The following is a 66,856-nucleotide window of genomic DNA, read 5'->3' as shown; positions in this document are numbered from 1 at the left end:
CAAAGTGTGTGCACAGCCCCCTAATAATTTTGTTATTTGCGCAACAATCCCACTGCTGTGCTTGCTGCTGTCGTCTATAGCAGGTGCTTCCAGATGTGTGGGTGGGTGTTATGGCACCATCACCCCCCACCTCATCTGTGGAATTTCATGGGGGGTCCAAATGAAGGCGGGTGCTTCAGATAGCGCTACCTGTGAGAAGGCATTCGTGCAACGCTTCCATCATTTCTTTCTTAACGGATTGCCTGCAGTAAGAGAAAAGACGGAAGAAGCAAAGGGGGAAAAAACCAGAGGTTTACGGGTGTAAGATGTTGTCATTTGGGAACCACCACCACCCACCGTAAAATTCTAAGAACAAGACAGGGTGTGATAAAAGCCTTGTCTGGTCATCTTCTACTCAAAACTCTTTAGTTTTTCCCCTCCACTATTTTCTTCGTTTTTCCCCCCTTACTGCAGAAAATTCATGACGGGGGCAACCCTATTTAGAAACAACTCCTACAACTCTCAGTTGCTGCCTGGGGAATGCTGGGAGTTGTAAGACTTTTCTCTCTGACCATACATAGGATTGCACCCTAAATGTGTCTTTGAATCCTATGTTTGGAGTTGCCCATGGATTTATTAAAAAAACAAAAAAACCAACCCAGACACAACCAAATACCACTGCCCCAAAGATGCTATTTGCTCCCCAAACCTGTTAATTTTGTAAACCGTCCAGAGAGCTTCGGGTATGGGGCGGTATATAAATGCAATAAATAAATAAATAATATAAATTAATAGACCCCTGTGTCTGCGTTGAAGGGCTTTTTTCTATCTGAACATGCATAGAAATGTGCCTTTGAATCCTGTGCCTGGGATTGCTCGTGGCTGTATTAAAAAATACACAGCCCAAACCAAACCAGACACAACCAAATATCCCTCCCACAAAGATTACCCCAAACCCTTTAATAGACTCTTGTGGCTGCATTTTTTCTGTTTAAACATGCATCGGATTGCACCCTTTGAAGGAAGAGCTGCACCACTCTCCCTGCTCCAAAGAGCATATAGGACCAATGAGGGAAGGGAGCGTATAGCTCATTAAAGAGATTCAAGGATATCTCTTTCCAATGTACATTTGTTCAGAAGTAATTTTGACAGAACATTTATTAGAGAATAAAGCTGCAATCCTATACACACTTAATCTGGGAATAGGTCCCCTTGAACTCAGTGAGACTTACTTCTGAGTAGTCATGTCTAGGACTATGCTATGTGTGTTTTAAAGAGTTGCAACCTTAGAACCGGATGCTAATAATATATGCGTAGTAATAAGAATTAATTATTAATATTTTAATATGTAGTATTATTAGAATTTAGCTGTGCTCTAAGCTGTATGGGAACTGAGGACACTTGCTCTTGAGTAAACATGCATTGGTTCGCACTATTAGCAATAAACCATCTTCATTGGTTACGTACGTAATTGTTGCAGGTGGAGTGTATTGCAAAGTCCTTGTGGGGGATGCCGTGTGTTTGCATCTGCTTCTCACCTAGGCACACATTGTGTAGGGTGACCATATGGAAAGGAGGACAGGGCTCCTGTGTCTTTAACAGTTGTCTGGAAAAGGGAATTTCAGCAGGTGTCATTTGTATGCATGCAGCACCTGGTGAAATTCCCTCTTCATCACAACAGTTAAAGCTGCAAGAGCCCTGCCCTCTTTTGTATCTGGTCAAGAGGGCAGGGCTCCTGCAGAATTGGACCTTACTAGGCTAACCATATGAAAAGGAGGACAGGACTCCTGCATCTTTAACAGTTGTATTGAAAAAGGAATTTCTGCAGGTGTCATTTGTATATATGGAGAACCTGGTGAAATTCCCTCTTCATCACAACAGTTAAAGCTGCAGGTGCCCTGCCCTCTTTTAAATCTGGTCACTCTATAGGTCCTGCAGCTTTAACTGTTGAGTTGAAGAGGGAATTTCAGCAGGTTCTCCATATATACAAATGACACCTGCTGAATTTCCCTTTTCAATACAACTGTTAAAGATACAGGAGCCTTGTCCTTTTCATATGGTCACCCTACTTAAACGACTGAATGCATTACTGTTCTATATGCCTGCTATGCGCTAAGATGTTGAGCTTCAGCCACCACTAGAGGGAGATATTATAGCAGTTAACAAAAGCCAGTGGTGTAATCATCACTGAATAGACCCATCCATGCGCAGCTAACTATGTTGTAACATCATGGAACCATTGTGGAGCAATTTCTATAACAAGGCCAGAATTACTAGTCCCCTATAATAGGAAGTTCAAGAGGTTTGCATGCCTATCACTTTGGAAGATGAGCAGGGCCACCCAAAAATAGGGTAATTGTTTCCACATATTCCCCATGAACACAGAATTATGTTAACTTATAAATTAAAAGAAAGATAAAGTTTAGAAAACCTCAAGAAAACCCTGTGGCCTTCCTGGACCTGCAGTTCATTGAGTCTCTAGATATATATAAAAAATTGTAGAGTAACTCGTCTCATTGCCAGGAGATGGAAATTCAGGGTTCATATTGAACACCAAAGACAAGAAATCCCATCTTTTGTTGGGGGGGGGGGGTAGCAGGAGTGGGTGGGGCAATATGCTGCTGCTAAATGGGCAGCCCTCTCTTATGCTCTGGGGGAGGGAGAAGGGAAGGGGATATAAAGGCACTAAAAGTTATGTGTGAGTCCAGTAATGAAAAGCATAATCCTATGCATGTTTAGAAAGAAAAAAGTCCTACAACTGGAATGCTGGGAGTTGTAGGACTTTTCTTCTTCTTCTAAACATGCATAGGATCACACCTTAAGACTGTATCTGGGAGTAAGCCCAATTGAACTCAGTGGTACTTAGTTATAGAACTGTATTACAAGTCTACGATTGAGGGAAATTGAATTATGAAATATTGAAGATGTCCGTGGGGGTGTGGGGTATGGATAAGGTAAATGGAGGGAGAGGGGGAATTGGTCTTTCACAGAGGACCATCCTCTATTTCAAGGTGTCCCATACTGGAAAGGCTGTCCTGTTCAATTCCAGTTTAAAGATAAAAACAAACAAACCCATAAGAGCTGTTGCCCAGGTAGGCACACAGATCACCTGATCATAATTGTCTGTACAGTGGTTAGATGTACCCTATTTCTTCGATTCTAAGACACACTTTTTCCCCATATAAACATCTCTAAAAATGGGGTGCGTCTTAGAATTGCAGGTGTGTCTTAGGTTTTTTTTTTCTGTTGGTGGTACTGAAATTAGTGTGCGTCTTACAATTGATGGCATCTTACAATCGAAGAAATACGGTACTGTGTTTGTTTAAATTATAACAATTAATTCTAAATTTGCATCTGTACATATAAATTAGCATATGCAAAGTTTATGCAAATCGCCAATGCTGGCCAACGATAATTTTGCTGCCTGATGTGAAAGGGAAAGTTGGTACCCCTCCTATTCCATGTACAAAAGCCAACATTGACTCTTTTCAGTGGGAAATCACCCACCACCGCGCCTGAAGGCAGCAGGCTAGCTTAGGAGTTGCAGGGCAGGTCGTATGACCCCCAGGTGTCTCCTCCAACTACTTTCTGCCACCACCCAGCATCTGCTTGCTTGATCCTGGGAGGCATAATGGTAGAGCCACCCCTGTAAATTGGTGTCCTCTTCAGCCCTCTTTTTTTCATGATTCATAGGTGGTCACCCTATATATAGCTGCTAGGTGTTGACTATCTTGGAGGGAGGCATTAAGACTGGAGAAGTGTTTCGTTCCCCCCTTCCCATCCATATAAGATGAAAGCACTTGTGTTTAGAGTTAAGAACATCAGAAGTGCCCTGCTGGATCAGACCCATTGTCCATCTAGTCCAGCACTCTGTTCCCACAGCAGCCAACCAGCTCTTGACCAGGGACCCACCAGCAGAACACAATGCAACAGCACCCTCCCACCCATGTTCCCCAGCAAGTAGTGCACAGATACTGGAGGTAGCACATAGCCATCAGGGCTATTAGCCTTCTTCAGTCCCAAGTTCTTTAGCAGTATATAGCACCGTGGGGGAAGGTATTAGTGGGAAAAGGGGGGGAAGATTAAAAGTGTTGGACTAGGACTGTGGAGATCTGGATTCTAGTCCCCACTTGGTCATGGAAGCTCACTGGGTGACTTTGGGCCAGTCACTGACTCTCAGCCTAACCTACTTCACAGGGTTGTTCTGAGGATAAAATGGAGAGGAGGAGGAGGAGAGTTTTGTAAGCCACCTTGGGTTCCTTGTGAGAGGAAAATAAATAATAAAAAGGTACATATCTGGAGGGCACGTGGTTGGGGAAGGCTGCACTACAGCTTTATTTCAGGTGATCTGCAACAAGGATGCAAAGCAAGCTTTCTGAAAAGTTTCGGACACATGCCAAATTTTGATGGCGATTCAACAACACGTGCTCTCTTTTGTTTTAAACTAGCTTGGAAACTTGGGGGAGCGACGGGATAAAAATCCCTTAAACTCAGGCCGTCCAATCTGATATAGGATTCAGCAGATCTGCTGCCATCTTTTAGGGATCGGCTTGCTTCCAATAGGCTCTGCTCAGTGGAGGCTGGTGGCTCCGATGTCAGTGGAGTGGGGAATCCGCTCCGGGTTTCAGTCGGTACCAGTCAAAACGCGAAAGTACCTTGGATAGCTCCTTTAGAGTTTTGAGTGGTTCTGACTGAAATTCGGAGCGGATTTACCGCCCTACTGGCATCGGAGCCACCAGCCTCCACTGGCTCTCCTTGCACATTTGTAAATAAAACAAATATTACAAAGACTCCAGTTGTTGTCCGTGTAGCGCTACCCAGGACTTCTCATAGCTCAGAGAACTGGAGTGGATAGAAGGCAAATGCTGACTTCACATTCCCAAGACCATTTCTGCCCACGTCCACAGGAATTCTCTTTGTTTCCCTTTCTGCCAGGAGGCCGGCCATAGGATTATCAGCCACTGTCTGGGTGTGGGTTTCCTTTCCAGCAGCTGTGTCTCAGGATAATCTCTTGTGGATGATCTCAGGCAGCTGTGCTGCTCCGAAAGTAATTTGCCGCTGGCCTTGCTGATTGGCTCTGCCGGGGAGTTTCCTCTCCATATGTACACTGGTGCTGCTCCAAAATCTTCCATTGCTAAAGAGATGTGATGTGGATCTATTGTCACTCCTAAACGCTTGCTCCTGGGAATGAATGGGCTCCATCCAAGCCCTCTTCCCACCCACTCCAGGAGCAAGCAGCAGCAGGGATGAAACCAAGCAAACTTTTAAGATCTTCCACCAACTCACATCGGGGGGTGGTGGTGGTGGAATATGGATAGGACTAAGGATCAACAGAATACGATCCATGTCACTTTCTCATGTGTTTATCCTTAAAACCATTCTGGCCCATTTCTGCATTAATCTGCCATTTCCTTGCTTTAAAAATCCACATAAAATTAACATTTAAATACACATTTTCAGAATAAAAACTGCATGAAAATTTACATTTAAATCATATTTAAAATGCATATTTTCTCAACAAGTGTGCATTTCTGGATGTATTTGTATCTCAAAGTGTGCCTTTTAAAATGATTTTTCTTTTAAAACCAAGAACTGCATCACAAAATTCGGAGATGTGCGAATTCCGAAGGATAACAACAATTTCGATCCCTGCATTAGTTTGGGAGCCGGGGATCGGGTCAGTTCATATTGAATTCCTCAAGCATCCCTAGACAGATCAGGAACACTTGTTACCCATGTTTGAGAATTTCCAAACATTCAGGGTGGATTCCTATAACTACAGCTTCTGTCGCTGAAGGACAGTCACCCCATGCTATGGAGCAATATGCTTCTTACCTTGAGAATCCACCAAGATCCATCAAATATGAGTTCCTAAATCCCACTACACTGTACTCCTTTCATCGCCAGCTGAAGACCTTTTTATTCACTCAGTATTTTAATACTTAATTTTAACTTAAATTTAAATTTTACTGTTTTAACTCTGTATTTTAATCTTATATCAATTTTGCTGCGTGGTTTTATCCTGGTTGTGCTTTTTAGATTGTATTTTGTATTTGTGCTTTTAACCTGTTGGTTGTTTTATTATGGTTTTAATTTTTGTGAACCGCCCAGAGAGCTTCGGCTATTGGGCGGTATAAAAATGTAATAAATAAATAAATAAATAAATAAATAAAATAAAAGTCAAATCACAGGAGTCATCATCTTCTTTTTGAGCTTGCCCATTTACTGAGTTGATCTTCTGAAGTACTGCTCCAGGTGTTCCTGCCTTAGAAAGTTGGATAGGCAGTTACAAGGCACGGGGACTTCTTAGTGGTAGCACCTAGGGATGGATGATTTTTTCCTCTTTTGCTTTTTATATCACATTCCTTTTTTTTTCAAGCTACAATTGGTTTTATCCCAATTTGCAAACATTTTTTTTAAAATCTGCATTAAAATTAATAGCCGTTTTCATACACATTTTTGGCACATGAAAATTTGTAGGCAATCTTCCAAATGTACACATTTTGGGATTCGTGAACTGTATCGTATAATTCCCTGAAATGCAAAATCCAAAGGATGCTTGAATTCAGATTGGCATATACCTTTAGCAAGTGCAAATCTGGTAAGTTTGTGTGAAAATCCAAACCAAAGGAATGCCCCCATGTCTAGCGACCCCTGAGGTGTACAACAGAGTCCTTACAGACATGCAATTGCATCCACTCTTTCTCCATTTTGGCCCCAAGTTAAAAATAAGCTGCTAAGAGAAAACAGTGTGTCAGTCCTTCTGCTGATCTTTATACCTCTTCATGGGCAACTGTTGATGGGCTCTCTGTTCTTATGAGTCTTGATCTTCAAACCGGACTTGGTCTGGACCATCCTTCAAACTGAGGGCCAGCGTCTAGGGTAAGCATGATCGGGCATCTGCCAAGGCCCCCCCACATCCCAGGAGGGGCCCACTGGCAAGAGCTCTTTCCCTTCACCATTGCAACCAGCTCGTTCACCTGCCCCTCACTCTGACCTCGACAAATATGGCGGTGAAAAGGAAGAGCCGTAGATGCCACGGCCTATTTGCTCACTGCCTCTCTGCCTTTCAAGGAAACAACTAGCAGCAATGAGGAGACCGATCATGAGGACCAGGAGCGCTGGCAACAATGGCTGGTGAGAAGGTCAACTCCCTGAGGGAGGGGGGCGTCTTGTCCAAGGGCCCCTCCAAAACCTGGAGCCCGCACCTTCATACAGAGAACTGCCCTCTGCCAAGCTGGACCCATGGCTGCCTATGGAGGCCTGCTGTGAAATCTCAGCTGCGTCACCATGGACACTGGTTTTCACACGATGGCCCATGCGGCACCAAGCGCTCCCACGTTTTTCGTTCCCCAGCAAGATCGCATGCGGTCGGCAGAGCAGCAAGAGCTGATCTCTTGCGACAGCTGTTCCTGAGGCAGGCAGCGCTAGGGATCGTCATCGCGGGAGGAGGAGGAGGGCGATATTTAAAAGCTCCGTAACACAGTCGGACGGCAGAATCGCTGGAATGTGGCACGCAAGGATTGGCATCCAGAAACTTGTGCGTGGTCATCACCCATCGCCTTAGCAGCCGAAGTGGGATCGAACAGGAGGGTGAGCTGGAGAGCAATGGGGGAATTTAGGAGGACATTCCACCAGAGGGAGCGACGTGCTCCAACCCACATACCATGGGTAGCTGCGTCCCGGAGAGCTGCCCTGCAGCAGATGACCGATGAGAAGGAAACGCTAATTGCATTAATTTAGGGGGCCAAACTATAACCCATGCAGTTAGCGCCTGCCCTTCCGCAGTGATAACTCTGCGATTGCCAACGGGGCAATCCGCAGATGAGTTCCGCGGACAATTCCAAATATCGGACCCCGTTTCCCAGAGCTCCCTTTGCGTCCTCCTCTTCTCCCCCACCGTGTTCTAACCAGCTCTGCCCACTTCCTCCCACAGCCTTAATCAGCCTAAATAACTGGACAAAGCCACGAGGGAAGTGATCGGGAGAAAACAGAGACCTAAACCTGCCTCCTTTCTTCTGTGCTATGATCTTCCGCCTCCGGCATTTAACCCCAGGATACTTCCGCCTGCTACAGGTAAGCTGACTACATCCTATCCTATTGGGCATCCGAGAGCAGGGCCTCTCGGACAGTGACGACTCATAGATTATTTTGAGTCTTACAATCATTTATTTATTTATTTAGCCTGTTGGGCATCTCAGTGCAGGGCCTCTTGGACAATGACGGTTCATATATTTTTGAGCCTTACGATCATTCATTCATTCCATTTATATCCCTCCCTTTTTCCTCTTGCAAGAAACTCAAGGCAGTTTACATGATCCATCTTCTCTCCGTTTTGTCCTCACAACAAGCCTGTGAGGTAGGTTAGGTTGAGAGTCAGTGACTGGCTCAAAGTCACCCAGTGAGCATCACTGCTGAGTGTGGACTAGAACCCAGAACTCCTGAGTCCCAGTCCAACGCTCTAACCACTACACCACACTGACTCTTGCTAGAAACCAGTTCCAAGTAGTGTATTGTTCAGTTCTGGGAGGTGTGATATTTCAAGACGGATATTAGAAAATTGGTACAAGAATTAGTAGAGAGCAATCATCCAATTTCCGCTATTTTCGATGTTTGGCTGTGAATGCCGTTGCTTTGGCTGTGAGTGCCAAATGGCATCACCCAGCACCAGAGGAGGGGACCAGCAGGCTTTGGGGAACTAAGAGGTTAATAGAAGTACCCCAAAAATTGGACTGAGTGAGTTCAGGGCCACGGAATGAATGCTGGGGAGGCGAATCGAAAATTAGGTGGGGGGAGGGGGAATGCAATGGAATGGCTAGAATCCTGAACAGGGAACATTCCACACTGCAACATTTTGTTGCAGTTCATTTGGTACACCTTAAAGCTAGTTCACTACCACATTTCTTAGTTAAGTGAGCTTCCAGGGCAGTAGATTCTTCTTCCCTACTAGAGTGGCCGTGTGTCCTACCCTTACAGGGGACACTCCTCTCTTTAAATGTATGTATCCTATGTTTTTAATCAGTTTTATGTGTTTTATATTCACTGTTGTTCCCCGCCTCGATCCAAGTGGAGAGGCGGGTAAGAAATAAATTATTATTATTATTATTATTATTATTATTATTATTATTATTATTATTATTTAAAGGTATTCCCTGTGTGAAGGGCTGTCCAGGCCAAGTCCAACTTAAAGTTTAAAAATACTATCAGAAGGGAGAGTGGAGCAGGGATCTTGAAGTTGCCTCTAGGATTCTGAGATTTCAGCAGATGTTAGCAATACACTTATCTTTATGGCCATGAGCACTTTCCTTTAAAACAAAAGAAAAGTGGGGGGGAGCTGAGATTATCTCAGGTTGCTGACTTCTGCACATAATAACCCAATTCTGTGGGTTTCTTGCGTGCAAGAACACACGTAACACAGTGCCTAAGTTATCAGAAATTGTTTTGAGCTGAAAAGACAGGGTGCAGCCATCACTCATTCCCATAATCTCCAGTACTATCTAGGATTCCTAACAAGTCTGCCCTCCCAAGCCATTTTCAAAACCCTCAGGGTCAAGGGTCAAAAGATCAAGTCAAGCCAATGACTTGAGTTTCTCAACTGATCCGTCCTTCCAGTATCCATCATGACTCGAAAGGGAAATTGGATGCTGCAGTTACACCAAGCCATCTATTCTTTTCCTAAAATTTAAAAGTTGTGCAACCCAAATCTTTCCCCCCTCTAATTAATATTTTATTGTGATATTTCAAGAAAACAGAAGAGAAAGAAAAAAGGTAGCTGCATAAATTTGAATGTATTCATTTTAATACATGCATATGAAATGTATATGTATATAGAAATGCAGCTTTCTAAGAATTATACATATATACTTCAGCAAAAGCAAACCAAATATCCATATAAGCCTCCTCTCCCAAGTGGCATCTATCTGTCACCCATTCAAATGTTGAAAGCGCTGTTAGGTCCTCAACCTCTTGCATTATAGGTGATCCTTTATAGATGCAATCCTTCCAGTCTTGTAATATCAGTCCTTTAAGCTGTCAGAAGGACACGGAGAATCAATTGTGGACCCTAAATCTTAATTAGGTTCATTCAAAAGTAAGTCCCATGGGGGATTCAATGAGGCTTACTCTCAAGTAAGGGCAGGAGCCTGGAGAGATCCCATCCATATTTATTCCGAAATAAAACCTATTGTTTTCAGTGGGACTTGAAGCCAAACTAGATGGTACACTGGTAGCCATTAATAGTTTGGGGGCTTTTTATTTTAGTAATTAATGAAAAGCAGCCACAGGATGCTGCCGGCTTGAGCAGAGGGGCAGCCTGATTAAGCCTCTCGTTCGCCTCGGGCAGTTTCTCCCCCCCCACCAAAATCAGCCCAGTCCTCGCTCCTTTTCCCTAGGGTGGCCATATTGCCAAAAAAGAGGACATGCAGCACCAAAAAAAGGACAAAAGAGGGACAGTGATTTAGAATCATAGAGTTAGAAGGGGCCTGTAAGGCCATATAGTCCAACCCCCTGCTCAATGCAGGAATCCACCCTAAAGCATACCTGACAGATGGTTGTCCAGCTGCCTCTTGAAGGCCTCTAGTGTGGGAGAGCTGACAACCTCCCTAGGTCACTGATTCCATTGTCGTACTGCTCTAACAGTCAGGACATTTTTTCCTGATGTCCAGCCAGAATCTGGCTTCCTGTAACTTGAGCCTGTTATTCCGTGTCCTGCACTCTGGGAGGATCGAGAAGAGATCCTGGCCCTCCTCTGTGTGACAACCTTTTAAGTATTTGAAGAGTGCTATCATGTCTCCCATCAGCCTTCTCTTCTCCAGGCTAAACATGCACAGTTCTTTCTGTCGCTCTTCATAGGGCTTTGTTTCCACACCCCTGATCATCCTGGTTGCCCTCCTCTGAACACGCTCCAGATTTGCATGTGCTAACTGATATGCATCAATGCAAATTTAGAGGAAATTATAACGTGGTCCATCTCACCACAGTGTATTAGATGCTGCCCACATGACTGGTGTGGCTGTGCGTTTAGTCTGCACTCCGGGAGCTAAGAGTTGATAGATGGTTCTTTATCTTTCAACCGGAATTGGACAGGGCAGCCTTTCAAATGGAGGACCCTTCCCCGTCAAAGAGGGCACAGGGACAGTAGCGCAAACAAGAGGGAGGGATGGAGATACAGGGGAATTCTAGAGGGGTGACAGGGGCAACTGTGTGAGAAAAGGTTTCAGATTACAGCCACATTAATACGTACACGTACACACACACACACACATTAAGAAATTGACATTCCCTGGCTTACATCCCACTTGTAGATCATTCAAGATCCAGCTTCCGTGGGCAAAAAAAAAAAAAGAGTCTAATAATGAACTCACTCACTACACAATACACACGCACACACAAGACTGCCTACACCCAAGGCTGTTGCCTTCTACTTCCCGTGCTCTTAACAAGAGCTGGCTGGCAACACCCGCCTCTCCTCCATGTGCACCAACGGAGCACGCTGCCAGCCGCCCGAGCAGAGTGGTGTGTTTCGGGGAGGATGCCGCGTGTGTGAGTGAGTGTGTGGCGGAGCCACGTGAGAGGAGATGCCGGCGGGTCCCTGCAGAGTCATGCATTGAAGACGTCAGGCACCTGCACTGGCCGCCGTTTGGGCCAGCCAAACCGAGAAATCTCTGCGCCAGCTTAAAGGAGTCGATCCATATGCCAGTACAACAACCCCCCACCTGTTTCAAGTGTCCCTGGGTTCATTTGCTTTTTGGAAACTGCCCCTGGTAAACGAGTTTGCTTTTCGACAGATGCTGAGGGTGCCGTTTAGACGTTTTGTTAGTGTTTACACCAGCTCTCCAGTTGTGTTGGACTGCAACTCCCATCATTCCCAGCCAGGACAACAGAGTTCTTCAGGTTTCAGCTTCCATCCGCTTTGCAGAAATTAAGGCTGCAATCATATATCTAGGAGCAACCCCCACTGAACTCAGTGTAATTTATTTTTGAGTACAAAATTGTGGTGTGCGTTTATGGGGTGTGGGATAAAGGATATGCAGTACTTGTGTGTTCTTTGCTCCCAGGTCACCTCCCACCATAACTACCTCCTCAGTTAGTAAGTGCTCAAGATGTATGGGAAACCCATTTCAGTTCGTTTTTGACAAGAACGTATCCATTTCACACAGATGCAGCTGGCCAGTGGACCCGAATCGAAACCTCAAGACCGGCTGCTGAATCACCTGGCGTTGCTGTTAGCGATTATGGGATTAAGCCTCTCATACTACAGCGCCCGGCAAATGAGTGAAGAGACCAAACCGCATCCGGAAGAACCGTGAGATGCTCAGCTGCCGGGCAGGAGTGACCCAGGCCGAAGAAGACGATTCGGGCAACACAGACAGGGGCGAGGCAAGGTTGGGGTCTCCGGCACTCACTCTGCGGCACAAGCGCACATTAGAATCCACTTCGTCCTCCATTCTCGTTCTTGTTAGTGGCTCCCCTTCCAGCAGTGCCAGCTTTATTTGCCTGGATCATCACTAAAAAAAAATTGGATACGCCGAGATATTTCCCAGCATGCTGCGTTCCAGTTTGATGGGGCTAATACCATGGCACCAGGGCTTTGCACCACCTCCTTGGCCTGATCCTCACCCAAAGCCCCAAGTTGCACATAAGGGTGCACAGAAACGGACTTGAGGGAGTGACCTCATTGGTCTTGCAGTACTGCCTTGGGCTCCAGGGCCGGCCCTACTATTAGTCAAGGTGAGGCAGTTGCCTCAGGCGGCAAATGCTGAGAGGGGACAGCAAGGTGTTGAAGAAGAGAAATTTGTGCCACATGGCCTTCCCTATGCCCCCTAAGTTAGTCTACTGACTTCAGGTGTGGCATCCTATTGTTGGTACTCAGCCTTGAAGTACGGCTTTTGTACATGGAATGGGAGGGACTCTGGACGCCATCTTGTTCTTCACCTCAGGCAACAAGATGTCTTGGGCCAGCCCTGCTTCGCTTGCGTATAGTCGTTTTGCTTGGACAAGTTAAAGATTGCCCTCCAGGTAACGTAGCCGGGAACCGTTTTTTCTTTCCTTTTCCCCGGAAAAAGAGTTGGGTCTTTTCGTCACAGGGGGTCAACATGTCACAAAGCGGGAATAACATCAGTACAGAGCGGCTTGCTGTCTCCTACAGACCCATGTGCAAGACTGATCGTGCCCTGTTTTAGTACCGAACTGCCCAGAAACAACATGGCAAAAAAGAAAAGGGGGAAAAGGGGGGATTATTCTTAGGAAGTTGCCTCATCTGGTGCAGAAGCTCTCCAGGGGTCTTTTTGTCATCGATCTAGAGATGCCCAGGATTGAATCTGGCTGCCTTATACCGAGTCCGAACACTGGTCCATCTAGCCCAGTATAGTCAACCCTGAATGGCAGTGGCGCTCCAGGGCTTCAGGCAGGTAATTTTCTTGCCCTCTCCTGGAGATGATGGGGATTGAACCTTGGACCTTCTGCACACAAAGCGGGATGACGGGATCCTGACACATGAGGGCGCCGCCTTCGGTGGCAGCAGGAAGGTGGTGGGCCAGCATTAAGGTGGGCAGAATCGGGCAGTGGCCGAGGGCCCACACCACAGCAGGGCCCCCCTGAGAAGCACCGCCCAGAGTTGCTCCTCTTCACCACTACAAGCTACTTGTTTGCCTGCATCTCACTCTGGCCCAGGCAACAGTGGGGATGAGGATGAGAAGCAGTACATATTTGCTTACTGCCATGGCCTGTTTGCGCATGGCGGGTTTTGAGAAGGTGAAGCAGTAGATACCTGCATCACTACCTGTGGTGGTATGAAGATAGACTCGCTGAAGGAGGAGGAGGCCCAAAGGCCCTCCAAAACCCGGAGCCCACACTAGTTTAAAGGTGGGTCCTAGATCTGAGGAGATGGAAGACCGCCACCTTACAAGATTCTCAAAGAAAGGGATTTCCGGAGGGCTGCACCTCATGGGATTCCCCTTTCTCCCCTCTGCTGAGAGAAGATGGGGAGGGGTTGGGAGAGGGAGAGGAGGACGCCCAAAATGTGTCGCCTTGAATGAAAAGCAAGCAAGTTGATTGCAGACGGTTGAATGAGCCCATTTGCCGCTGACGCCCTCCCACCCGGCTTGGCCGGAAGCAGTGGATTATGGGAAGATAGAACACATTGCAGCCTGCCTGTTTACATAACAGAACATGTGGCCAGACAGCAGTGACCTAAATCATGCATTTAAACTAGCGGTGAGAATGGAGGGAGGGGGGAGCGTTGAAAGGGCAAGATGTCCAGTCTCTTTCAGTTTAACCCCCCCCCCCCACACACACACACACATTGGAACAAAGAGCACAAGGGTAAAAATGGGCGTATGGTCCTCTTCTTAAAGGGAGCACGTAAAAATTCTTGACAAGAGTTTTAGGGTTATTTGCCCAAGGAACATAGGAAGGGGCCTCAACCCACATCGGACTATGCTGTATTGTCTACTGCAGCCTTCCCCAACCTGGTGCCCTCCAGATATTTTGGAGTTCAACTCCCAGCAGCCCCAGACAGCATGACCAATGGTCAGGCATACTGGGAGTTGTAGACCGAAATAAGGTTGCATATTTGGGCTGGCAGCTGTTGTTCTGAGGCAGAGGGCTTTCCCAACAGCTCCCCCCGCCACATTGGCAGGAATTGAACCCAGGACTTTCTGCAGGCAAAGCAGGTGCTCCACAAATGAGCTACATGCCCTTCCTCAAGGCTTCAAAGCATAGTCCCTCTCTGGATTAGGCTAAGTAAGAAGTCTAGATCTACTAGAAGGTATCCATTCATGTCTCACTCCCAAGTCACACCAGCAATGCTGGGATAAGATGTGTTGCACTTACAGTAAATCTCTGCTTTGAAATGTATTGTCTGTGTCATTATTACGAGCAAGGATCAGCTATTTCTTACAAGGCAAAAAAAAAGTCTTTCATTGCAGGGGTGGGGGGACCTGTGGACCGCCAGATGGTGTTGGACTCCCGGCTACAGAATTGAAGATCCTTCTGGTGGAAAATTAAAATATTTTGCTTAGCGCACACAGGATAGCCTGCACACAGGACCGTGGCAGAATAGAACACCCTGCTTTTCTGCAGCTGCAAACACCATAAGTCAAGGTACATTACTAAAGCAAAATGAAGCCAAGGTGAAATTGTTTCAAATCTTGCAGGGTGGCCTGATATGCAGGGGACTCTAAAGTTCTGTGTTCATTTTGCACTTGCCGTGCAAAGCAGCGTTATGTATCCTGCCACAGTTATTGGTATAACGAACAACAAACTCATCCACCAGTTCAGGGGGCATGATTAGCAAAACTTAGGAACCTGACTTATACTGAGTCAGACCATTGGTCCATCTAGGCCAATATTGTCAATGCTGGTCCCATTCAGAAGACACCTGAAACCATGGCTTAAACCATGGTGGTTAAGCCAGAAAGCTGGGCTGTGTTCAGAAGACACCTTAAACCACAGCTTTAACCACCGTGGTTAAGGCAGAAAGCCTTATTCACCATGGTTAAAGCCGTGGTTTAAGGTGTCTTCTGAACGGGGCCACTGATTGGTAGCAGCTCTGCAAGGTCTCAGGCAGATGTTTTTCCTACCTTAACTGGAGATGTCAGGGCTCGAACCTGGGACCTTCTGCATGCAAAGCAGGGGCTCTACTACTGAGCCACAGCCCCTCCATGGCTTATGCCATTCCATAAATGATGGGTCTCCTTCCTCCCTGCTATTCTCTGCTATTAACCCTGGCTGGGTACTCTAGGGAGTTGAATAGCAGCGAGGCCCCCTTGGAGGTGCACAGCCACATTTGCCCTGTAGTCTGGCATGACTGGGCCACACGATGTAGGGCAGGGTTTTTTGTAATAGGGCAGCAGTTTTGTTGCTTCCAGGCATTTATCCCAAATGGATTGTGGGTGGAGATACAACAAACCCATTCTGGTTCAATAGCATTTGGGCCCCTGCCTTCAAGGGGCTATGCATATGTCCAAAATGGTCCGGGAAAAGAATAAAAGATAGCAAAAGCTAAAGCATGTGGTGGGATTAGGAAATTAGGAACTCCTTCAGACGGGGGTAAATCGCGTTCCCGTACCCTGGCTGTGTTTCCTCTTTCTCTTCTTCATTTGCAACAAGCTGTAATTACATGAGGAAGAGAGCAGCGGCCATGTGGCCTTTACAATTCAATGGGACCGCGCCATCCAGTGGGCGTTTTATAGCGCAATCACACCTGTACACAGCAGGAAAACCTGACAAATACTGATATATCTCAGAAGAGTCAGGTTTTCTGGGGTTTACTTTTTACCGCTGAAACTGGGGAATGGCGCGGGAGATGCACAGGAGACTGACAGAGTTGTCAAAATGACCCGCTAACATCTGTGAGTGACCAGCCACAAGCATGCTATGAAACACTCATTCAAAGAAGGCTCAAAGGCATGTGTGGTCTGGGCAGCAGTAAGTAGAGGTCTCACCTGCTAGGTACTGGAAACACACTGATTCTTTTTAATGCACACACATCTATCAAATTATCACATTATAGATTTGGAAGGGGCCATTGAGGCCATTGGGTCCAACCCTCTGCTCAGTGCAGGAATCCCAGTTTAAAGCATCCCTTACAGAAGCTTTAAACCCAGTCTTTGCTTAAATACCTCCTGCGATGGAGAGTCCACCACCTCCCTAGGCAGCTGGTCTCATTCCCTGACTGGTCTGATGGTTAGGATGCTTTTCCTGATATTCAACCTAAATCTGCCTTCCTGTGACTTAAGCCTGTCATGTTATACCCTAGCATCTTGGATGATAGAGAACTGGTTGCAGTGCTATTGTGCGACAATGCCTTCGGTACTTGGAATTTGCTGTCCTACCACCACCACCCGCTTCCCCCAGTCTTCTCTTCTCAAGGCTAAACATAACCAGTTCCTTCCATTTTTCCTTGTGGGACTTCAGTTTCTAGTTGCTGATCATTTTTTTGCCTGTCTCTGAACTCGTTCCACTTTATCTGAATCCTTCTTAAGTGTGATGTCCAGAACTGGACACGGTATTCTAGGTGGCGTCTGACCAATACAAAGTAGCATGGAACTATCACTTCTTGTGATTTTAAAACTACAGCTCCTAAAATGCAATTTGCCTTTCTTTTTTTACAGCAATTTAAAATTGCATTTGCCTTTTTTGCAGCCATGTCACATTGCTGACTCATATTCAGCTTGTGATCACCTACAGGTCCAAGATCCTTCTCACACATTCTGTTGTATGGAACACATTTTAAGGCCAAGCCACATATCAGAAGCAACTGACTTCTGTTTTGAAATAACATTCTCCATAACCAAGACTACTTTTTTTTTTAAAAAAAGCACAGAAGCCTGCAATATTTCCATGACTGGAGGTATAAATCCAGGGTTAAAACTCTACTTGGCTCTTTGTCCCTCTGAAACAGCTACAGGAGAGGCAACAGCAACAATCCAAAGCATTCGCCTATCTCCTTCCAAAGGCCTTTGTAAAGAGGCTTAATCTCTGCTGATTCACAGCAAATGATGTGCTTGGTTCAGCAGCTTCAACAGCTACATGTGTTGCGGGGATACGTACGACACACAGCAGCAAAGGATTTATTCTTTACAGGGTCTAAACAGTCTAACGAAACAATTCCCCCAGAAACCATTGCTGATCTACTACAAATCACTCAGAGATCCAGTAGCAGATACACACCTACCTTCTTTCTGCCTGTCCCTACTGTACGTTGCATTCCCTCCCCCCAAAAATAGAAATCTCAAAGTATATCCCAAAATGAGTACTTCTGCATCATTCAGAAAGTTGAATTTGGTACACGCAGATCCAGGCACTCAAAAGAGAACACCGTAAGAAGAGCCGTGCTAGATCAGACCAAGGGACCATCTAGTCTGCTGTTCTGTTCAGTGTCCAGCCAGCTCCCATAGGAAACTCACAAGCAGGACATGAGTGCAACAGCACCTTCTCACCCATGTTCCCCAGCAACTGGGGATGCATGGGCGTACTGCCTCCTCTGATAATGAAAGCACCGTATAGCCATCAGGACTAGTAGCCGTTGATAGCCATCTCTTCCAGGAATTTATCTAACTCCCCCCTGAAAGCCATCCAAATTGGTTAACAAGCCACCCTGGCCTCGTTCAGACAACCCGCTAATCCATGGTTCAACAAACAATCCACACTCAACCAGAGTGTCGGTTGGTGTGTTGTATGAACAGCCCCTTTGTGTGGCATGAGCCTAGTAAGTGTTGTTTAATGCAGGGCTGGGCAGAAGGCATATCAGTGTCCACTGGTAGATCCCTGGGTAGTTTGCAATAAGTCAACAGGAATTTCTGACTCCCAATTGCTTAACAATAGCAACAACATAATGCCTCCAACACCACCCTGAATTTATTTATTTATTTATTTATTTTATTTATTTATTACATTTTTATACCGCCCAATAGCCGAAGCTCTCTGGGCGGTTCACAAAAATTAAAACCACAGTAAAATACAGTATAAAAAGCGCAACCAGGATAAAACCACACAGCAAAGTTGATATAAGATTAAAATACAGAGTTAAAACAGTAAAATTTAAATTTAAGTTAAAATTAAGTGTTAAAATACTGAGAGAATAAAAAGGTCTTCAGCTGGCGATGAAAGCAGTACAGTGTAGGCGCCAGGCGGACCTCTCTGGGGAGCTCGTTCCACAACCGGGGTGCCACAGCGGAGAAAGCCCTCCTCCTAGTAGCCACCTGCCTCACTTCCTTTGGCAGGGGCTCACGGAGAAGGGCCCCTGTAGATGATCTTAAGGTCCGGGTAGGTACATATGGGAGGAGGCGTTCCTTCAAATAACCTGGCCCCAGACCGTTTAGGGCTTTAAATGTCAATACCAGCACTTTGAGTTGGGCCCGGACCTGGACTGGCAGCCAATGAAGTTGTAAAAGGACTGGCGTAATGTGATCTCACCGGCCAGTCCCTGTTAATAACCTTGCTGCCCTGTTTTGCACCAGTTGAAGTTTCCGGACCGTTTTCAAAGGCAGCCCCACGTATAACGCATTGCAGTAATCCAAACGAGAGGTTATCAGAGCATGGATAACTGTAGCTAAGCTATCTCTGTCCAGATAAGGGCGCAGCTGGTATATCAGCCTGAGCTGATAAAAGGTGCTCTTTGCCACTGAGTTCACCTGTGCCTCAAGTGACAGTTCTGGATCGAAGAGCACCCCCAAACTACGGACCCGATCCTTTAGGGAGAGTGCAACCCCGTCCAGGACAGGGCAAACATCACCTCGCCGGACAGAAGAACCACCCGCTAACAGTACCTCCGTCTTGTCTGGATTGAGTCTCAGTTTGTTAGCCCTCATCCTGAATTATACTGCTGAAACAAGGAAAGCTTGGAGCAGGTGAGGTAACCAGGATTGGGGTTTTTTTTCGTGTTGAAGGACTATGCCCTCCATTCAGTTCTGGTACACAAACCAAATTTCTGGGCTCAGGACTCTTCTATTTCAAGTGTGCGTCTTTTGCACCAGGCTTGGCTGGCGGATCTCAGGGTTCTAATAAAAAACACACAAAGTAGATCACACAAGCCTGGAGTTTGCCCATCGTTACTTTAATGCGTTCAAATCAAATCAGCAAAACAAGGGACAGCCAACAACTTGCCAGCTCATTTATTACCAGGACTCACTTGGGAAGATGGCAGAGGTCACATTAAGAGCAAAGCGCTGAAAATCCACGGCCACCGCTTATAAATACGAGCCATTGTACGAGAAGCAATTAGTTACATAACCGGGTCAATACGACAGCGGGGCATCTGCTCATCCTTTCCCAGACCTCCCGCTGAACTCCAGTCACTGCCAACGAGAAAAGGGTAAACGTGCTTCCCTCCCTCACACCATAACGAAAGACGTTTCTGCTCTCTTTGCTGAAATCCACTTCCTGGTTTTTATGCCTCAAGTCTATTAACATGAAACAGCATCATTTGAATACACACACCCTGTGCCAGTTACGCCCAATGCCCCCACTGTCTCAGCCACGGTGGGAATGTTCAGACGGGCCAGAGAAAAGTGCTGGTCGCCTCAGCTAGATTCCTCCATCTCCTCAAGGGGTTGTGTGTGGACTTCCACCTTCTTGGGAGGAATGTAGGAACCCATCCCAGCTGCTCTCTCGGCTTCCTCCTGAGTGTACGGCTCCTCGCTCAGCTGTTTCAATCTAAACAAGCAAACAAGGAAAGGTGTCAAAAGACCTTGCAAAGCACCAAGGTTCCACTTAGAACCTAAGAAGTGCCCTGATGCTGTATCAGACCGAGGGTCCATCTAGTCCAGCACTCTGTTCACACAGTGGCCAACCAGCCATCGGCCAGGGATGAACAAGCAGGACATGGTGCAACAGCACCATCCCACTCATGTTCCCCAGCAGCTGGTGCACACAGGCTTATTGCCTCGAATACTGGAGATAGCACACAACCATCAGGGCTGGTAGCCATTGATAGCTTTTGCCTCCAGGAACTTATCCAATCTCCTTTTGAAACCATCCAGATTGGTGGCCCTCACTACATCTTGTGGTAGTGAGTTCCATAATTTAACTATGCGCTGTGTGAAGAAGTCCTTCCTTTTATTTGTCCTGGATCTCCAAGGTGCAGAACCATAACTGGTGGGTGGGGAGGGGAAATTGTGCCACAACAGGCCCACTGGGGACAGGTTATTATTATTATGACAGCATAACAATGTTAAAGACAAATTAAAAGGATCAAGAAAACCATGCAGCATAAAAACAATATATAATGGTCAGCAATAAGACTCTAAAAAAAGGAAGGCCTGTGGAATAATAGAGTCTTCAATGCCTGCTTAAAGACATCCAAAGAAATCAGCAGGCACATTTCATGCAGCAGGTCATTTCATGACTGAGGTAAAGGAAAAGGTTCTCAGGTGTGTGACTGCCAATCTCAGGGTAGACAGTTGCAGCAGATGACCCTCTGAGGACCTTAAGGGGCTGACTGGAATATAGGGTTCTTTCCACGCTGGCTGTGAGGGGTGGCCTTCCAAAGTTGGAGTGCTGTCTCCAACCTCGGGGTGGGGTGGGGTGAATCCCCAGTATGCTATGTTCCCTCAGACAATGTCTATGGGCAACAGGATTCTTCCTTAAATTTCTCTCTCTCCTTATGAGAACAACTTAGGATCCAGGCCGTTGTCTTTTTTACAACTATATTAGTAAAGTGCTTTTCACAAATGGAGGAGCGCTAACCTTTGATGTCAGCATGCTAATGCAAGCCTCCCCTTTTATGACCAATCATTTCCTAGAGGAAAAGGTTATGCTATAGAACTCACGTTACCTCTTTTTGTGAACCTTAGATCTGAAGTGATCCTTCATGCTTTTCAAATCGACAAAGTATCGCCTGTTAAGGGTAGATAGAGAAAACAACAACAACCAAGTTATAAAAGTTGGCAGATGTTTACTGGGAAATACAAGGTGCATTCCTAAAAGTCTAGACACATTTTGTTCATGTGTGCATTTTCACCTGTGATTACTGCAACACAATCACAGCCACACGAAAATCCTGTATTTCTGTATTGGTTTCTATAGGCAGCTCTCGCTTCAGTCCCAGGGGGAGAAAAATAAAAGCGTCTAAAGAAACCAAGAACCTCCGTATCAGTAAAACGAAGCGAGCTACTCTATAACATTTCTTATCTCTATGAGAAAAACAGGACACACTCGGCCCAACCATCCCCTTCCCACGCACGCGCAGTAAGTACGGCTGAAGCCGCGAGGCAAACCAAAGCCCCTTCCCCTGCCTACGCACGCGCAATGCAGGCAGTAGTGCTGGGCGCTCCCGGGCAGGTCGGGGTCCGGCTCTTGGCGCAGCAGCTTTGCCGAGTTCTCGGGCAGCATATCCCGGTGGATCTCATCCAGATCCCGGCGGCGCCGCTTCGTCTTCCACTGGCGGGCCAAGGAGTGGGTCTTGTGGGAGCCGGTCCGGCGACAGCTTTTGGGGGCCATACTGAACCTTAGCGACACGCCGGGGGAAAGACGAGGCCACGCACTTCCACTTCCGGCAGTGACGCCATCATAGGGCGCGCCACCTAGAGGTGGCGCGTGACGCCATCATACGGCGCCTTACGGTGGAGGGGTTTTGGGAAGATTTATTATTATTATTATTATTATTATTATTATTATTATTATTATTTAATTGCTAGAGACATTCTGGATAAAATCCAATGTAAACCCCACTTAGAATAGACCCATTGTAATGATTTACTAACTTAAGCCTCATTCATTTCAATGGGTCTACTCTAGGACTTAGGTTGGATTTTACCCTTTTTAAACAGTAGGTTGTATCCACTGCTGGTGTAAGTCCTGTTCATTTCAGTGGATCTATTCTAAGTAGGGCTAACATTGGATATGAACCAGCACTTATAAACAAAATAGCTTCTCAGGCCTGTTGAAATAGGAGAGAGTAATAAAATAGCAGGACTTCCCAATGGTATTTATATTTTATTTATTTATTTATTACATTTATATACCGCCCCATAGCCGAAGCTCTCTGGGCGGTTTACAAAAGTTAAAAACAGTGAGCATTAAAAAGTATACAAAAATACCAGTGAGGGAGGAAGCAGCAGCCAGGCACCTCTCCACCGTGCCTGGGTCCAGCTCCAGCTGAGAGCCCCCTCCCTCCTGCTACCAACTGTCTCTGCAGAGGCCACCAGTGAGGGAGGAAGCAGCAGCCAGGCACCTCTCCACTGTGCCTGGGTCCAGCTCCAGCTGAGGGCCCCCTCCCTCCTGCTACCAACTGTCTCTGGAGAGGCCACCAGTGAGGGAGGAAGCAGCAGCCAGGCACCTCTCCACCGTGCCTGGGTCCAGCTCCAGCTGAGAGCCCCCCTCCCTCCTGCTGTCACCTGTAACTGCTGAACTTCCCAACTAAGATTGTAGTGCCTGAATTTGCTTTCCTTTCCCCCCTCCTCCTCCTCCTCCCTCCCAATCCCCTTTCCTTTTGTGTCATGTCTTTTAGATTGTAAGCCTGTGGGCAGGGACTGTCAAGAAATACTTTTGTAAGCCGCCATGAGAGCCTTTTTTGGCTGAATGGCGGCATAAAAATCCTTAAATAAATAAATAAATAAAAAATAAAATTTAAAACCATCAAAAACATAAAAACAACAGTATAAAAAAATGGTACTCTGCCTCGTCACCAATCCAACGGGATCCAAAAGTTTATTTAAACTGTATCTTGCTTTTCCATAATATATTATATTACAATAAATAAATGAAACTAACATAAGATAAATATGCTAAAATTTTAGCCATCACTTAGCACCTGGCCAGCAGACAGGTTACCTGGTCCGACTCTCCCACTAGGGTGAGATGTATTTCTATTTGAATTATATGTTATTTCCAAATTTAGGAATAATAATTATTTAAATAGTAATGCAATGCAATACACTATAGTGCAGAACACAGTAACAGGTGACCTAAATGCTGGCCTGTTCAGTCTGCTGTCAAGGTGATAACTGGGTGGGCAACAGTTCTTAGTGTTCTTTATCTTTAACCTGAACTTGGACTGGACAGTCCTTCAAATAGAGGACACCTTCTAATACAGTGGCTCCCAATTGGTGGTCCGTGGACCCCAGAGGGTCCGCGTAACCCACCCAGGGGGTCCGTGGCACCATTCACATATTCACCATTCATTTCTGGAGTCCACTGATGATGAATTCCTACCAGAAGTAAAATATAACATCCCTGAGCACCTGCGTGATTTAGTGACTAGCTTCAGAGATTACTTCCCTGCACCTAATCCTGAAAACTCATGGATAAGGAATCCTTTTGATTGTGGTGATGTACAACTAACAACTCAATCTGCGGAAGAGCAAGACGTACTTGTTGACATGACTTGTGATGGTTCATTGAAATCAATTTTCAAAGTATATAGACTGCACCAATTCTGGGTGAAGGTTTTTCCTGATTATTAGAAATTAGGTGACAAAGCTTTGAAACATCTCGTTCCCTTTTCCACATATCTTTATGAACAAACATTTTTGACATTTTGTTATATGAAGAACAAGCATAGAAATCGGCTCAATGTTGATTCAGATTTGAGATTAAAAGTAGGAAATATTGAACTGGATGTGGAAGGGATTGTTCGGGACAAAAGAGGCATGATTTCTCCCATCACATTTAGGTTTAGTAGCTGCTAGACAAGTCATAATTTGTTCAATTGTAAACTAGACGTTAGTAAAATTAAATTTGTCTTTATATTCCTAACTAAATCATTGTCATTTTTGCGTGGTAATATCACAAATTTTATAGTCCGTTTTTTAGTATACCTAAAATCCTTTGCTTATTAGGGGTTACCCCTTATTTTCTCCAAAAAATTGCTTCGCACACGTAACTACCATAGAGATAACAAATTTTTCAAAAGTAAAATTTTGGCATTTGAAAAACAAGGGTTGGCATGTCCATGGCTTTCAAATGTCCATGGCTTGGCATTTGAAAAACAAGGGGTCCGCAGTATTTAGCTAATTGGGAACCACTGGTCTAATAGAAGATGGTCCTCTGACAACCCTTCTAATAAAGGACAGTCCTCTGGTAGAGTGGTCATGTGTCCTCTTTTGTCTTTGATTTCAAGGGCTCGAAATAGCTTGGGGCCTGGCTACTTTAAGGACCATCTCCTCCTGTAAGCAACACCTGAGTTTCTGTGCCCCCACTGATTGAAATTTGGCAGATCTTCTCTAAGAGTGGCGCAGAGTGGTAAGCAGCAGTTACTGCAGCCGAAACTCTCCCCATGGCCTGAGTTTGATCCTAGCAGAAGCTGGTTCTCAGGCAGCCGGCTCAGGTTGACTCATCCTTCCATCCTTCCGAGGTCGGTAAAATGAGTCCCCAGCTAGCTGGGGGAAAGGTAACCGTGACTGGGGAAGGCAATGGCAAACCACCCCGCTACAAAGTCTGCCAAGAAAAGGTCAGCGAAAGCAGGCGTCCCTCTAGGAGTCAGCAATGACTCAAGTGCTGGCACGAGAGGTTCCTTTCCTTTCCTTCTCTAAGAACAGAGCCTTTTCAGTCATGATGCTCTTGAAGAAGGTTTTTTTGGGTCAGCTGATTGCTGGGGTTATTCCTTTATATTGATTCCTGTTTTTTCTTAGTTCTGCTGCTGGGGGAGGTGGGTGGGGCGCCAGGGGAATGATTATTATTATTATTGTTGTTGTTGTTGTTCTGCTGTTCTGTTTGTTTAGATATTACTTTTTTGTAGTTGATGTTTATTGTTTCATTGATCCCATCATTAGCCACTTTGAATGATTTGTAAGATAAAGTGGAATACACCTTTTTAATAAATAAATAAATATAGATTTGTTCCTGGCCTGTGGATTTCCTGAAGTGACGGTGGTTCTCAATGGACCACAGTCCTTTGACAACAGAAATGTTCTTCACAGCTCTTTATCCTTCCTTGGAATTCCGTTTTAAGCTTTTGAGATGAAAGTGAGTGGAATGTAATTCCACCGGGAGATTGTGTTGCAGCTCACCACTGATTAATGTCCAGTCGCTGCAAAGGATGGCTCTTTGACCTGTTGTAACTGTTGTTCGGCTAATCCTCCGTGGAGGAAATCTAAACCCCGAGGCCTGGTCATCAAAAGGTCCCATAGGGCTCTTTTCAAAGAAAGGGTGATAACCCTGGCGTCCCGGCCAGGTTTCAGCTTGGGTCATTAGATTCTGCTGACCTAAATTTTCCCTGCGGTTTGAATTGGATACGGTACTCTTCGTTTCCTGTCATACAACTGTATAATTACCTAATCGGCATAGCAGATTTATGGGTCCTCTAGCAAAGTTTTCAGAATGGCGTGAAAGGTGATACAAGTGTGCCGAATTATAGGCAGCATTTCACACTCGGATGGAATGCGCCTTAAAGCCCCTTGGGATACTGGAACATAGAATTAATCTTGAGCCAAATCCACAGCGAGACCCCACTTCCCCCCTCCTTTCTTTGAGCTTGTCCTGCAGTGAAGTTAAAACCCATATGCTATTTATTTATTCGTTTGAGTGTTCAATCTAGTAGTATTTGACAACAGCAGTTCTTAGAAAATGTTATCTCTATAGATCCCCCTCCCCCTTTCTGTCTGGCATAGACAACAAGAAACTAAAAAACAGAAGAGAAAGATAAATGGCATGTTTCCCCCCAAGTGATTGATTTCACACTTGTTTTACTATTTATTTACAACTAGCAAACGGACCCAGATTCACACAGGTTGGAATAGCCCATCGTTTGATACAGTGAGGCTTTCAAGCAAACATACACACCTGTCAGATTTGGGCACATTGTGCCCGCCCTGTCTGAGTGAAGCCATGCCTGCTACCATCCCTAGGCACGGTCCCTGCTGTGATGCACCACTGTAGTCGCCTGAAAGAGGGGGCTGCTGGGTGGCAGCGGGGAGGTGTCTAAGTCTGTCCCTTGGCTCACTAATCTTCCCAGATTTCACACTGTATGGACTGCAAAGCTGTGGCTAGGGAAACCGGCCGCTAGTACCGAAGATGTTACTGAAGGCTTCAACCATATGGGCACATGCAAATCTATTAAAATTAGTTAATGACTCTTAAAAACAAAATAACCATGGGATCTACACCCCTAAGCCCCCCTTAGTATTCATACCAAGTTTCAGGTGTCTAGGTGTTATGGTCTTAGGGATGATGGATGGATGGACAGACACACATCCCCTTTTATTATCATAGATATATCGGCATTGCCTTTCCACAAAAAATGTCAGAGGCAATACACAATATTGTTCTAAAAGTTGAACTGCAACAAATTCCGGATTCCAGCTACTCTGTTGCATTCTCTCTCCCTGCACCCAACATTTGTCCACCCAGCTAGCCCAACATCCAGTCAGCATTGCATGACCTCTGAAAACACACTAATTCTTGAAGAATGTTTGTACTTCTACCAACCTCAGCATTCCCCACAAGACTGCATGGATGGTACTGTTTTGGCTACGTAAGTCATGACACTCATAACCCATCAGCTTTACCAATTTCTGTTAAATCCTCAGCTTGTAGAACTTTACTTTCCCTCCAGCTGGATGCATGTGGCTAGATAATATCTGTCCACCTGACAGCCCTGCAAGGTAGGCTCCTGGACTAAACGGGCAACCCACCTCCCTAGCCCTGTCCACAACTGGGATGAGCCAGATATTTATGAATAACACACAGACACACATTTAGGGACCAAAGCAACTTTATTGCTATCACTAAAAACTAACACGTAGGGCCTTGGTTGGTAAAATGCCTTTAAAAGGGAAAGGGGAATTGGGGAAAGGGAGTGAGGTAGAAAGGTGAGGAAAAGTTCTAGTAGCTAGCCATTACCCGAATAAACAATCAAACTTCCCCCACACCCAGCCAAAACGGCGGCTGGCCTTCTCCAAGATACCCCCACACTTTAAAACATGAAAAAACTCTCTAACTCTGAGCAACCCCCTCCTGGGCCAGATCTACACGTCGTTGCGAAGGCGCCTTTTTTAAAGACGTACCTAAAAGAAGCGCCTCTTTCTTTACTGTGTGTACTGTGAGCTAGACAGCACCGCCTGCGGAAGAATCTCTATCCCATTCAAAGACACTGCTTGGGCCGCTTCCCCCTCGCGTGTTCTTCCATTCGAATAATCCCCCCTCCCACCCGGCGGCTCTTCTGGTGCGTCCCGGCGGCGGCGGCTCCTCCTGCAAAACACTTTTCTCCCTCGGTGTGTTTGTATTTGCGTTTGCGTGCGCGCGGCAGACGAGTTCAGCTCCTGCCTCTCGCTCTCCCCTGCGGTGTCATCTCCCCGGGACTCTCTTCAGTGTGTGCTCGCACACGCACACGCAAACGCAAATACAAACAAACCGAGGGAAAAAAGGGTTTTGCAAGAGGAGCCGCCGGCGCCGGGACGCACCAGAAGAGCCGCCGGGTGGGAGGGGGGATTATTTGAATGGAAGAACACGCGAGGGGGAAGCGGCCCGAGCAGCGTCTTTGAATGGGGTAGAGATTCTTCCACAGGCGGCGCTGCCTAGCTCACAGTACACACAGTAAAGAAAGAGGCGCTTCTTTTAGGTACGTCTTTAAAAAAGGCACCTTCGCAACGACGTGTAGATCTGGCCCTGGTTGCCTCGGACCTGATCTTCCCACTTGACATACGCACGCACCACCAAGGAAGATGGAGGGGCTTCTCCATGGTTTTTTTAATCTCTTCTTTAGCCCCCAAGCCCCATGACCCTTGTTAACCAACCGGTGCCCTTCCTGGGCTTCTGACGACCCCTCCCCACAGGGACGGGACCCACCTTCTTTTCCCACAGCTGAAACAAGTTAGCTTCTTAACCACCCTGATAACCTCCAGGTGCTGTGGTGGGAGTTACACAGGCTCTAGGCAGAAACGACCTTGGCCAGAAGCCACCAGCTCTCTCCCTCCCACCCGAGCCTGGCACAGCAGATTTGGAACACAATATTTATTTATTTGTTTATTTATTACATTTATATACCGCCCCACAGCCGAAGCTCTCTGGGCGGTTTACAACAGTTTAAAATAGTAAACATTAAAAAGTATACAAGATTTTTTAAAAAAAAACACCCCATCAGAAACATAAAAACAACAGTATAAAAACAACAGTATCCATTTAGAGCATACATAGAAGGCAGACTTCGAAATCACATAGCAACAACTCAGAGGTTTGCACTCCTGTCCTTCACAATATCTGCAGCTATTGATTTTTTGGTTTGCTTTGTTTTTCTTTCTGATCTGTCAATCAACGCACATGGCATTTTACATCAGCAGAAGCAACAGCGGAAAGAAGTCCTTGCCCCAGGGAGTGTACGGTTTATAGATAAGAACATCAGAAGGGCCAGTGCTGGATCAGACCAAGTGTCCATCTAGTCCAGCACTCTGTTCACACAGTGGCCAACCAGCCATCGGCCAGGGATGAGCAAGCAGGATATGGTGCAATGGCACCCTCCAACCCATGTTCTCCAGCAACTAGTATATACAGGCTTACAGCCTATGATACTGGAATGCTAGATAAAATGCAGCATAAACATGAACGGAATGGAAACTCGGAGGATGGCAACAAGGGAGAGGGCCTTTTCAGTGGTGGCCCTCCAATTATGGAATGTTCTCCCTGACGAGGCTCGCCTGGCACCAACATTGTTATCTTTTCAGCCCCAGGTCAAGACTTTTCTCCCAGGCATTTAACAGCCTATGCTGAGTTTTTTTTTAACTGACCCCAGAACTGTAGTTTTAAATGGATATTGTCTGTTTTTATGGTTTAAATTTTGTATGTTTGTTTTTAATGTTCACTGTTTTAATCTTTATAAACCGCCCAGAGAGCTTCAGCTATGGGGGTAGTATATAAATGTAATAAAATAAATAAATAAATAACATTATAGCTGGCACCTAGGAATTCATTGATTAATGTATCTACATATAAATAAAACAATCATTCTGGGGCAGCAGGGTGGGAGGAGGGGATGTGCAATGTAACTCCGCTGGTCCATCGGACCCAGTACTGAGAATTCTGATTAGCAACAGCCAAGTGTAGTGAACAGAGATTAATCAGTTCCTGACATGGAAGGAAAGATGGCTCTATTTATTTATTTAGAGTATTTTTATCCCGCACCTCAGCCAAAAGGCTCTCGGAGCGGCTTACAATGTATCAATAAAGAAGACAGTCCCTACCCTCAGGCTTACATTCTAAAAAAAGACACGACACACAAGGAAAAGTGGATGGGGAGGGAAGAGGGAGAAAATAAAAAGAAATTAAGAAGACTGCTTAGGCTGGTGGGAAGGCCCTGCTCCGTCCTCTCATCTCCCAATGGAGGGGCAAACCAACAGCTCCTTCTTCCCCACAAGGTGAAGATGTTAGCCCTGGCTCTAGATCAGGAAGCTATATGAATGCTGCCGCTGCTAGAGATTAGGGTTATGGCTTAATTTGATTTTAGCTGTGCATATTTATTGCTTTATACCGTATGGTTTTATCTGTATGCCACCCTGAGATCTTAATGATATAGGGCGGGATGCAAACGTTTTAAATAATAATAAATAAATAATAGAGATGGGTGAGGATCTGTTTGTGTGTGCATGTTTTTATTATTATTATTATTATTATTATTATTATTATTATTATTATTATTATTTATATAGCACCATCAATGTACATGGTGCTGTACAGAGTAAAACAGTAAATAGCAAGACCCTGCCGCATAGGCTTACAATCTAATAAAATCATAGTAAAACAATAAGGAGGGGAAGAGAATGCAAACAGGTACAGGGTAGGGTAAGGAGGCACAGGGTAGGGTAAAACTAACAGTAGAAAGTAACAGTAGAAGTCTGCACAACATCAAGTGTTAAAAGCTTTAACACTTATAAGGACCTGTCAAAATTCAAAAAATGTCTCCATGAATGGAATGAAAGAACCTGAGATTTGGATCCCTTCGTATTCAGCCATGATTGAGGCGCGGAATTAGGGTTGCCACACTTCCCCCCACCCTGTGACAGTCTCATCATTAATTGCTACATGCCAGGCCAGTTATAACAAAGTTGTTTTCCACACTGGAAATAGAATATTAGAATGTAAGCCTATGCGGCATGGTCTTGCTATTTACTGTTTTACTCTGTACAGCACCATGTACATTGATGGTGCTATATAAATAAATAAATAAATAAATAATAATAATAATAATAATAATAATAACTTGGCTGTTGCAGATGGATGAGGACGTGGTTTGGGTTTGTTTTTTATACAAATTTGCCCAAATCCACAAAATTTGTCATATACGAGACCAAAAGAAGTTGTGATTTAGAAATGTGGGAGAAACTTTGGAAAAGTGGGGAGCATCGCAACACAGCCTTCCCCATCTGGTGACCTCCAGATGTGTTGGAGTGCAACTTCCCTCGTTCCCAGGCAGCAGCATGGCCATTGAAGGTCAAGAACTCTGGGTCACTCCACTGTTTTGAGTGCTGCCATGCCCAGCGGAACTCCACTCCGGGAGACGCTCGTGTGGTTAGAGGGGTATTGGCAGCACAAAGCGGTAGTAAACAAATATGGATCTTTGCACTTAGGTTGTGGCTGTCAAAGCGGGACAGAGGAACAGCCGCCGCTCAGTGAACCACCCGCGATCGCATTACTGCACCAGGCTGGGAAAAATCAATAATGCATTTACAGACAGGCATCTGTCATTAGCCGAGGGGAGAGGGGCCCAGGCTGAAGCAAGATGGGTGCTCCGACTATCAGAGCATGGCTTGGAGCATCACGGACAAGAGAGCCGCTTCTCAAGAGAGAGAAGAGCGAGCAAAGAACTGACCCCCTTGGCTTGGAATTCGCACGAAGTCGGTTTTGTGTATGTGCGTGTTGTGTGGGTGGGGAGCTCTCGGTCTAAGACAAGAAACTAAATCCGTGAAGGAGAAGACCCGGGTCTGCGAGGCTATCGGCCTTACGAAATAATTTAGCTGCCGGGCGCTATTTTGAGCCTGTTGCTGAGCTACCACGTTCTTGCGGGAGATCGGTTACAGGGCGCAGACAATGGAGTGTAACGCAAGAGCTTAGCGATGCCAACATGAAGCTTTCTTCAGGGCTCCAAAGCGGGAGAACGGTCCGCCTAGGGTGGGGGGAGTTCTGGGTCTGCGTGCGGACATCACTCCCCTGAAGACGAGGGGCAAGAAGAGGACACAGCTGGTACGGAAGACGTGAATGGGAGGCTAGTTCGTGAGCACTGGCATCCCAAAGGAGGGACGGAGAAGTCGACGGAGTGAAATGGGATGCATGAAGGGGGAAAGGAGGTCCACTGAGCTCCCATCGGATCCAGCGTCCTTTGTTGGCGGAATCCATTGGTATTCTGGGTCAGCCATGGATCCAATTCCTCTTTGTTCTTTGAGAGGTGCTTTGGAAGCTTCTTAAATTTTAATGAAGACACCAGATCCGAGAAGAAGGCCGCCAGTGACAGGTGTGAATTTGCAGGACTGGCGAGCGTCTGCCTGAGCTGTATCTGGATCCCTGCAGAGCTTCCGAAGCAGCTGGGCGCAGAGGCCCGAAGGCAACTGGAACCAAACTCGCTTAGACTTGGGCTCAGAGAAGCTAAGGCAAGGACTGTTGAGGCTTCAAGCGCCCGAACTGCCTGGGTCCTTAGGGGCTGGCTTATTGTGACCCCTCTCACTTCTGGGAGAAGAACTTGAGAACTGGGAAGCTGAGCAAACTTTTGCCAGGATGACTCAGGGATTCTGGAAGGTCTACAAGACCAAAGTGCTGCAGACCCTTGGTGGAGAACCACAGGAAGATGATCTTCAGGATGAGGTAGACCCATCCTCAACTGGACCCCATTTCCTTCCTTGGCAATGAGCATGGGGCAGTAGGGGGATATGGGTCTCTCTTTCTCATGGGGAAGAAGCTTTTTAGCATAGACCAGGGGTGGGCAGAAGGTAGATCTCTAGATGTTGGTACTTCAACTCCCAGAAGCCCCTACCAGCATGGCCAAGGGTCAGGAATCCTGGGAATTAACACCCCTAACATGTAGAGATCTATTTTCTGCCCACCCCTGGGCCCTAGACTATAGAATAGGGTCATGCCCCTCAATTTAAGAAATCTTAACTAACTGATTGTATGAGTTTTAGTTGAACCATTGATCTATTTAAATCTGAATCAATTTGCATGTAAGTGAAAAAAATAATTCTGGAGAAAGAAAACCATGAGTTTGTTTTTAGGCAATGCACAGGTGGGTTGCAGCATGCAGCATCTTAGAAGAGGCATTCTCATTCTCTCTCACAGACGTGAGTGAATGCCTCTATTGAGATAGCATTTGTCATCTGCACAAGTTATAAGCGCTTGTATAAAAACGAACGTTTTTTAAGAACTGCTGGCTGATTAACGGGGGGCCCTTGATCGTATTTTTCTGGGAAGCTTGGGGGGGGGGACATGATTGAGGGCGATAAAATTATAAAACCATGAAGGAAGTTCAACAAAGGGAGCAGCAAGGAGAAAACAGGAGCAGTTGTCTTCTAATTATAGGTAATTCTAGATTCTGGATTTACTAGAGTGTCCATTTACACATTCCCCAAAAAGAAGAAATACGTCATCAGCCACCCCCACCCCAAATAAAAGGACAATCAAGGAGAGCAATTTGCATATGCATTCACATGTTCAGCTGGTATAATAAATATAATTTAAATAGAAATACATTACGTCTCTACAGTGTCCAGGGGTCCTGCATTCCTGCTGGACCAGCCTGCTGTCTGGGTGCTAAGTGTGGATGGGCGGCTTCAAGGCCCCTCCTTACGGCTCTTTGACTTTAAACTAGACTTATTTATTTATTTATTGCACTTATATACCGCTCCCATAGCCAGGGCTCTCTGGGTGGTTTACAGAAATTCTAAAACTAAGATAAAACTGAGTAAACAAAATTTAAAATTCTAAAACACAGAACATACACACATAAAGCATGAAAAACCGTTAAAAAAAACACTAAACATGTGGGTGATTAAGATGTGCCGCCATATGCCTGGGCAAAGAGGAAAGTCTTAACCTGGCGCCGGAAAGATAGCAGCATTGGTGCCAGGCGAGCCTCATCAGGGAGATCATTCCACAGTCTGGGGGCCACCACCGAAAAGGCCCTGTCCCTCGTTGCCATACTCCGAGCCTCTCTCAGAGTAGGCACCCGGAGGAGAACCTTGGATGTTGAATGTAGTGACCGAGTATATTCACGTCGGGAGAGGCGTTCCATCAGGTATTGTGGTCCCAAGCCGTGTAAGGCTTTATAGGTCAAAACCAGCACCTTGAATTGGGCTCGGAAACATACAGGCAGCCAGTGCAAGTGGACCAGAGCAGGTGTTATATGGCCGAACCTTCTGGTTCCCGAAATCAATCTGGCCACTGCATTTTGCACGAGCTGCAGCTTCCGAACCATCTTCAAAGGCAGCCCTACGTAGAGCGCATTGCAGCAATCTAACTTGGAGGTTACCAGAGCATGGACAAGTGAAGCCAGGTTATCCCTGTCTTGATAGGGGCGTAGCTGGGCCACCAACCGGAGTTTGCAGAAGGCACTTGCACTGGACAGCTCTTCAAGTAGAGGACACCTTCCAATAGAGGCCTGTCCTTCTGTGAAGTAGGACACCTGGCCACTACCCTTGGCGCGTGCCCACACACTTTAGATCAGGGACCTCCCACAGCTCCCATGAAGCTCTCTCCTCCCTGACCCCTTCAAAAATTAAATTTAAAGAAAAACCTTGGAAAATATTTGGACAGTCTTCTTTCTTCTAGCCTTTAGCCTTGCTCTTTCTCCTGCCTCTACCCCTTTGCTGTTTCCCCTCCCTCATCTTCTAGCCTCGCTATTTCTTTAGCTCACTTTCGACCAGCCAGGCCCTCACGGCCGCCATTATGTGACTAGCCACATCCTCCGTTGGAGCCGTTTTGTGGTGGTGCCCACAGCAGCTTCTCCAATTCCATATAGTAATGTTTAATACTTCACTTACATCAAAGTGTGGTAAGCCCACCCTGCTATGTTTGTGGGCCCTCCTGTGCTGAGGACCCTGGACCTCTGCCCAAAGTCCTGCCCTGAGAGTGCCATTGTTAGGCACAGAGGAAGCTGCCTCTGGCCGGGTCAGGCTATGTGTCCAAGTAGCCCTATATTGGATAGTGGTCCTTGCCAACGTAGATGATGATGATGATGATGATGATGATGATGATGATGATGATGATTTACATATTTATACTGCCCAACAGCCAAGGTCCTCTGGGCAGTTTACAATTAAAAATTTAATCTTGATTTTTGTATACAAAAATCAAGATTAAAACCTTAAAAATGTCATATAAAACCAGAATAAGTTACAGTCCACAGAAAGCTTGTCTAAAAAGATACGTTTTCAGGAGGCGTTTGAAGGATATTATATTTTCCACCTCCCGAAACGCACGAGGGAGGGTTTTCCAGAGGCTGGGTGCCGCTATAGAGAAGGCCCTGCTGTCGAGGTTCTTCATGACGACATTCTGTTTGATCGTAAATGTTGTCTGGGTTTATGTAAGGGAAGGTGATCTGCTAGGTGTCTAGTCTCAAGTTGTTTAGGGCTTTATAGGATAATAGCATAACCTTGTATGTGGCTCGGTAGCTAACAGGCAGACAGTACAGTTCTTTTAACACTGGTTTTACGTGGGCAGAGCTAAGTGTCCCAGTGAGCACCCTAGCTGCTGCGTTCTGCACAAGCTGCAGCTTCTGAACCACACACATGGGTAGCCCCACATAGAGTGTGTTACAGTAGTCTAATCATGAGGTTACCAGTGCATGAATGACCGTGGCTAGGCTATCCCTATCCAGGAACAAGTGTAGCTGGCATACCAACCGAAGTTGATAGTGGGCGCTCAGGGCCAATGTGGCCACCTGGGTCTCCCATGACAATCCAGGAGCACCCCCAAATTACGGACCTGCTCTTTCAGAGGGAGCGTTCAGGAAGGACGTGCGTTGGAGTCCAACAACCCCTAGAGGGCCACAGGTTGGCCACCCCTGCACCAACAAGCCTATGTTCCTCCTCCATCACCCCTGAAGCCAGTTTCTTGTTTCAGAGAGAAAACCCTGAGCTGATGGAAACCACAGATTCCACACTGCTGACAGAGGAGGGGTTCAATCCTGTTTCTCAGCTGGCCCGGCGGGTAAGGACTGGATGTCGTTCCCATCCCGAACTGAAGTTGCTTTCGAGCCTCCAGAGCTGCCTTCCTCTCTAGGTGTGTTGGACTACAACCTCCATCAACCCCAGCCACCAATGGCTGAGGATGATGAGGACTGTAGCCCAATAAATTTAGAGGGCACCAGCTTGGGGAAGGCGGCTCTAGAGCTGCAGCAGAGACTGTGGCATTATTGGACTCCAGAGCAGTCTGGCACAACTTTCGACGTGCCAAGCTAAATGCAAACAACAAACTCTAGGATTGTAGTGCTGGAGAAGAAACTTTGTTCAGGATGTTAGTGAAAGGTTGACCATATGAAAAGGAGGACAAGGCTCCTGTATCTTTAACAGTTGTATTGAAAAGAGAATTTCAGCAGGTGTCATTTGTATATATGGGGAACCTGGTGAAATTCCCTCTTCATCACAACAGTTAAAGCTGCAGGTGCCCTGCCCTTTTTTAAAATCTGGTCACTCTAGTATAGCTCCTGCACTTAACTGTCGTGATGAAGAGGGAATTTCACCAGGTTCTCCATATATACAAATGACACCTGCTGAAATCCCCTTTTCTATGCAACTGTTAAAGATACAGCAGCCCTGTCCTCCTTTCCATATGGTCACCCTAGAGTGACCTTTTAAGTTTTGGAGAAATTTCTCATATTTTTTCAGGGTGGTGTAATTACTGTGTTCAATACAAAGTGCCAGAGGGTTAGAGTCACTCATTCCTTTACTGTCAGAAAAAGAAAAAAGCCAGTGGAGGCAGCCATCTTTTAAACCCAGAATGCACCTGGGGACAACACTGTATCATTATGTAGCATTGTTCCCAGTGAGAATGTAAGAAGAGCCACTCTGGATCAGACCAAGGGTCCATCTAGTCCAGCATTCTGTTCACACAGTGGCTGCCCAGCTGCCCACGGGGAACTCAGAGACAGGACAGCACTCAGAGGGGCATTCCCCATGAAGAATGCCACCAGGCTGCCAGTGCTTAGTACAGTTCTACCACCGCTTGAATCGACAGCAAAGTGTTTGTTTTTAACCAGACTGTTTGCAACTCTCCGCCACTTTGTAAGGCTTCCCCCCCTCAATGAAAAATCAGAGAAAGTTTTCTGAACCTCCCCCGAAACCTCTGAAACTCCCCCTCACTTCCGCATGAGCTGAAAGGCCCCACCAAAGTGAAGGGGGTACATTTTCAGACCTGCCTGCGTGTATTGGGTTGACACGTTTATGTTTCTATTTAAAAGTACTTATGGACCGGCTATGGAATAAAACAGCCCTCCGGAGGTGGCTTACAAAATTTGTAAATCCGCAATTAATCCAATTTACAACGTAATAACTAATTAAAAGGCCCCAAGAAGAGTAATCCCAGTTACAGGCATTAAAACCAATCACACGCAAAGGCGGGCGGGTTGTTATTTATTTGAGGGAGTCACCGACCAACCGACAAGGCGCCGGGTGCTGCTGACAGCCTGATCTTTGTCCCTCCTCTTTCATCTCGATCTGCAGGTCCAGGGAGCTGGAGCCAAAGGCTGGAGGACAATGTCGTCTTTGTTCAGCCGGGAAGATGAACATAAGTTGCTGCCCTCAGAACCCTGTGCTGATCAGTAAGAGAATCCTCCATGCTTCCCCTCTCCCTAGCTTTGCTCTCTCAAAAGACCAACAGGTTCACAAGACCGCTTGTCATTCATGTGATAACTGTGGCTCTCAAATGATCGATTGTGGGAAAGGGGCAGACCAGCTTCCCACTTTCTTGTTGGAAAGCCTGGTGTGACTTACAGCAGAGTTGCCTTGTACAGAGAAAGCGTGGCAACACAGCATTTAGCATTGCAGACAATAAACACAGACTAGAGCCCTGCCAGCCACTCTTTCACTGCGGCAAATGCCATATTAGGGGGACAGCTGACGGGGCTCTCCAAAGCACCCACTGGAGGTGGCAGAGCGGCGGTGGCAGGCTGTCCTGGGAGAGGAGCAGTGGAATTCAGCGCTCCTCCCACTCTGCCGCCTGATGTGGGTGCCTCACCGTGCTTCAAGGGAGGGCCAGCACTGAGTTTGATGGGGAAATGATATGACTTAGTCTAAGGCCGCTTCCTGTGTTCCTAACCTTATCCTGAGATTTCTTGGGACTTGAAGCAATATAGGGGATCCTGTGAAGCTCTCCCTGTGCCTCCCTTCCTCAATTCTCCTTCTCCCTCTTTCTTTCAGCCCTCTAGCAGCAAAGCCAACAGAGGATTCCCCCTCCGAGAAGACGTCGGGTCTCTGGGATGTCTTTGCCTCCAAGTGGCAGCAAACCACCGCCTTAGAAAAGATGGCCACAATGGCCGAGACCCGAGAACAAACGGCCGAGAGCACCGAGGCATCGGGGGAAACGGCAGACGAGGAAGCCAGCAGCACCGGCCACGACAATGACCTCCGAGAGGCCGAAGGGGCGGCTTTCAAGTGGAGTTTCCTGACCAGCAAACTGGCCGAGATGAAGAACAAAAGCAGCCCCAAGAGCAATTAGCACAACGGGGAATCAATAGACATTTGAGCTATGCTAGCATGACCTCTTTCCAGTGGGTGGGAGGAGCTTTAACTTCCCCCCCAGCAATTCTCTGACAAAAGAGCCTGGCATGATAGGAAGGATCCAGGGTCAGAGGCTCCAGGGTGATGTTATCCACGATGATGCCCCACTCCATCCCTGCCCCACAGTTCATGTCTCAAACTGTATCCATTCCGCTTTTCCCCATCTTCCTTTCTCTCCTCATAAGACTGACCTTGAAAGAAAAGGATAGAGTTTGCAACATCTCCCTTACCGGGGATTGTTACCCAGCAAAGAGAGAGACTGGGCAATCGCCTTACCTCTTTCTACGCCTGCATGTTTTGATTGTACGTTCCGTGTGTTTTCTAAGGAAGCTGCCTTTGTGGTGCTGATCAATCCAATGTCCGATCTCAGGGTGGAGGAGGAGGTGGCTGTGGGGCGATCCCGTAGTGGATAGACTTGGAGCTTCTTTTTACATGAGCAATTTATTGAGCATGAGATTGGCTACTCATGGAAGTTTGTGGGTAATTTACATGACGTCGTGAACAACCAGGACATCTCCCATGCTAGCTATCCTTTAGAAATTCCGCCATGAAAAGAACCGCTTCTAAAGTGGTAATAGCCAGGACAAAGTGGGCTCTCCCACACTAGAGGCATTCAAGAGGCAGCTGGACAGCCATCTGTCAGGTATGCTTTAGGGTGGATTCCTGCATTGAGCAGGGGGTTGGTCTGGATGGCCTTATAGGCCCCTTCCAACTCTACTATTCTATGATTCTATGATCTTCTGTCACTAATGGCACTGCCTCAATGGACGTGAACGGAGGGGAAGTATTCAGTTCAAACCACATGGTCGCCCCTCTCCATCCTTGTAATGCAGCCTATAACAATCGCACCAAAAAGCAGGAACCACAAATGCCCTGGGTAAGCAACGTGATTTCCCCTTAATGTAGATGCCCTTGGACTGAGAAGATGTGGGTTCAAATCCAGGCTCAGTCATGAAGCCTGTTCAGTGGACCTCGGGCAAGTGACCAATTCTCGGTCTAGTCTATCATGTAAGCTCATTGTGAGGATAAATTCTGAAGAGCAGGACACATTTGCTATCAGTACAAAATACAGACGTTCTTGTACGGAGATCTTTTCTGATGGGCCAACAATGGCACTCCTGCACAGTCAGGCAAGACTCACATTTAGGGAACTGCTCAGTAGTGTTTGCAGTATGGATTCCAGTCCTGGAAGCTCCCTCTCTCTTAGGGTGATGTTCAGTGGTAGAGTTTTGTAACGAAAAGATCCCTGGTTCAATCCTCGGCATGTCCAGATAGGGCTGCAAAAAGACTCCTACCTGGCACCCCAGAGATCTGCCACCAGTCAGGATCAAAAATACTGAGCCAGATGGACCAATGGTTTGACTCAGAATAAGGGCAGCTTCTCACGTTCCTAATTTATGGGAACTGGCTGTCAGCCCAAGCAAGCCAGAAGTAGCGTCATGGTCCCAAAAGAGTCAGGAGACCCTGACCAGAGCCTGTTGAGACTCCCACGCTTGCTGATGTCTTACATCAGACACTCACTTGATCTCTAGAACGATGGAGGATTAGGCATGGAGAGCTGGCTATGAAAGATGGGACCCCAGCTGATTCCATCATCTATAGACACCACAGTACCACCACCACCCACATCAAGTTCATTCATCCTTGGACCACACTTTGCCTCCATCTTACTGGCAGATAAGGCTTTCCTTCTTCGGGTACGGAAAGCCACCAACAGAAAGCCACCGTTGAGACCATTGCTGGAGCTGCTGCTCCACCACTGTACGACACAGATCTCCATTCCCGATGCATTTCCGCCAATCGTGGCGCCATTTTCCAGCAAGGATTCGCCCTTGGATTCCGGGTGCCCTTTTGTCGCCTTGTTACCAGCTTAAGACTCAGTAAGCAGTTTAGCAGACTTCTCTGGAACTTTCCGCTCATGCGTTGAACGGGCATGGGCGTACCTACTTTGACCTCATTTGCAGTGCATTTCCTTGGATCTTTGTTGACAACTATAATTCAAACAAAACAACAACCCCACCCCACCCCCGATCCATTCCATTCTGAGCCCTTTTCTTCATTGCTTGAGAAGAAATTATTGCCCTGTGACTGGCTTCTTCTCCCTCCCCACCCATCCCCATTTTTCAGCCACAGCTAAAGTTGTACCTAAAAGATGTTGAACATTAAATCCTTATTTTTACATCCAGACATAGCTTTGGACTCATGATTGATTTTTATGTCAGGGGAAATCTAGGCTGCTAGGAGATACATTTACTCAGAAGTAAATCCCACTTTGCTCAGAGGGCCTTACTCTGGAAGTAGGTGTACATGGAATATCTTTCAAAACAGCCAAAGGCAGTAACCCAAACATCTGGCCAAGGCTGCATCTGCCAACTCTGTGGTTAACCTAAATTCTGTGCCAATGAGTAAAGCCGACTGAAGACTTAAATTCTACAAATAAGCAACTTCCATAATTGTGCCATTTTTACTATTTTGCGCAATGTATTCTGCTTTTGCTGGGCTAGGATTTTGGTTGGGCACTGAAGGCCCTTTGGCTTCTCTGATTTTGTGTCCACACACAAACTCACACTTTCAGATCTCTTGTTTTGCAATCAAAGGGAGCAGGAATTTGCCTATGTATTATTTATTTATGTATTTATTATTTTTAACGATAGTTGATATTCTCAGGAAACTGGACTAGAAAAGCGTGCTGCTAGTCCCTCTCTACCAGGGCAGGGCAACGTGAGGCCCTCCAGATGTTTTGGCCTACAACTCCTATCAGCCCTCACCATTGGCTATGCTGACTAGAGCTGCTGGAACTGGAAGGCCAATACATCTGGAGTTGCCCACCCATGCTCTGTACTAGAAAACAAATGGAGTCATGATGACATAAGATGACTGTCACGTCTCCCTAGCTCCCAGAAGGTGGCAGTATATCTCAGGAAGCAGAAGAGCGGCCAAACTCTTTTGTTTTTAATCTTCCATGCATTACATCAGGGGTGGGCAGGAGGTGGGTCGGGTTCTACTGGTAGATAGTGTGGCTAACTGTGGACTGGAGAGCTCTTCAAATAGAGGACACCTTCAAAACAGAGGACAGTCCTCTGACAGCCCTTCAAACAGAAGACTGTCCTTTGTAAAACAGGACACTTGGGCCATGGCTAGACGCATGGGGGATCACGGAGGCAGGGAGGGATGATCCCTCCATTTCCCTGGGATTTTGCCCTACCCTTCTAGCCCGGTTTTTCCGTGGTCCCGGGCTGATCCCAAGACGCGACATGTGTGGCCAGGCGTTGCGGTTTGTCCCGGCTCCTTGCAAGTAACCACAACAAGCCAGGCACGGGGCACAGAGCTCCTCAGGAGCTCTGTGCTCATCATGGGGTGGGGTGGGGTGAGCAGGGAAATTATTATTTTTTTAAAAAAACTCATTGTTTCACCCGTCTCCTTTTAAAATTAAAACAAAATGGCGGCCGCGATATCGCGCTCCGCGTATAAATGAGGGCGACGATTTCGCGATCATAAAATCGCGAGATTGTCGCCCTTTCACCCCCTTGTCTAGCTGAGGCCTTGGTAGATCTCTGGGTGATTTGGAGTAGATTGGCAAGGGTTGCTGATACCCAATTAGTTGACGATTAGCAAGAAGGCAGGAGGTTTTTGAGAAACAGGACAGGGAAAGAAGAAGAGGAGAAATTGCAGCCCGTGACAACAGTGACGGGAAGGTTGACTCATTGAGGGAGGGAACCCATGGAGAGTGTCTTGCTCAAGTGCCCTCAGAAACCTGGGGTCAGCATGGTGGAGAGACACCAGAGACCAGCAGACACCACCCCAGATCTGGCAGTTGAGTGTATAATATTTCCTCTTTGCCTATGGATCCAAGGCTTATAGTCAAGCTTCCATGTCCAGTGGTGTGGTACGTTCTGAACTCCTGGTACTCCTCAGTCCCTCTTGCCACGCCCCCAAGGAGAGTCCAATAATGCAGGCAGCTGTGTTGATCCATATCAACAAACCAGTTCTAGCTATTTGCATCTCCACCTGAACCAGTTCATTTGTAAAGCTAATGCGTCTTAATTGCCCATTCAAGACCAGGCCACCCTAAAATACTTTGGATTATGCAAAGGAACAACATATTGTTTCTGGGGAAATTCATGTGCCCACCCCCAGCCCCGCCTCCAGCTATTGTGAGGATTGCAGCTAAACTCAGTGGGAACAGGGAAACCTGAATAGGGTGATAGAAAAGTGCCAGCACTATATCCCTCTGATCCCCGACTTTACTACAGCCCCAATAGGTTCTGTTCTCCAGACAGGGCCGGCCCTATCATTAGGTAGAGTGAGGCGGCTGCCTCAGGCAGCGGATTTTGGGAGATGGCAGCAAGGTGTTGGAGCAAAGAGTTGTTATGAACTGCCCTGTACTCCCTAACTTAGCCTGATGCCCTCAGGTGCAGGGGAGGATGCTGTTCCATCACCAGTGTGAAAGAAAGATTCAACGGCCAGACCAGTTGGCTTTGGACATGGAATGGGAGAGGGCTTGCTATTTGCCTCAGGCAGCAAAAGGCCCTGTTTCCAGTCAACACTCAGCAGAGACAGGGCAGGTTTATAAACAGATTCCTTTTATTGTTATTATTAACAACACATGGAAACATAACCTTCCCTTAGCAAAGCAAAGCAGTGTATGCAAACTTCTACATGCTTCAACAAACAGGCAGAGAAGATGGAACAAAGCCAGAGACACTCCCAGTGGGGCTGAACCACACTAGGCAAGTAGGGGAAACCAGATTATTCCATTACAGACCCCATAAAATATGTTTAATATAATTGCTGACAGCAGCAAGGGTTCTCTAGTGGCTTGTTGTTCATCACTGCTTCCTGGGGTTCACGCAGATGGGCTAAGCCTGATAAGTGACTACTAGTAGTAATCATCATCTCATTCTCAGGTTCATATCCTTAATCCAGGGAATTCAGGGCTTAGCCCATGAGATGATCTGGGTATATCTTCACAACAACCCTGTGAAGCAGGTTAGGCAGAGAGTTGCCCTGTTCAGATGACATGCTAAGCAACAGTAGTTAAGCATTTTGAGCTAAATATTATGGCTTAGCATGTCGTGTGACCCATGGTGGCTACATAACCATGGTTTAAACAAGCTCACTAACGATTCGCTGCAAAAGGGTAGTGGCCTAACCATGGTTTAGCATGTCATCTGAACAGGGGCCCTGTTCAGACGACACGCTAAGCCACAGTGGTTAAACGTTTTTAGCTAAGCATTATGGCTTAGCGTGTCATGTGAATCATTCTTAACCATGGCGGCTTTATAAACATGGTTTAAACACGCTCACTAACCATTCGCTGCAAAAGGGTTAATGGCCTAACCATGGCTTAGCATGTAATCTGAACAGGCCCACTGTGTAACAAATCACCCAAAGATCTTTATGGCCTAGTGGGAATTTGGCGTTCCTCTGCCCCCGGTGCAAGTCTGACACAATCTGCAACACCACACTGGGTCTCAATAAGTGCAGAAGCGAAAGGTGCACCTACTGTGGCTTCTGTCTCTTGGCAACCAGGCTCATAGCCTGGGAGGACAGCTAGAAATGGAAGTCCATCTCACAAACCCTATCTGCCTTCAAAATTTAGGCCTCAGTAAGTCCTGACAGGTGTATCCTTATCTACTCTGCAGTGATACCTATACGAGGTCGATGCAGAGCTGTTTTAGACAACATCCCTCGTACTCAGACGGTCCATCTTAATGCCACACTGAGAGGCAACACACCTAGCTAAAGATGTAATGTCTTCTTCTGCTCAGCTTTCCAGGATGGGAACGTCGCCAACGCCTTCAAACAAGGCCCTTACACCCTTATGGGAACCGAAAGGCCCGACCACCCAGCCTTCCCTCGTTGTGTTAGGAGCTGCCTTGGAGGCCAGGTTCTTTGCTTACACTGTGGATTCCTTGGCTACAGTCTGGGCCTGCTGACAGCTGTAAAGCCATTTAATGACACGGGCATTTCTCTCGATGACAGAGACTGAGGCGGGCAGCTTCTCTTCGGCAGACAGATCCTCTGCATTGTGGGAGGGACCGCCGTACTCGGAAGTGGCTGACCCCACACTCCCTACTAGCAGGCAGGGTGAACCAGTGTCCCAGCAACCTGGCTTGAACCTCTCCACTCCCAACACCTCCACCAGGTTCCGGTCCAGGCCACAGTAGTTAAAAAAGCGCTCTTTCTCTGAGAGAGGAAGCGAATAGCTCAGCCCCAGCTCTTTCTTGGAGTCTGTTGGGCATGAGCTTGAGGAGGGAGAAATGTGGTCCGTTTCCAGCTGGCAGGTGGACAGGGGTCCCTGACTTGGTTCAGAGCTGGCTAGGATGCCTACCGAACGGATTGTTCTCGTCTCCTCCTTCTCCGCCGGCACCCAGACCATGGAGGTCTCCTCTTGAGTCGCTTGAAGCTGTCCGTCTCCTAACACGCCCCGCGAGGAAGGGTGGCTGCTAAGTCCCTCTCTCAGGGGGCCCTGAAACAGCCACCTCACTAGGCCGTAGCCTTTGCTGTTCTCCTTGTTGACGGCCGAGCAGTCCCGTTTCTGCCGGTAGATGACGAGCGAGTCAGGCCTCAGCATGCGCCGGCCGCCCCCTCTCCGTGCTATGGGCGACTGAGGAGAAGGAGGCAACTTTTTGGGTCCGAGGCCATCCTGGCCTGCTGCCAAGCCTTGAGAGAACTCGCTGTGCTGGTGCAGGGTCAGCGGTCTTCTGCAGCAAGGGGAGGCCTGGAGGGTGTAGCAGAGCAACACGGGCTCTTGACGGCTGTTGATCACCTGCTGGGATTTGACGTATTTGGCCTTGTCCGCTTCTAGCCTTTCCACAGCACTTGGGGTTCGTCCTGTGCTGCTCACCTCCAGCTGCTTGCGGAGGTAGTCCGGCCCGCGGTTGAGCAGCCCGAGAGGAGAAAGTCCATCTCCTGGAGAAAGAGGCCTCATGTTTATACCCACCGTTTGGGTTTCAGTCTCAAGATCTCATGCAAGTGTCTAAACCGCCTTTGGAGGGACCGTTCCGTCAAACGGGGAAAGAGGCTGTGAGGTGAAAGCAATGACCGAGAATGTTGCCAGAGAGATGTCCAAAACAAGGCACTAATTAAAGTTGTTATGGTTTTGCCATTCGAGGTTCTGGCATCTCCTTCATAATCCACGGCAGAACTGTGGCTTAGGCAGGGCTGGAAAACCGTCTTTCTACTTCATGCCACAGTTCAGCCACGCTGGCAAGACGAGCGAAATTCCTTTTCTGTGAGTAGAGAAGCCGTTGGATGTCAACAGTTCAACAGTAGCCCTGGAAGCAGAGAGGGTGGTTGATTAATGAAATAATACAAGCCCAGAATGGAATCTATGGTAGGAAATGACTCTCGGAAGATGGGAACTGTTGGTGAATTCAGACAAGCCGTAAAATTACCCTCAGTGGTGATGCATGTTTCTTTTCCTCTTTTTAATGAGGTAAGCAGTTTACTGCTTTGACACACCACAGACATATGACAGATTCAGGAAATTGCCATATTCTGACTCATTACATTGGCCAGGACATAGGAAGTTGGACAGTAGTTACACAGCCTTCTCCAACTCAGTATTCTTCAGGTGTGTTGGACTATAACTCCCATCATCCTCACTCAGTGGTAAGGCACATGTTTCGCTTGCACAAGGTCCCAGATTAAATCCTTCATATTTCCAGTTAAAAGAACTTGTACAGCAGTGCTTGGAGAAACGCCAAAGCAATAACAACAACAACAATTTTATTTATTTATTTATTTATTTTTTACTCACCTCTCCCTTTGGATTTTGGCAATCCTCAAAATGGTACTAAAAAGGAAGGAACTTTAATAAAATAGCAAATTGTCCAACACATTTTAGTGGAACCCTTCCTAAGGGGCACAAGAATGTGAATTTCTGCTCTTTTGTTAGAGTTCTCTGCATTTTTCAGTCCCGTTTTGAGGCTTGCCTCTTCTTTTTCTTTCCTCTTTTGTATTTGGTGCTGGCCTCTTTTTCTCCCTCAGCTTGGAAAAATAGTCCGACCACTTCATCACCTCACCCCACCCCCCAAAAAGGGGAAAAATAAGATAGCTTTGTCATGGCTTCCACACACCGATGCCGCATCAACCTTGATGGTCTGAATTCAAGTTGCATGTTGAGCAAAGTAATGAAGGACAATTGTATATGGTCACGTTCACACACATCTGATCAGATGTAGTGAGCATAGCTTTATAGTAACTGACCGGCCATGTCTTTGTTAGGCAGATTGCTGGTTAATAACCCAGAATGGTCAACTGATGGGAGCAATTGGTTAGACTACACAGTCATCCAGAGATTTAGATAATCACATCTGGCCTGAAACATCCCCTCCCCTGCCCAATTCACAGCCTAAATGGCATTTCTGTCTAACTGTATTGTAGGTATTATCTCTATGCCTAACCCTATAGTATTGTTATTAAAATGTTATTTTATTTCATTAAAAGATAAATATTTATGGAGGGGAAAGAATTCACATCACCATTTGGTAGGACAATATAGATGACCAAGTCCCATGTGTTGGATGTGTTTAGCTCATAAAAGAGAGAATTAAGAGCTTTTCTACATAAGCCATTTATTGCAGGCTCATGATTGGCCACTCATGGATGTCTGCAGGTCCTTTACATGATGCCGTCATCCTTCAGGATGTCTCCTGTGCTTTTTCACAGTAATCTCGCTTTTTAAAAAAGAGATATTGCAGTATTCAAAATAATTGCAGCATTAATTTCACCACTAGATGGCACATTGCCCAGAGCGGAAGTTTTCAATTACAAATCACGTGGTCACCATTGGTCACCATCTAAAGAAGGTGATAGTAAACATGGAAAGACCCGAGGAAAAGAAAAGCCTGGTAAGAGTGCGTTTCTCCCCTTAATGTAGATGCAAAGCAATGGCTATCTTCAAATATTTGAAAGGGCCTTCCATCAAAGATGGAGCAAATTTGTACTCCATTGCTCCAGAGGGTAGAACGCAAATCAACAAGTTCAAATTCCAAGGAAGGGGCTTCTGGCTAAACATTCGGAAATACTTCCTGATGGTATGATAGGTCTGACAGTGAAATGGACTGCCTCATAAGGTGGTGGATAGGGTGACCATATGAAAAGGAGGACATAGCTCCTGTATCTTTAACAGTTGCATAGAAAGGGGAATTTCAGCAGGTGTCATTTGTATATATGGAGAACCTGGTGAAATTCCCTCTTCATCACAACAGTTAAAGGTGCAGGAGCTATACTAGAGTGACCAGATTTAACAGAGGGCAGGGCACCTGCACCTTTAACTGTTGTGATGAAGAGGAAATTTCACCAGGTTCCCCATATATACAAATGACACCTGCTGAAATTTCCGTTTCAATACAACTGTATTTTATATTATGGTTTTATACTGTTGTTTTATACTTGAATTGTCTTAATTTTGTAAACTGCCCAGACAGCTTCAGCTATTGGGCGGTATCGAAATGCAATAAATAAATAAATAAATAAATAAACTGTTAAAGCTACAGGAGCCCTGTCCTCCTTTTCATATGGTCACCCTAGTGGTGGACTCTCCTTGCTTAGAGGTTTTTAACCCAATGGAGGCTGGTGATTCTGATATTAGTGGGGTGGTGAATCCACTCCGGGTTTCAGTCATAACCAGTCCAAACCCTAAAGGAGTCGGAAGCACCTCCTTAGAGCTCTGGCTGGTTCTGACTGAAACCCGGAGCGGATTCACTGCCCCACTGATATTGGAGCCACCAACCTCCACTGTTTTAACCAGAGGCTGGATGGCCATCTATTAGGGATTCTGTAGCTATGGATTCCCTACACTGCTAGGGGTTGGACTAGATGACCTCTGTGGTCCCTTCCAGCCCTGTGATTCTATGACCAGCTCACAAAGGCAGGATCTACACTACTGCTTTAAAATGGTTTATAACAGTAGTAACTGTTGGGGCCCAGGACACACTCCATATACCGTTTTCAAAGTGTCATATCCTGGCCCAAGTCATTCCATGTAAACCGTGACCAATTTTTACTCGGTCAAACAGTCACCTGGAGTCAGCTGAAGTCTTGGAAGTGGATACTGGGGAAGGATTTAACTTTTGTCCCCCTGCACTGAAAGATCTGACATTTGAAAAAGCAGGTTAATGCACCTGCCCCGAGGTGCAGTCAAGGATTGAGAAGACAGGCAACAGGGCTTTAAGCGGGACCGATCACACCAGCCAAAGGAAATGCTGCTGGGCACATTGTCAAATGGACTCCGATTTTTGCGCTGCTGGAGTTCCAAAAGGAAGCCAAGCAGGAAAAAATAGAGGAGACGGCAACCTTATCTTTATGGACCCAGCCATCCCCAGAACAAAGCAAAACGCCACCAGCAGAAAAAAAGGAAAAGAAAAAAGGAGCAACCCTGTGCTCCCCTCCAGGCGGTCAGTTGTGAGAGGGAAGCCAAGGAGCCATGCCAGGGAAGCCAGGCCTGGGGCAGGAGGAAGGAGATGATGATAGCGGGTTGGAAAGGCGCAGAGGGTGTCTTTCACTCTCCTTCCCTTCCACGCAGCTTGGAATAAAAATCAAAACCTCCTAAAGGGTGGTGTGTGTGTTTTGGCCTGGGCTGGACCACAATGTCCGCTTCCTTCTCATATAGGGATGCCAAGAAATTTGGGGGATGCTTTTGAATAGGATAGCCAGCTTTAGATCTCCGGGCCAGGCCAGGACAGAACGTGAAGGAATCTGGTGGGTCTAGAGAAAGAGCAGGGGAGAAATATAGGGTGACCCTATGAAAAGGAGGACAGGGCTCCTGTATCTTTAACAGTTGCAGAGAAAAGGGGGTTTCAGCAGGTGTCATTTGTATATATGCAGCACCTGGTGAAATTCCCTCTTCATCACAACAGTTAAAGTTGCAGGAGCAATACTAGAGTGACCAGATTTAAAAGAGGGCAGGGCACCTGCAGCTTTAACTGTTGTGATGAAGAGGGAATTTCACCAGGTTCTCCATATATACAAATGACACCTGCTGAAATTCCTTTTCAATACAACTATTAAAGATACAGGAGCCCTGTCCTCCTTTTCATATGGTCACCCTAAGAAATATGGGAGGTCACCGGTTGGTGGAACCTGATAGGCTGAGTCCAGCAGTAAATCTAACAGTCCCAGTGGCTGAGTCTGGCAGAAGTTGGGCCTTTCTGGTCCCAGACCTGTTAAACCAGAGGCTAAGTTGACAATGCAGAACGGGGCGGGCTGTTGGGATTCGAACTGGGAGCCTTTGGTTCTGTGTGCGGCTGCTCCGTGCGACGAGCTACCAGAACCGCAACTTGAAACCTCTCCCTGAGCAGTGGAGGCTCTGGTATGGATCTGCCCAGCTTGGCTGCCCGTTGGGCCCTCCTGGACAGGAAGTGCTATAAAAAGACTTCCTGTTTGAGCTGAGGCCTTCCCTGAGCAACAGTGGTCTTCCTGGCTCTTGTAGTACTATGTGTCCTTTTGCTTTGACCCCCTGACTCAACTCCTGGCTCACCTCTGACAGCCTACAGCTCAGCCTTGACAGGCCAAGTTCTTGGCAGGGTCGGTATCAAGGGTAGGCATGATTAGGTGTCTGCCAAGGGACCACGCCCCTATAGGGACCCACTGATAAGAGTAGGGTGACCCTATGGAAAGGAGGACAGGGCTCCTGTATCTTTAACAGTTGTACTGAAAAGAGAATTTCAGCCAGGGTCATTTGTAAGCATGCAGCACCTGGTGAAAATCCCTCTTCATCTCAACGGGTAAAGCTGCAGGACCCCTGCCTAGTGTGACCAGATACAAAAGAGGACAGGACTCCTGCAGCTTTAATTGTTGTGATGAAGAGGGGATTTCACTAGGTGCTGCATGCATACAAAAGATACCTGCTGAAATTCCCTTTTCAGTACAACTGTTAAAGATACAGGAGCCCTGTCCTCCTTTTCATAGGGTCACCCTAGATAAGAGCCCCTTGGACTTTTTCCACCGTTGCTTCATTGCAACCTGCTTGTTCACTTGCCTCTCACTCTGACCCAGACAACTGTAGGGGTGGTGAGAAGGGAGGGGGAGGGGGAGATGCCATGGCCTCCTGGCTCCCTGGCTCTCTGCCTGTCAAGCAAGCCAGTGGTAAAAATGAGGAGAAAGAGGATGAGTGGCAAAATCAGATGGTGGCAGTGAGACGGTGGACTCACTGAGGTAGACTGAGGTAGAGTACAAACACATCTGTGGCCTCTTCAACAGGTTTGGTGCTGGCTATGCTGTGGTTGTTTCTGTTATCCCGATGGAACTTGAGTTACTGGGATTATTTAGGTTGGAGAAAAGGAGAGTAAAAGGGGAGACCTGGCAGGGGTGTACAAAATTATGCTCAGTGTGGAGAAAATGGAGAGACATTTTCCTCCCTCTTTCATAATACTAGAACCCAATGGGGGACACCCCATGAAGCTGACTGGAGGGAGATTCAGGGACAGATAAAAGGAAAGCTTTCTTTACACAGTGCAGAGTTAAAATTATGGAATTCGCTATGACAAGGTATAGTGATGGCCACCAATTTGGATGGCTTGAAAAGGGCGTTAGGTAAAGTCATGGAGGAGAAGGCTCTCAATGGCTACTAGCCCTGATGGCTATATTCTACCTTCAGCATCAGAGGCAGTATGCCTATGTACACCAGTTACTGGGGAACATGGGCACGAGGGTGCTGTTGCACTCATGTCCTGCTTGTGGGTCTCTGGCCAACGGCTGGTTGGCCACTGTGTGAACAGAATGCTGGACTAGATGGCCTCTTCATCTGATCCAGGATATCTCTTTGTATGTTCTTACAGTGACCTTTTCCTTTCAGGTTACTACTTCCTATTCCGAAAGCATTTTCCCCTAGCTAATTTTGGAGGGTGTGCAAAAACCCCAAACAACCCCGATGTATTCAAAGAATAGGCCTGCAACCAAAAAGAGTTTTGAAAGGACAAGACCCCGGCTAGTTAATAATTCTCTGCACTCAGGAAGATGCTAAATGGGGGTCTGTCACGGCAAAGGACCACAGGTCTTTCCATTAAAAAAACACACCTCCCTCACAATGCGTTTTCTTCACTTTCCCCCTCACCACTAGCAATTGATCTTCGGTTCAGCTGAAAACAAAAGGGACATGCCCGAACAAGGGGGCAGGAGCTGGCAGGGCAATAAATCAGAGAATGACGTGATAAATCAAAGAATGGCTTGACTGTGTGAGAAAGGCACTGGAGTCCAAAATGGAGGTGGCAAATGCCTCCTGCCTGCCCCCCCCCCCCCGCCAGCTCCCCTTCAAAGAAATCACAGATGGTTACTTTTATACTTCGAAGGAAGATACAAATGGTCCTTCAAGAGCCACTGAATCACCCCGGGGGTGGGGGAAACAGTCAAAACCAAGAGAGAGCTAAACGGGATTCACATCAAATTTTGGGCACTTGCAAAGCCATTTGTCTCTGGGAAATGCAACCGGTATTTCCAAACACATTTCAGAGTTCTTAACCAGCACCACCAGCACCTCCACCACACACGCTCACACATGCTCACACACCACAACCAAGCCCATGTGGCTGCTTGCTACAGGCAAATAATTTGTACATGTAGTAAAAACACTAAAGTTTTCGTAAGCGCTGTTAGGAACTGCAGAAAAGGGCAACTCCAAGGATCTAGGGACTGGAGTATCTCCCCTGTGAGGGAAGGCTGCAACAGCTGGGATGGTTTAACTTGGAAAAAAGGAGGCTGAGGGGAGACATGATAGAGGGGTACAAAATTATGCATGGTGTGGAGAACGTGGAGAGAATGTCCTGGCCACCAATTGGGATGGCTTTAGAAGGGAGTGAGATAAACTCCTGAAGGAGAAGGCTATCAATGGCTAATAGTCTGGATGATTATGTGCTACCTCTAGCATCAGAGGCAGTACGCCTATATACACCAGTTGCTGGGGAACATGGGTGGGAGGGTGCTGATGCACTGAGTCCTGCTTGTGGGTCCCTGGTCGACAGCTGGCTGGCCACTGTGTGAACAGAGTGCTGGATTAGATGGATCCTTGGACTGATCCAGCAGGGCTCTTATGTTCTTATGAACGCAGGGAACTGCCTTATAGACTGTCTCTCTAATCCAAAATTGCTTGTTGTTTTGACCGGCAATTGCTCTCCAAGGTTTTAGGCAGTCATCCTGCTCAGCACCTGATACCTGAGAGAGTTTTAACGGGAGATTCTGGGCATTGAACATGGGTCCTTCAGTATGCAAAGCAAGTGGGATCCCTTTCCTAAAATGTCCCCCCCCCCCAAAGCTACGGCTCCTCTTTTCCCTGGGTTGCACAGGCTTGTCTGGGAATTGAACCCAGCACCTTTTGCACCCAAAGTGAGAATCCTGCCTCTGGGTCAACATACCCTGTTGATCTTGGCTTTGTAGCCTCATTCTCTTCCTTTAGCCATGCGTCTCCTGACACGTTGTTGCCCCTTTCTTGTCAGAAAAAGTTATGAAGCAATATTATAAAACAAAGGTACATCTGAGCACGTACAGAATGTAGTTTCCCTCGCAGTCGAACCCCTGGTTGCCTTCCAGAGGTGACGGTGGGGCTCCCATGCACCACTGCAAGCCCCAGGATATATCTTTTTCAAAGCTAAGCCTTATGTAGGCATATCCTTTCCTCGTTTTATCCACTCAGTTTCACCACTGGGGTGTGTGTGTGTGTGTGTGTGTGTGAGAGAGAGAGAGAGAGAGAGACAGACAGACAGACAGACAGACAGACAGACAGACAGACAGACAGACAGACAGACAGCCTCTTGTGGATCTGAATAACAGTACTTGAATTATGGGGGAAAGGGCAAAATCCTTTAAAGAGGCACCCTTAAGGAAGTTCTCACAAAGGCTGAGCTGCTCTCCTGTGCCTCCCCACTCCCCACAATTCAAGCACTTCTTCATTTTACCACTAGTATCTTAGAAGTACTTTTGATCAAGGGACAAGAACCTTGCATCAGCTTGTGGCATAGAACATATGAGCCTGGTTAAATCTGTATAAAGGGCACTGTGTATAGACAAAGTTCCTGCTTTTGGGCCAGATCAGCACTAAGCAGAATATAACACTTTGAAAGTGGTTTGAAAACGCTATACGGAATGTGTCCTGGGCAGTTGTCAATACCGTTATAAACCATTAAGTCGTGTAGATCCTGCATTACATTCCTTCCAACTGCAAGCAACTATCTATATCTATATCCCTAAATCATCTCTATATCTAAACACACACACAAAATATACTTACTAATAGCAGACTCATTCCCGGAGTGCCAGGCCTTACGTAGCCAAAACCAGTGGAGGCTGGTGGCTCTGATATCAATGGTGTGTTGAATCCTCTACAGGTTTCAGTCAGAACTCTAAAGGAGTTCTCCAAGGTGACTGAAACTTGGAGCGGATTCACGGTCCCATTGACATCGCGGTCACCAGCCTCCACTGCCATCCACAAACATGAGGGACATATCAGCAGCTTCAGGGGAGCCCCAAAATTTGCATAAGTACAAAAAAATCTTTAGGGGGGGCATGTAAAAGGGGATCCCACAAAAAATAGCGCAATGAAAACTGAGCTGGCTCAGTGGCCACAAAACCCTGGCTGACTGTTAAAGAGGTGGTGGGAAACCAAATGGGAGGGGGGAGGAATGGAACCCTGAACGGAAACACTCCATGCTGCAACATTTTGATGCAGCTCGCTTGTATCAGCTAATATTTCAGTGTTCCTTACATAAAACTGGAGTAGGGAACAGAAATACAATTGAATTCCCCCAAGCTTTTCCCAACCTGCAGTGGGGGCTGGTGGTTCCCATGTCAGTGGGTTTCAGTCAGAACTCTAAAGGAGCTATCCAAGGCCTTCACTGCCAACCTGGTGCCTTCCAATTTGGAGAAAGCTAGGTTTTTCCTAGCCCCAACTTGGCTATTATCCAACTGTCTTATTTACCCGACTCTTATCTAGTGTAATGTCTTCTTAGTGCAATGTAAGCAGGATTGACATTAATTAGTTAATGCAAAATGATTGGTGTAATTAATGTAAATGTAATCAAGGCACTCACTAATCCAAGAATCTTCTGGGAGAGTTGGAGCTTCAACCGTTTTGCTTAAAACCGATCGGACATTTCAATGTCAAATGCGCAGCAGCCAGCGTTTGCATTTGATTTTTAGAATTCGCCTTCCACTCCCATCCCCGGTTTGCCAATACGGAACAAGTGGCAAGTGAAAGACTCATTGGGGTGTCTGGGGTGAAATGATTCCTGGCGCATCTGACCCCGTGTTGCCAACCCAGGCTGGATGCAGATCTCAGAAGGCAGCTCTGACCTCACAGCTACTGCAGACGGGTTGAGTAACGGCCTGGCTACTTGAGACATCCAGATGTGTGAACACAAGTTTAGTCCTTGCACAACCCTGCTTGCGCCAGCCCCGTTGCCAAGAGGCGAGGAAGCTGCACGCTGTCCCCATTGCTTAATCCCTTTTAGGAAACAGACCAGCCCTTTCCTGACCCGTCTTCTCCACCCTCCCTTGTCCCTCACCCCACTGCCCTTCCCTTCCCTTCCATCCTGTGCACTTTTTTGAGTTTTGCCCAGTGTTTGCACACACTCTTGGGGCCGGCATCAAGGGAAGGCATGGTTGGGCACCTGCCGAGAGTTCACACCCTATTAGGGACCCACTAACAAGAGTGACCATATGGAAAGGAGGACCAAGCTCCTATAACTTTGTATAAAAAGGGGAATTTCAGCAGGTCTCATTTGTATGCACACAGCACCCGGTGAAATGCCCTCTTCATCACAACAGTTAAAGCTGCAGGAGCCCTGCCCTCTTTTGTATCTGGTCACTCTAGGCAGGGCTCCTGCATCTTTACTGTTGTGATGAAGAAGGTCCATCCAATCCAGCACTCTGTTCACACAGTGAGCAACGAGCTGTCGGCCAGGGAACCACAAGCAGGACATTGTGCAACAGCACCATGTTCCCCAACAACTGCTTCAGAGGGAGAAACGCTGTTCCACCAAGACTGAGCTATTCCACCTGCTCCTCCCCCCCCCACCTGGAGACATTAAAAGCAAGGCTGGAGCTGAAGTTTGGGAGGTGCTGCTTCTGGGAGAGAAACATTCCAACCAAGTTATTTCCCCCCTTATCTGCTCTCTTTTACTATAAACTTGTATTTAGTATACTTTTGAATATTATTATGATATTGCTGATTAGTATATTGTTAAATATTGTTGTAGTTTTAATTTTTGTAATCCACCCAGAGAGCTTCAGCAATTGGGCGGTATAAAAATGCAATAAATGAAAAATGGAATGAAATGAGATTTCACCAGGTGCTGCATGCATACCAATGACACCTGCTGAAATTCCCTTTTCAATTCAACTGTTAAGGATACAGGAGCCCTGTCCTCCTTTCCATATGGTCCCCCTAGGTCCAGACAATGGTGGTGGTGGTAAGGAGGTGCAAGAGAGGGCCACGGCCTACTTGCTCCCTGGCTCTCTGCCTGTCAAGCAAGCAAGTGGGCGCAATGATGAAAAACAGGATGAGGAGCAAGAGAAGCTCATGGCAATGGCCGTAAGAAGGGAGTCTCACTGAGGTCGATGCTCTGGTCTTGTGGTGGTACCAACAGACTGTACCACACAAGCACATATGGGGCCTCTTCAACAGGTTTGGCTGTCGTTTCCCAGCATGCCATGGGAGTAACACCATGTGATCAAATCACGATTCACATATGTTGGCACGTCATCTTACAAATATACGTAAGTCAATGTTTTAGCTTGACACAGGAGCCAGTTGTGGTTGCCGGCCAACTCCAGGCCAGGAGACACCTGGCTCTTAGGGTACAGTTTGGTCTTTTATGAGTTTTAAATGGTTTTAAGAGATTTAGCCCAGAGCTACAACACCTGGAGCCAGCGCTGTTCTTGGTGATATATCAGGAACAAGCATGCATGGATCTCTGTACCAACATAGAAGTTGTGGGCCCTAGGAAAGAACCCGTTCCCCATGTACCGCTTCCACGTGACACCCCTTTCCATATCTTGGGGCTCCTGACAACTTCCCATCTTCTCTTCTCTCTTCCCAAAAGAAGGACTGAAGCAATGGACCATTTTCTTATCTTCGCTTCCTCGTGCGAACAAGTAGAAAAGGGTTGACTTGCCTGTGGTTCTGACCAAACTAAAGAAAGCCTACCCCCTAAGCATTAAAAGCCAACGCCTGCTTTCCACCTGATGCAAATAGCATCCGCATCTGCTCCCTAAATTCAGATTTGGACTGTGAGAGGGGTAAAGGGTTAAAATGCCCCTCCCTCCATGGCCTAAACCCAGATCAGGGGGAAGCGACTCATTTTGTTTTTTTTAAAAAAAACAGCATCCACGCAACTACGACTTGTGGGAAGACTTGTGGGAAGACTGCCACATCTGTTTCGTCTTTAGGTATTTATATAGCATCTTCCCCACTGCTCAAAGACGTTCAAAGAAGTGCAATCCTTGTAACAAACCTGTAAAGTGGACTGTAATGTTTATCCATTAAGTGGGGAGAAGCAGAGGTTGAAAGATAACAGCGGCTTACAGAAGTGAATCTACTCAGTGAATTCAGAGGCAAGGTGAGATTTGAACCAGCGACTTCCGGGTGGCACCGTTCCCTTTCTTCAGCACAACTACAAGGAAACTAAGGGCAACTGGAAACACTTCAGCCCGCTTGGGATTTGAAGAACGCAGGCTGATCGGATTCTAAGCCAGCTCAGCCAGTCACTGGAGCTTTGCATCTGGGCAAGGGAAAAGGTGTTCTAAATCTCAGTTTATATAAAGACCTCAAGAAACGAGACTGGGATTATGTACCGGTCACGCACGAAACAGGCACCACAAAGAGCGTCATAAGACTTGGAAGGGAATCCATGGAACATCCAAACCCACCTCCCTCGGCTTAAAAAATAAGACAAAACAGGATCTCTAGGGCAGGGGTCTGTGACCTAAGGCCCTCCAGATGTTGTTGGACTCCAATTTCCACCAGCATGGGCAGGGATAATGGGAGGTGTAGCCCAACAGCATCTGGAGGGCCAAACGTTCCCCACCCCCAATGTAAGGAAGTGCTCTCTGGTTGGCTTTTGCTGCAGAGTTTCAGTCAAAGAACTCTCCACTGATCATGAATCCACCAACAGCAACACCTGGGTTCAAAGACCTAGAGACTAACACCCCATCTACCAGAATTAAGGGTCACTTTACACACTATGCTTAGGTAATGTCTCAGTGGAATAACTAGGGAGGAACCATAGCTCCGTGGTAAAGCATATACTTCACATGTAAGAAGGTCCCTGGTTCAGCCTTGGCATCTCCACTGGAAAAAGCATGTCTTTGAAAGGGACCTTTGAATGAAGCCTTCAAGCAGGCTGAACATTTACATATGACATCCTCCAGCAGCTATCAGATGATGTTGCAGCATGCTGGTGGGGCCCAACACTGACGCCACATAGGATGGCCATATATCTTCTTTTACAGAGGGTAGTCCTCTGTTTGAAGGGCTGAGCTGTCCAAGTCCAATACAGAACCGTCAGCACTGTTGTCCATCCACAGTTGGCACCTGGACAGCAGGCTGAGCAGTAGGCACAGAGGTCACCTGGTCACAGTTGTCCATAGTATAGTGAGATGGACTGTATTGTTATCTAAGTTATCGACCATGTTCAGATGACACGCTACGCCATGGTGGTTAAGCATTTTGAGTTAAACATTATGGCTTAGCAAGTTGTGTGAACCATTCCTAACCATGGTGGCTGGCTACAAAATCATGGTTTAAGCACAGTTTAATCGCTAACCATTGCTGCAAAAGGGTTAGTGGCCTAACCACAGCTTAGCGTGTTGTCTGAACAGGCCCATCGTAATTATTTATACAGTTGCATCTATACATATAAATTAGCATGTGCGCGTTTTATGTAAGTCAGAGTTGTCTCTTGTCCTCTTTTTGGGTGATGTATTTCCTCTTTTCCAGCAAGTCATAAGTGGCCAATCTAAGGAGTGCACTTTGCCACCCCCCTCCTGCCCTCAATACTGCAGCTAGCCCTGACTTCATATGTTCAGAAGTGTTAACACAAGAAGAGCCTTGCTTGATCAGACCAGAGATCCATCTAGTCCAGCATTCTGTTCAAACAGTGGCCAACCAGCTGCCCACAGGAAACTCACAGACAGGACATGAGTACAAAACCACCCTCCCACCCATGTTCCCCAGCAACTGGTGTACATAGGCATACTGCCTCTGATACTGGAGGTATTATATAGCCATTAGGATTAGTAGCCATTGATAGTCTTCTCCTCCATGACTTTGTCTAACCCCCTTTTGATGCTATCCAAACTGGTGGCCAACATCTCTACATTTTATGGTAGGAAATTCCATCCTCTATGCACTGTGTTCCTCTTATCTGTCCTGAATCTCCCAGCGATGAGCTTCATGGGATGATCTCGGCTTCTAATGTTGTGAGAGAAGGAAAGAAAACAACTCCCGATCCGTTTTTTATCCACTAAGGTCTACCTAGTCCAGCATTGCGTTCAAACTGTGGCCAACTAGCTACATGTGGGAAACCTACGAGGAGGACATGAATGCAATAGCATCCTCCACCCATGTTCCTCATCAACTCGTGTATGTAGCCGTATCACCTCTGATCTTGGAGGTAGCCATCAGGATTGTGATAACCTTCTCCATGAAATAGTCTTAATCCAAATTAGTGGCTATCATCACTACATGTTGTGGTACCCATTCCATACTCCATAACTATGCACAGTGTTCCTCTTTTCTGTCATGAATCTCCCACCAATGTCTTTGTGGGATGACCCCGGGTTTTAATGTTAGGAGAAAAGGAGGAAAATTTCTCCCTCTCTATTTTCTCCACACCATGCCTAATTTTGTACATCTCTAACATGTCTCCTCTTATTCACTATTTTCCCCAAATCAAACAGTCCCAAACTTTGTAACCTTTCCTCACAGGGGAATTTAACACCTAAAGTATTAAGAAAGCATACACCTAATCATGAAATGTATTAACAAGACAAACTCATGTTAGGAAATACAGATCTTAAAGAGGGCCACTCAGAGGGCTGGGGTGTGCAGTAGCGCCCTGTCGGTTGCACCCTCAGTGGCAAATTTCAAACCCACATTTGCTGCCACATAATGTGTGGAATGACATGACAGCACTCTTCAAATACTTAAAAGGTTGCCACACAGAGGAGGGCCAGGATCTCTTCTTGATCCTCCCAGAGTGCAGGACATGGACCTCCTGACTGTTAGAGCAGTACGACAATGGAACCAGTTACCTAGGGAAGTGGTGGGCTCTCCCACACTAGAGGCATTCAAGAAGCAGCTGGACAACCATCTGTCAGGGATGCTTTAGGGTGGATTCCTGCATTGAGTGGGGGGTTGGACTTGATGGCCTTATAGGCCCCTTCCAACTCTACTATTCTATGATTCTATGACCCTAAAAGGAGACCCATGTCCTGGTCACTGCAAGGGTCAAACAGACAGCTTTTTCTAAGGGAAAAAAATAAATAAATCCTCCTCCAGGCTACAAAACAAGTCCCAAATTACCGCTGAACTTTTGCCTCTCAAATCCACAGCTATAAATAAGCATGCCTGGAGCTGTACTCACCCTCCTCCCTGGGACACACCCTCCAAAGATGGCTCTTAACTACAGGGCAGCCTTGACCAAATAGAATATCTACAGGCTGAACTCAACCGCCACACAAGCTGGAGAAGACTCCCCAAAGCCACAGCCCAGACTGCCGGCTGCTGCTAACAACAGGGAAAGGCCTGCCAGCTCAGGAGAAGGTTCGGAGAGTTGGTTCTAGAACGGGACAATGTTGGCCTGTAACAGCGAAAACAAAACAGGGTCCCGTTGGCACTTTACAGGTTGACAAGGCTATTGCTGCAGGCAGATGCTTTTGCAGGTCAAAGCCCCGTTTGTCACATAGAAACATCCATCCCTTGGTCCCTCTAGCCCAGTTTTGTCGACACTGACTGGCAGCGGCCCTCCAGATTTTCAGGCAAGGTTCAGTTCAATTTAATCTTCATTTGCTTAAAACCAAGGGTCAACGCAAAACAGAAGAGAGAAAGAAAGAGAAAACCCCAAACAAATCCACTATAGGGAATCAGTTAAAAAAAAATCCATCACACACACACACACACACACACACACACACACACACACACACACACACACACACACAATTCTAATTTTAAAAGCAGCTATTGCAAATAATGAAACTTGGCACGTAACGTATTTGTTCTGGTCAGCTGCAAGCATACAAGTTCTCTCAAAATCTGACATCTCAGGACAAGAAAGTGGGCAGTATAATAAATAATGACAAATATCCTCCACCTCCTGCTCCCACAGATGCAGAAATACGGGACTTTTTCCTAGCCCTACCTGGAGAAGTCGGGAATTGAATCTGGGGCCTCGTTCAGGCAAAGCTGGTGCTCAGTCACTGAACTACGACTCCTCCCTAAGATGTAGAAAATGTTATCTTCACATTTATGAAGCGGGATCTTGGGCACTTCCAGACGGAGAGGTCTTGGTGCTACCGATCAGAAGGTATTGTGCAGCTATACCGTCTTTTCCTCCTTGGTGGAGGGTGCTTCCAGACGAAGCTTTTAAGGTGCCACTGCCCGGCCCTGCCTCGTTCACGGAATTTTACGCGGAATCCAGGCATCGTCATCGTCTTCTTCAGCCCAGGACCCTCCCCCATGTTTTCCTGACCTCTGCTTCAGTCTCTTCTCGTTCCACAGAAAATCCACCAAGAAAGAAAAGACAGAATAGCACCATCGCCTCCCAATAGTATTGCTAGATGCCCTCCGGCTGGAAGCACCTGAGTTGTCTGCAGTAAGGGAAAAGATGGAAGAAGCAGTGGGAAAACTCAGGATTTCAAGAGCTATTAATTATTATTATTATTATTATTATTATTATTATTATTATTATTATTTACATTTATATACCGCCCCATAGCCGAAGCTCTCTGGGCAGTTAACAAAAGATTAAAACACCGAACATTAAAAACCAATATACAAAATTTAAAACCATAAAAACAGATTACATACAATATACATTAAAAACAACTATTCTGGGTCAGTTAAACTCAACATATGCTGTTAAACGCCGGAGAGAAGAGAAAAGTCTTGACCTGGCGCTGAAAAGATAACAGCCTCATCGGGGAGATTGTTCCACAATTGGGGGGCCACCACTGAAAAGGCCCTCTCCCTTGTGGAAGACGATATGTCTGAACAGCATACACACCAATTTTGTGAATATAACAGGACGATGGCGTGACGGGAACCTCATCTGGAAGCATCCTGAGTCCACAAATATTTATGCCAAAATGCATCTGTTAGGCTCTACAGCAGCCTTCGCCAACCTGATGCCCTACAGCTCCTGCCATGACTGACCACTGGCCTTGCTGGCTGGGGCTGATGGGAATTGAAGTCCGAAACATCTGGAGGGCACCGGGTTGGGAGAAATTGCATTGGAGCACCATAAAACTCCTTTTTACCTTTTCTCCTAGAGATGGAAGATCTGTGGTCCATCCACATGCGTCACACACAGACACACACATGCACGCACACGCACACTGGAAGAGGCTCCCCACAATTAACTATTAACACACACACACACTTTAGCAGAAAACATCCACCACTAGCATCATGGATCTGGCTGTGGAAGGACTGGGCCAGGGAGGGGGCAGCCATCCCCAACCTGGTAAGCCATCCAGATGCATTGGACTAGAGGCAAGTATGACTATCCCCAATGAGACACTCACCTTCCTGCTGCCCTGGCCAAAGGCATGGCCCTACATCCAAGCAGAAGCAGAAGCACCTCCAGGCCAGCAAAAAAACACCCTCTTAGACAGACAAGCAAAGTCAACATAGCACCGCCTGCAGCCCTCTGGCTGATATATATATATATAATTCACAGACTGTCCGGGCAGGAAGACACAGACCTCCTCCTTCGTCCTGCCTTAACCCCTTCTGCACTAAGCTGCCCCTGCCTGCTGCCAATAACCCTTTCCATGCCGCAGACTAGCCTCTCTCCTTCCTCCCAAAGCCTTCCCATATTTCAGCCAGAAGCAGCATTAACCCTTTGCTTCCCACTCTCTTTCGAGCTGCGCTCGTGTAACCCCCCCCTTAATTGCAAGTTGGAGATAATCATACCTCCATGCTTGACGGGGCTCTTCTTCTAAAGTGTAGAGTATGATTAGGGCAACCATCACTTTGAACATTTCAACCGGTACTAGGTATCACACTCCTTCCAATACTGAGCTCAGTTGGTGAGTGTTAACAGAAATGAAGATTAAAATGGAGCCTCTGAGAAAGGGCTAAGGGAAGGAGGTAGATCTACAGGGCTTGCAGAATTACAAACAAACAAACACATTAAAAACATACACTAAGTGGGAAATCCCCCCCCCCAAATGAAAAATTGGAGAAGAGAACCAGAAAACTGGGGAGAATGGAATGGAGTGTTCTGGAGGTGGGTTTTTTGGGGGTGGGTGGGGGTTCAGCACCTTTAGTGCTTCGACTGGTTCTGACTGAAACCCAGAATGGATTCACAGCCCCACTGAAATCAGGGCCTCCACTGGTAATTGCCACCTAAATAATAATAATAATAATAATAATAATAATAATAATAATAATAACCCGCCTCTCCCTCTGGATCGAGGCGGGGAACAAAACTAAATACAATATAATACATAACATTAGTTAAAAGAACATATAAAACCAATACAATATTAAAATAACAATCACAGCACCTTAAAATTCTTAGGTTTAAAATTTATCTGGGTAGACCTGCCGGAAGAGACTGGTCTTTACGGATGTCTTAAACTCAGAGAGAGCATTAAGCTGATGAATCTCCTCCAGCAGGCCACTCCACAGTGTGGGGGCAGCAGAAGAGAAAGTCCTCTGGGTAACAGTTGCCAGCCTAGTTGTGGCTGACTGGAGTAAACCCTTCCCAGGGGACCTGAGTGTGCGGGGCGGATGTACAGGAGAAGGCGATCCCACAGGTAGACAAACCATGTAGGGCTTTAAAGGTAATATAACCAACACTTTATACCTCGCCCTAAAGAGTTGGATCTGAACTCATCAAACAGAGGACACCTTCAAAGACAGGGCTGACCTCTGCTGGCTCTCCAAAAGTGAGGATTGTCCTCTGTAAAATAGGACACCTGGGCAGCCTAAAATATGTTCTCTCACTGCTCCTTCCATCTTTTGTGGGTGCTTCTAGGCTAGCTTAACTAGTCAAATGGCACTGTACAGCTTATTCCAGCCTTTTCTCTTTAATGTTTGTGTGCGTGTGTGTGTGGAAAGGAAAATAAAGATGGAAGTGGTGGTGGGAAAACACGGGAAGGTGAGGCGTGGAAGACAACAAGATCTGGACCCACCCCTAAAAAAATCTGTGCATGAGGCATGGTGATGGTGCGATACAAACCTTGTCTGGAAGCCCTTATTAAATCCATTAAACAGGGGGGAAAGACAGAATAGCTGTACAACGTCTTTTGGTTTGCAGTGCTAGGAGCCCTCCACCGGGAAGCACCTTTAGCCTCTTGCAGCAAAACCAACAACGATTCTTGCAGTAACTATTACGGCTTCTGCTTTCATGGACCTGAGTCCACTTCATCAGATGCATGGATCTAATTGTGGTTCCTGGTCTGGCACAAACAGGGTTAACAGCTGGAGCCTGCCCCCACTCCCCATTCAAGAGGAAGTTTTGGTCATACTCTTTCCTGGGGAGATTTAAATTGCAGGAAGCCACAATAGAACCTACAGCAGTGCTGGGGTTATTTTTGTGGCTGATCTTTGAACTGCCTAGAATGGTGCTTCTTTTTTAGGGAAAGGATGCTCCGTCCCTCCCTCCCACCCACATGCAACAAGGCTGATCTTACACGGGAGGCAGGGAGCAATCCGATTTAAAAATAACTTACTATTCAGAGGGAGAAAAGTTTAAAAAGGACACAGCAATGGTCACACTTCAGGTTTTTCTTTTGCCCGTTCACAGAACTTTGATGAATACTTTATATTTATTTATTTATTTATTTATTTATTTATTATAGTGCTTTTATCCTGCCCTTCAGCCAAAAAGGCTTGAAATATATTGCTTGGGAGTCATACATCTTTGTAAATTTAACAAAACATTGGCCAATAGGCTCCAGATCTCATGACTGTTGTCATATTCCTGCTTCTAAATTCTTAGAATCCAGAATTCTCTGACTATACAATTGCCATCATTCGCATGAGAGCCTGCTGAGTTAGAATGATCAGCAGCAGGCCTAAGACGGAGGCTGAAATCAGAATAATTGGCTTACTCAGTGCCAGAGTGTTTGTGTTATCAGCAACAGTTGCGCTATGAATGACCTTTGTAAATAATGCAATTGTCAGTTTTTACATTTAATTTCCTTTTGAGCTCGCTGTTTATAATTGTCCACACACACACCCCATATGTACTGTATATAAACCTGAAACTCTCATAACACTCCATGCATCAGATGAAGTGCCCACTGTCCATGTAATGCTTATGCCAGAAATAATTTGTTAATTTGTAAAATCTTATGCTGGAATTAATTTGTTAATTTCTCAATTTGTGAAAGTTTATGCCGGAATTAATTTGTTAATTTGGGGGATGCTTGGAATTGTAGTCCAATACGTCTGGATAGCAGCAGGTTGGTCAAGGCTACTTTAATGTGTCACAAGACTCTTTGCTGTTTTACCATCATCCAGTATTCCAGTTCTGGAACTTATCCAAGACTTTCTAAAAGCTCCTGACCCCACACCCTATGTCAAGCACCAGAGCTGGCCCACATTTCTTGCTACACCTGCTACAGTAATGAATGGGGCAGCGCGGAGATTTGGTTGCTTTGGTGTAATGGAATGTTGGGAGTTGGAATTTATCATCATCATCAACATCATCTACTAAAAGCAAACTGGTTCACTGAGTATGGATCCTTATGGAGAAATGCAAAACCATATTCATGGAGAAAAACCCTCAAGGGGACACACACACCAGAACTGCCCAATGAGGATTGAACATGCTCAGAGGCTATGGAATGCTAAATGGCATTTGGGGGAGGGCATGAAAAACTAGAGAGAAGCAGAATGTAATATTCTGGAGGTGGGTATAGCTGGCTGGAACCTTGAACAGGAGTGAGATGTCCCACTCATTCCCTTTAATAGCGAAGTTGGGCAGTTGAATATCCTACGGGATTGGAAATAAAAGGGAGTCAGCCAAAAATTGGGGAGCAGTATAGCTCCATTAGAGTGCTGACTGATTGTGACTGAAGCCCCGAGCAGATGTCCACTGACATCAGAGCCACCACCCTCTACTGGAGCTTTTATGATTTTAAGCAGCGTGCAAGTATTTCTTAAAAATAAACTTCTGACCTGCAGCTCACTCTTCTCTTGTGGTCTCTCATATGGCAAAGCCACTCAAACTTCCCAGTCATTGGGCTCCTCTAAACAAATGATTTATTGCACGCTCATGAGTGGCCACTTACGGAAGTTTTTGGGTCAATTTCATGATGGCATCAACAAACAGGACATCTTCTGCTGAATCCTCCAGAAATACTGGGATGAAGGGAACCACTTTTAAAATGGTAATAGCTGGGCTATTATAGCAGGATCTTCCACCACTAGATGGCATTGTCTCAATAGAACTCAATGGAACTGAACGGAAAGGAAGGATTGATCAGGGGTCTGGAAACAAAGCTCTATGAAGAGAGACTGAAAGAACTGGGCATGTTTAGCCTGGAGAAGATAAGATTGAGAGACATGATAGCACTCTTCGAATACTTAAAAGGTTGTCACACAGAGGAGGGCCAGGATCTCTTCTCGATCCTCCCAGAGTGCAGGACACGGAATAATGGGCTCAAGTTACAGGAAGGCAGATTCTGGCTGGACATCAGGAAAAACTTCCTGACTGTTAGAGCAGTACGACAATGGAATCAGTTACCTAGGGAGGTCGTGGACTCTCCCACTCCAGAGGCCTTCAAGAGGCAGCTGGACAACCATCTGTCAGGGATGCTTTAGGGTGGATTCCTGCATTGAGCAGGGGGTTGGACTTGATGGCCTTGTAGGTCCCTTCCAACTTTGCTATTGTATGATTCTATGAATCTATGATTCAATTCAAATCGCTTGTCACCCTTCACCTCCTGTGTAATGCATCCCCTAACAATCGCGCCAAAGAACCAACATGCACAAAAGCCCCGGGTAACCAACGTGATTTCTCTTAATGTAGAGACACATCTCTTGGCTTTCAGCCACAGCTTCCATTTTAAGAAGTAGGTAGGAAGATCACAGGAATAAGCTGGGGGAGGGGAATTAGAGATAGCCATGCTGGTGCACTCAATATGTCTCAACTGCATTTAGTTCAACATGGCTGGCTAGGGAATGCTGGGAATTGTAGCACCTCTTTCTGTCTAAACATGCATAGGACTACACCCTTAGGTGCTCTGGGGGGTGGGGGGCAGGTGCACACATATGAGCCTGCCACTCCCCTAGCAGGCTAGGGGAGTATTTCTAGATAGCCAGTTATGGAAAGGGCTCCTTAGCATGTTTCTGAAAAGTGCTCAAGCGTTTCACTTGCAGGGCAATGAAAGAAAACGTCTGCTTGCGCACACTTGCTATTCAAACCTTGTGGACAAATGAGACTGTCCGTTTGTATATTCCACTGGAAGTCACAACGGAACATGGAGGTCGCTCAGATATGATGCTGTCCTAACCTGCATGGAAGCCCTTGACTGCAGATCTTATTCAGCTCCAACTTTCAACACCC

General features: G+C 46.5%; 3 protein-coding genes and 1 long non-coding RNA gene across 5 annotated transcripts; 2 read left to right on the top strand and 2 right to left on the bottom strand.

Annotated features, from left to right (window-relative positions):
• Window positions 1-7,474: 7,474 nt before the first annotated feature.
• On the top strand, window positions 7,475-12,823 carry LOC134408198 (uncharacterized). Its single transcript, XR_010026087.1, has 3 exons — window positions 7,475-7,572; window positions 7,916-8,055; window positions 12,138-12,823. It is a non-coding gene; the product is annotated as an uncharacterized LOC134408198 (long non-coding RNA).
• Window positions 12,824-19,518: 6,695 nt separating this feature from the next.
• Window positions 19,519-21,950, bottom strand: ZNF593 (zinc finger protein 593). Its single transcript, XM_063139709.1, has 3 exons — window positions 21,725-21,950; window positions 21,257-21,319; window positions 19,519-20,136 (listed from the first exon to the last, which is right to left on the bottom strand). Exons 1-3 carry the CDS (start codon window positions 21,919-21,921, stop codon window positions 20,004-20,006), a joined length of 393 nt encoding a protein of 130 aa, XP_062995779.1. The 5' UTR covers window positions 21,922-21,950; the 3' UTR covers window positions 19,519-20,003.
• A 9,710-nt stretch (window positions 21,951-31,660) lies between these two features.
• On the top strand, window positions 31,661-38,161 carry C13H1orf232 (chromosome 13 C1orf232 homolog). Of its 2 annotated transcripts, XM_063140190.1 has the most exons (4): window positions 31,661-32,205; window positions 35,458-35,544; window positions 37,056-37,153; window positions 37,752-38,161. In XM_063140190.1, exons 1-4 carry the CDS (start codon window positions 32,119-32,121, stop codon window positions 38,047-38,049), a joined length of 570 nt encoding a protein of 189 aa, XP_062996260.1. In that variant the 5' UTR covers window positions 31,661-32,118; the 3' UTR covers window positions 38,050-38,161. The 2 variants fall into 2 exon arrangements, with proteins under 2 accessions (XP_062996260.1, XP_062996261.1); XM_063140191.1 differs by lacking the exon at window positions 35,458-35,544.
• Window positions 38,162-42,701: 4,540 nt separating this feature from the next.
• FAM110D (family with sequence similarity 110 member D) lies at window positions 42,702-61,942 on the bottom strand. Its single transcript, XM_063139901.1, has 2 exons — window positions 61,857-61,942; window positions 42,702-45,391 (listed from the first exon to the last, which is right to left on the bottom strand). The coding sequence occupies exon 2, from the start codon at window positions 45,043-45,045 to the stop codon at window positions 44,011-44,013; it is 1,035 nt and encodes a 344-aa protein (XP_062995971.1). The 5' UTR covers window positions 45,046-45,391; window positions 61,857-61,942; the 3' UTR covers window positions 42,702-44,010.
• Window positions 61,943-66,856: the final 4,914 nt, after the last annotated feature.

Source organism: Elgaria multicarinata, chromosome 13 (assembly GCF_023053635.1).
Source record: "Elgaria multicarinata webbii isolate HBS135686 ecotype San Diego chromosome 13, rElgMul1.1.pri, whole genome shotgun sequence".
Classification (NCBI taxonomy): domain Eukaryota; kingdom Metazoa; phylum Chordata; class Lepidosauria; order Squamata; family Anguidae; genus Elgaria; species Elgaria multicarinata.
Note: the sequence above shows the minus strand (reverse complement) of the source record. Positions and strands in the feature narration are given on the sequence as shown.

Excerpts from the sequence above, each read along its gene's own strand:
- ZNF593 (XM_063139709.1), bottom strand. The coding sequence starts at position 21,921 with ATGGCCCCCAAAAGCTGTCGCCGGACCGGCTCCCACAAGACCCACTCC. Across the intron at positions 21,320-21,724 it reads CACTACTGCCTGCATTGCGC|GCGATACTTTGTCGATTTGA; the intron begins GTGCGTAGGCAG and ends TACCCTTAACAG. Across the intron at positions 20,137-21,256 it reads TCTAAGGTTCACAAAAAGAG|ATTGAAACAGCTGAGCGAGG; the intron begins GTAACGTGAGTT and ends TTGCTTGTTTAG.
- FAM110D (XM_063139901.1), bottom strand. The coding sequence starts at position 45,045 with ATGAGGCCTCTTTCTCCAGGAGATGGACTTTCTCCTCTCGGGCTGCTC.
- C13H1orf232 (XM_063140190.1), top strand. The coding sequence starts at position 32,119 with ATGACTCAGGGATTCTGGAAGGTCTACAAGACCAAAGTGCTGCAGACC. Across the intron at positions 35,545-37,055 it reads TTTCTCAGCTGGCCCGGCGG|GTCCAGGGAGCTGGAGCCAA; the intron begins GTAAGGACTGGA and ends CTCGATCTGCAG. Across the intron at positions 37,154-37,751 it reads TCAGAACCCTGTGCTGATCA|CCCTCTAGCAGCAAAGCCAA; the intron begins GTAAGAGAATCC and ends TCTTTCTTTCAG.